This window comes from Narcine bancroftii, chromosome 13, assembly GCF_036971445.1.
Source record: "Narcine bancroftii isolate sNarBan1 chromosome 13, sNarBan1.hap1, whole genome shotgun sequence".
Classification (NCBI taxonomy): domain Eukaryota; kingdom Metazoa; phylum Chordata; class Chondrichthyes; order Torpediniformes; family Narcinidae; genus Narcine; species Narcine bancroftii.
Genome location: NC_091481.1, coordinates 90,553,161 through 90,623,209, shown reverse-complemented (window position 1 = coordinate 90,623,209; position 70,049 = coordinate 90,553,161).

Genomic DNA, 70,049 nt, shown 5'->3' with positions numbered 1-70,049 from the left:
GCGGTGAAACAGGTGGGTAAACAGAGGCGGGTAAACATAGGCGGATAAATAGAGGTGGGGAAATAGATGGGTGAAACATAGTGGTTGGAACTTGTGTGTTGAAAATGAGGTACACAGAACAGATCAAACAGAGTTGTTGAAATTGAGGGAGGGAAAGAGAGGCGCGGAAAGAGTGGAGGGGAAAAAGCGGAGGCGAAAGAGAGGCATACAGACAGAGGTGGGGAATCAGAGGCGGGGAATCAGAGGCGGGGAATCAGAGGCGGGCAATCAGTGGCAGGCAATCAGAGGCGGGGAATCAGAGGTGGGGAATAAGAGGCCTGGAATCAGATGCGGGGAATCAGAGGCAGGGAATCTAAGGCAGGGAATGTGAGCCAGAGAATCAGAGCCAGGGAATCTGAGGCGGGGAATCAGAGGTGGGGAATCAGAGGCAGGGAATCAGAGGCAGGGAATTGATGAAGGGCATCAGATGAAGGGAATCTGAGGCAGGGAATCTGAGGCAGGGAATCTGAGGCAGGGAAACTGAGGCAGGGAATCTGAGGCGGGGAATCTGAGGCGGTAAATCTGAGTCGGGGAATCTGATGCAGGGAATCTGAGGCAGTGAATCAGAGGCATGGAATCAGAGGCGGGTTATCAGAGGGGGCAAATGAGATGTGGGAAACTAGATGCAGTGAAAGAGGCACGGAAATAGAGGCAGGCAAAGAGAGGCAGGGTATCAGAGGCAGGGACTCAGAGGCGGGGAATCAGAGACAAGGAAAGAGAGGCGTGGAATCAGAGGCGCGGAATCAGAGGCAGGGAATCAGAGCCAGGGAATCAGAGGCAGGGAATCAGAGGCAGGGAATCAGAGGCAGGGAATCAGAGGCAGGGAAACAGAGGCAGGCAATCAGAGGCAGGGAATCTGAGGCAGGGAATCTGAGGCAGGGAATCTGAGGCAGGGAATCAGAGGCAGGGAATCTGAGGCAGGGAATCTGAGGCGGGGAATCTGAGGCGGGGAATCTCAGGTGGGGAATCTGAGGCGGGGAATCTCAGGCGGGTAATCTGAGGCAGGGAATCTGAGGCGGGGAATCTGAGGCGGGGAATCAGATGCGGGGAATCAGAGGCGGGGAAACAGAGGCAGGGAATCAGAGGCGGGGAATCAGAGTCTGGGAATCAGAGGTGGGGAATAAGAGGCGGGGAATCAAATGCAGTGAATCAGAGGCAGGGAATCTGAGGCAGGGAATCTGAGGCAGGGAATCTGAGGCAGGAATCAGAGGTGGGGAATCAGAGGCAGGGAATCAGAGGCGGGGAATCAGAGGCAGGGAATCTGAGGCAGGGAATCTAATGCAGGGAATCAGAGGCGGGGAATCAGAGGTGGGGAATCAGAGGCGGGGAATAAGAGGCGGGGAATCAGAGGCGGGGAATCAGATGCAGGGAATCTGAGGCAGGGAATCTGAGGCAGGGAATCTGAGGCAGGGAATCAGAGGCGGGGTATCAGAGGCGGGGAATCAGAGGCGGGGAATCAGAGGCGGGGAATCAGAGGCATGGAATCAGAGGCGGGTTATCAGAGGGGGCAAATGAGATGTGGGAAACTAGATGCAGAGAAAGAGGCACCGAAATAGAGGCAGGCAAAGAGAGGCAGGGTATCAGAGGCAGGGAATCAGAGGCGGGGAATCAGAGATACGGAAAGAGAGGCGTGGTATCAGAGGCGCGGAATCAGAGGCAGGGAATCAGAGGCAGGGAACCAGAGGCAGGGAATCAGAGGCAGGGAATCAGAGGCAGGGATTCAGATGCAGGGAATCAGAGGCAGGCAATCAGAGGCGGGGAATCTGAGGCGGGGAATCTGAGGCGGGGAATCTGAGGCGGGGAATATGAGGCGGGGAATCTGAGGTGGGGAATCTGAGGCGGGGAATCTGAGGCGGGGAATCTGAGGCGGGAAATCTGAGGCGGGGAATCTGAGGCGGGGAATCTGAGGTGGGGAATCTGAGGCGGGGAATCTGAGGCGGGGAATCTGAGGCGGGGAATCTGAGGCGGGGAATCTCAGGCGGGGAATCTCAGGCGGGGAATCTGAGGCAGGGAATCTGAGGCGGGGAATCTGAGGCGGGGAATCAGAGGCGGGTTATCAGAGGCGGGGAAACAGAGGCAGGGAATCATAGGCGGGGAATCAGATGCTGGGAATCAGAGGCGGGGAATAAGAGGCGGGGAATCAAAGGCATGGAATAAGAGGCAGGGAATCTGAGGCAGGGAATCTGAGGCAGGGATTCTGAGGCAGGAATCAGAGGCGGGGAATCAGAGGCAGGGAATCAGATGCGGGGAATCAGAGGCAGGGAATCTGAGGCAGGGAATCTAATGCAGGGAATCAGAGCCGGGGAATCTGAGGCAGGGAATCAGATGCGGGGAATTAGAGGCGGGGAATCAGAGGCGGGGAATCAGAGGCGGGGAATAAAGGGCGGGGAATCATAGGTGGGGAATCAGAGGCAGGGAATCTGAGGCAGGGAATCTGAGGCAGGGAATCGGAGGCAGGGAATCAGAGGCGGGGAATCAGAGGCGGGGAATCAGAGGCGGGGAATCAGAGGCGGGGAATCAGAGGCAGGGAATCTGAGGCAGGGAATCAGAGGCGGGGAATCAGCGGGAGGAAAAGAGATGTGGGGATAGAGAGGCAGAGAAAGAGGCGCTGAAATAGAGGCAGGGAAATAGAGGCGGGGAATGAAAGGTGGGGAATCAGAGGTGGGGAAACAGGCGGGTAAACAGTGGCAGGTAAACATAGGTGGATAAATAGAAGTGGGGAAAGAGGCGGGCAAAACATAGTGGTTGGAACTTGTGTGTTTAAAATGAGGTACACAAAACAGATCAAAGAGTGTTGTTGAAATTGAGGGAGGGAAAGACAGGCACGGAAAGAGTGGAGGGGAAAGAGTGGAGGCGAAAGAGAGGCGTAGAGACAGAGGTGGGGAATCAGAGGCGGGGAAACAGAGGCGGTGAAACAGGTGGGTAAACAGAGGCGGGTAAACATAGGCGGATAAATAGAGGCGGGGAAATAGATGGGTGAAACATAGTGGTTGGAACTTGTGTGTTGAAAATGAGGTACACAGAACAGATCAAACAGAGTTGTTGAAATTGAGGGAGGGAAAGAGAGGCGCGGAAAGAGTGTAGGAGAAAAAGCGGAGGCGAAAGAGAGGCATACAGACAGAGGTAGGGAATCAGAGACGGGGAATCAGAGGCGGGGAATCAGAGGCGGGCAATCAGTGGCAGGCAATCTGAGGCGGGGAATCAGAGGTGGGGAATAAGAGGCCTGGAATCAGATGCGGGGAATCAGAGGCAGGGAATCTAAGGCAGGGAATCTGAGCCAAGAGAATCAGAGCCAGGGAATCTGAGGCGGGGAATCAGAGGTGGGGAATCAGAGGCAGGGAATCAGAGGCAGGGAATTGATGAAGGGCATCAGATGAAGGGAATCTGAGGCAGGGAATCTGAGGCAGGGAATCTGAGGCAGGGAATCTGAGGCAGGGAATCTGAGGCGGGGAATCTGAGGCGGTAAATCTGAGTCGGGGAATCTGATGCAGGGAATCTGAGGCAGTGAATCAGAGGCATGGAATCAGAGGCGGGTTATCAGAGGGGGCAAATGAGATGTGGGAAACTAGATGCAGTGAAAGAGGCACGGAAATAGAGGCAGGCAAAGAGAGGCAGGGTATCAGAGGCAGGGACTCAGAGGCGGGGAATCAGAGACAAGGAAAGAGAGGCGTGGAATCAGAGGCGCGGAATCAGAGGCAGGGAATCAGAGGCAGGGAATCAGAGGCAGGGAATCAGAGGCAGGGAATCAGAGGCAGGGAATCAGAGGCAGGGAATCAGAGGCAGCGAAACAGAGGCAGGCAATCAGAGGCAGGGAATCTGAGGCAGGGAATCTGAGGCAGCGAATCTGAGGCAGGGAATCTGAGGTGGGGAATCTGAGGCAGGGAATCTGAGGCGGGGAATCTGAGGCGCGGTATCTCAGGCGGGGAATCTGAGGCGGGGTATCTCAGGCGGGGAATCTGAGGCAGGGAATCTGAGGCGGGGAATCTGAGGCGGGGATTCAGAGGCGGGGAATCAGAGGCGGGGAAACAGAGGCAGGGAATCAGAGGCGGGGAATCAGAGGCTGGGAATCAGAGGTGGGGAATAAGAGGCGGGGAATCAAAGGCAGTGAATCAGAGGCAGGGAATCTGAGGCAGGGAATCTGAGGCAGGGAATCTGAGGCAGGAATCAGAGGTGGGGAATCAGAGGCAGGGAATCAGAGGCGGGGAATCAGAGGCAGGGAATCTGAGGCAGGGAATCTAATGCAGGGAATCAGAGCCGGGGAATCTGAGGGAGGGAATCAGACGCGGGGAATCAGAGGCGGGGAATCAGAGACGGGGAATCAGAGACGGGGAATAAGAGGCGGGGAATCTGAGGCAGGGAATCTGAGGCAGGGAATCAGAGGCGGGGAATCAGAGGCAGGGAATCAGAGGCATGGAATCAGAGGCAGGTTATCAGAGGGGGCAAATGACATGTGGGAAACTAGATGCAGAGAAAGAGGCACGGAAATAGAGGCAGGCAAATAGAGGCAGGGTATCAGAGGCAGGGAATTAGAGGCGGGGAATCAGAGATACGGAAAGAGAGGCGTGGAATCAGAGGCACGGAATCAGAGGCAGGGAATCAGAGGCAGGGAATCAGAGGCAGGGAATCAGAGGCAGGGAATCAGAGGCAGGGAATCAGAGGCGGGGAATCAGAGGGGGCAAATGACATGTGGGAAGCTAGATGCAGAGAAAGAGGCACGGAAATAGAGGCAGGCAAATAGAGGCGCGGAATCAGAGGCAGGGAATCAGAGGCAGGGAATCAGAGGCAGGGAATCAGAGGCAGGGAATCAGAGGCGGGGAATCAGAGGCGGGGAATCTGAGGCGGGGAATCTGAGGCGGGGAATCTGAGGCGGGGAATCTGAGGCGCGGAATCTGAGGCGGGGAATCTGAGGCGGGGAATCTGAGGTGGGGAATCTGAGGCGGGGCATCTGAGGCGGGGAATCTGCGGCGGGAAATCAGAGCCGGGGAATCTGAGGCGGGGAATCAGAGGCGGGGAATCAGAGGTGGGGAAACAGAGGCAGGGAATCAGAGGCGGGGAATCAGAGGCGGGGAATCAGAGGTGGGGAATAAGAGGCAGGGAATCAGAGTCGGGGAATCAGAGGCAGCGAATCTGAGGCGGGGAATCTGAGGCAGGGAATCTGAGGCGGGGAATCTGAGGCAGGGAATCTGAGGCAGGGAATCAGAGCTGGGGAATCTGAGGCGGGGAATCAGAGGCGGGGAATCAGAGGTGGGGAAACAGAGGAAGGGAATCAAAGGCAGGGAATCAGAGGCGTGGAATCAGAGGCGGGGAAACAGGCGGGTAAACAGTGGCAGGTAAACATAGGTGGATAAATAGAGGCGGGGAAAGAGGCGGGCAAAACATAGTGGTTGGAACTTGTGTGTTTAAAATGAGGTACACAAAACAGATCAAACAGTGTTGTTGAAATTGAGGGAGGGAAAGACAGGTACTGAAAGAGTGTAGGGGAAAGAGTGGAGGCGAAAGAGAGGCGTAGAGACAGAGGTGGGGAATCAGAGGCGGGGAATCAGAGGCGGTGAAACAGGTGGGTAAACAGAGGCGGGTAAACATAGGCGGATAAATAGAGGCGGGGAAAGAGATGGGTAAAACATAGTGGTTGGAACTTGTGTGTTGAAAATGCGGTACACAGAACAGATTAATCAGAGTTGTTGAAATTGAGGGAGGGAAAGAGAGGCGCGGAAAGAGTGGAGGGGAAAGAGTGGAGGCGAAAGAGAGGCGTAGAGAGAGGTGGGGAATCAGAGACGGGGAATCTGAGGCAGGGAATCAGATGCGGGGAATCAGAGGCAGGGAATCTGAGGCAGGGAATCTAATGCAGGGAATCAGAGCCGGGGAATCTGAGGCAGGGAATCAGATGCGGGGAATTAGAGGCGGGGAATCAGAGGCGGGGAATCAGAGGCAGGGAATCAGATGCGGGGAATCAGAGGCAGGGAATCTGAGGCAGGGAATCTAATGCAGGGAATCAGAGCCGGGTAATCTGAGGCAGGGAATCAGATGCGGGGAATTAGAGGCGGGGAATCAGAGGCGGGGAATCAGAGGCGGGGAATAAAGGGCGGGGAATCAGAGGTGGGGAATCAGAGGCAGGGAATCTGAGGCAGGGAATCTGAGGCAGGGAATCGGAGGCAGGGAATCAGAGGCGGGGAATCAGAGGCGGGGAATCAGAGGCGGGGAATCAGAGGCGGGGAATCAGAGGCAGGGAATCTGAGGCAGGGAATCAGAGGCGGGGAATCAGCGGGAGGAAAAGAGATGTGGGGATAGAGAGGCAGAGAAAGAGGCGCTGAAATAGAGGCAGGGAAATAGAGGCGGGGAATGAAAGGTGGGGAATCAGAGGTGGGGAAACAGGCGGGTAAACAGTGGCAGGTAAACATAGGTGGATAAATAGAAGTGGGGAGAGAGGCGGGCAAAACATAGTGGTTGGAACTTGTGTGTTTAAAATGAGGTACACAAAACAGATCAAAGAGTGTTGTTGAAATTGAGGGAGGGAAAGACAGGCACGGAAAGAGTGGAGGGGAAAGAGTGGAGGCGAAAGAGAGGCGTAGAGACAGAGGTGGGGAATCAGAGGCGGGGAAACAGAGGCGGTGAAACAGGTGGGTAAACAGAGGCGGGTAAACATAGGCGGATAAATAGAGGCGGGGAAATAGATGGGTGAAACATAGTGGTTGGAACTTGTGTGTTGAAAATGAGGTACACAGAACAGATCAAACAGAGTTGTTGAAATTGAGGGAGGGAAAGAGAGGCGCGGAAAGAGTGTAGGGGAAAAAGCGGAGGCGAAAGAGAGGCATACAGACAGAGGTGGGGAATCAGAGACGGGGAATCAGAGGCGGGGAATCAGAGGCGGGCAATCAGTGGCAGGCAATCTGAGGCGGGGAATCAGAGGTGGGGAATAAGAGGCCTGGAATCAGATGCGGGGAATCAGAGGCAGGGAATCTAAGGCAGGGAATCTGAGCCAGAGAATCAGAGCCAGGGAATCTGAGGCGGGGAATCAGAGGTGGGGAATCAGAGGCAGGGAATCAGAGGCAGGGAATTGATGAAGGGCATCGGATGAAGGGAATCTGAGGCAGGGAATCTGAGGCGGGGAATCTGAGGCAGGGAATCTGAGGAAGGGAATCTGAGGTGGGGAATCTGAGGCGGTAAATCTGAGTCGGGGAATCTGATGCAGGGAATCTGAGGCAGTGAATCAGAGGCATGGAATCAGAGGCGGGTTATCAGAGGGGGCAAATGAGATGAGGGAAACTAGATGCAGTGAAAGAGGCACGGAAATAGAGGCAGGCAAAGAGAGGCAGGGTATCAGAGGCAGGGACTCAGAGGCGGGGAATCAGAGACAAGGAAAGAGAGGCGTGGAATCAGAGGCGCGGAATCAGAGGCAGGGAATCAGAGGCAGGGAATCAGAGGCAGGGAATCAGAGGCAGGGAATCAGAGGCAGGGAATCAGAGGCAGGGAAACAGAGGCAGGCAATCAGAGGCAGGGAATCTGAGGCAGGGAATCTGAGGCAGCGAATCTGAGGCAGGGAATCTGAGGTGGGGAATCTGAGGCAGGGAATCTGAGGCGGGGAATCTGAGGCGGGGAATCTGAGGCGGGGAATCTCAGGCGGGGAATCTGAGGCGGGGTATCTCAGGCGGGGAATCTGAGGCAGGGAATCTGAGGCGGGGAATCTGAGGCGGGGATTCAGAGGCGGGGAATCAGAGGCGGGGAAACAGAGGCAGGGAATCAGAGGCGGGGAATCAGAGGCTGGGAATCAGAGGTGGGGAATAAGAGGCGGGGAATCAAAGGCAGTGAATCAGAGGCAGGGAATCTGAGGCAGGGAATCTGAGGCAGGGAATCTGAGGCAGGAATCAGAGGTGGGGAATCAGAGGCAGGGAATCAGAGGCAGGTTATCAGAGGGGGCAAATGACATGTGGGAAACTAGATGCAGAGAAAGAGGCACGGAAATAGAGGCAGGCAAATAGAGGCAGGGTATCAGAGGCAGGGAATTAGAGGCGGGGAATCAGAGATACGGAAAGAGAGGCGTGGAATCAGAGGCGCGGAATCAGAGGCAGGGAATCAGAGGCAGGGAATCAGAGGCAGGGAATCAGAGGCGGGGAATCAGAGGGGGCAAATGACATGTGGGAAACTAGATGCAGAGGAAGCGGCACGGAAATAGAGGCAGGCAAATAGAGGCGCGGAATCAGAGGCAGGGAATCAGAGGCAGGGAATCAGAGGCAGGGAATCAGAGGCAGGGAATCAGAGGCGGGGAATCAGAGGCGGGGAATCTGAGGCGGGGAATCTGAGGCGGGGAATCTGAGGCGGGGAATCTGAGGCGCGGAATCTGAGGCGGGGAATCTGAGGCGGGGAATCTGAGGCGGGGAATCTGAGGCGGGGCATCTGAGGCGGGGAATCTGCGGCGGGGAATCAGAGCCGGGGAATCTGAGGCGGGGAATCAGAGGCGGGGAATCAGAGGTGGGGAAACAGAGGCAGGGAATCAGAGGCGGGGAATCAGAGTCGGGGAATCAGAGGCAGCGAATCTGAGGCGGGGAATCTGAGGCAGGGAATCTGAGGCGGGGAATCTGAGGCAGGGAATCTGAGGCAGGGAATCAGAGCTGGGGAATCTGAGGCTGGGAATCAGAGGCGGGGAATCAGAGGTGGGGAAACAGAGGAAGGGAATCAAAGGCAGGGAATCAGAGGCGTGGAATCAGAGGCGGGGAAACAGGCGGGTAAACAGTGGCAGGTAAACATAGGTGGATAAATAGAGGCGGGGAAAGAGGCGGGCAAAACATAGTGGTTGGAACTTGTGTGTTTAAAATGAGGTACACAAAACAGATCAAACAGTGTTGTTGAAATTGAGGGAGGGAAAGACAGGCACTGAAAGAGTGTAGGGGAAAGAGTGGAGGCGAAAGAGAGGCGTAGAGACAGAGGTGGGGAATCAGAGGCGGGGAATCAGAGGCAGGGAATCAGAGGCAGGGAATCAGAGGCAGGGAATCAGAGGCGGGGAATCAGAGGCAGGGAATCAGAGGCATGGAATCAGATGAAGGGAATCAGATGAAGGGAATCTGAGGCAGGGAATCTGAGACAGGGAATCTGAGGCGGTGAATCTGAGGCGGGGAATCTGAGGCGGGGAATCTGAGGCGGGGAATCTGAGGCGGGGCATCTGAGGCGGGGAATCTGCGGCGGGGAATCTGCGGCGGGGAATCAGAGGCGGGGAATCAGAGGCGGGGAATCAGAGGCGGGGAATCAGAGGTGGGGAAACAGAGGCAGAGAATCAGAGGCGGGGAATCAGAGGCGGGGAATCAGAGGCGGGGAATCAGAGGTGGGGAATCAGAGGCAGCGAATCTGAGGCGGGGAATCTGAGGCAGGGAATCTGAGGCGGGGAATCTGAGGCAGGGAATCTGAGGCAGGGAATCAGAGCTGGGGAATAAGAGGCGGGGAATCAGAGTCGGGGAATCAGAGGCAGCGAATCTGAGGCGGGGAATCTGAGGCAGGGAATCTGAGGCGGGGAATCAGAGGCAGGGAATCTGAGGCAGGGAATCAGAGCTGGGGAATCTGAGGCGGGGAATCAGAGGCGGGGAATCAGAGGCGGGGAAACAGAGGAAGGGAATCAAAGGCAGGGAATCAGAGGCGTGGAATCAGAGGCGGGGAATAAGAGGCGGGGAATCAGAGGCGGGGAATCAGAGGCAGGGAATCTGAGGCAGGGAATCTGAGGCAGGGAATCTGAGGCAGGGAATCAGAGGCGGGGAATCAGAGGCGGGGTATCAGAGGCGGGGAATCAGCGGGAGGTAAAGAGATGTGGGGAAAGAGAGGCAGAGAAAGATGCACGGAAATAGAGGCAGGGAAAGAGAGGCGGGGAATGAAAGGTGGGGAATCAGAGGCGGGGAAACAGGCGGGTAAACAGTGGCAGGTAAACATAGGTGGATAAATAGAGGCGGGGAAAGAGGCGGGCAAAACATAGTGGTTGGAACTTGTGTGTTTAAAATGAGGTACACAAAACAGATCAAACAGTGTTGTTGAAATTGAGGGAGGGAAAGACAGGCACTGAAAGAGTGGAGGGGAAAGAGTGGAGGCGAAAGAGAGGCGTAGAGACAGAGGTGGGGAATCAGAGGCGGGGAATCAGAGGCGGTGAAACAGGTGGGTAAACAGAGGCGGGTAAACATAGGCGGATAAATAGAGGCGGGGAAAGAGATGGGTAAAACATAGTGGTTGGAACTTGTGTGTTGAAAATGCGGTGCACAGAACAGATCAATCAGAGTTGTTGAAATTGAGGGAGGGAAAGAGAGGCGCGGAAAGAGTGGAGGGGAAAGAGTGGAGGCGAAAGAGAGGCGTAGAGAGAGGTGGGGAATCAGAGACGGGGAATCAGAGGCGGGGAATCAGAGGCGGGCAATCAGTGGCAGGCAATCAGAGGCGGGGAATCAGAGGTGGGGAATAAGAGGCCTGGAATCAGATGCGGGGAATCAGAGGCAGGGAATCTAAGGCAGGGAATCTGAGCCAGAGAATCAGAGCCAGGGAATCTGAGGCGGGGAATCAGAGGTGGGGAATCAGAGGCAGGGAATCAGAGGCAGGGAATTGATGAAGGGCATCAGATGAAGGGAATCTGAGGCAGGGAATCTGAGGCAGGGAATCTGAGGCAGGGAATCTGAGGCAGGGAATCTGAGGCAGGGAATCTGAGGCAGGGAATCTGAGGCAGGGAATCTGAGGCGGGGAATCTGAGGCGGTAAATCTGAGTCGGGGAATCTGATGCAGGGAATCTGAGGCAGTGAATCAGAGGCATGGAATCAGAGGCGGGTTATCAGAGAGGGCAAATGAGAAGTGGGAAACTAGATGCAGTGAAAGAAGCACGGAAATAGATGCAGGCAAAGAGAGGCAGGGTATCAGAGGCAGGGACTGAGAGGCGGGGAATCAGAGACAAGGAAAGAGAGGTGTGGAATCAGAGGCGCGGAATCAGAGGCAGGGAATCAGAGGCAGGGAATCAGAGGCAGGGAATCAGAGGCAGGGAATCAGAGGCAGGGAATCAGAGGCAGGGAATCAGAGGCAGGGAATCTGAGGCAGGGAATCTGAGGCAGGGAATCTGAGGCAGGGAATCAGAGGCAGGGAATCTGAAGCAGGGAATCTGAGGCAGGGAATCTGAGGCGGGGAATCAGAGGCGGGGAATCAGAGGCGGGGAATCAGAGGCAGGGAATCAGAGGCAGGGAATCAGATGAAGGGAATCAGATGAAGGGAATCTGAGGCAGGGAATCTGAGACAGGGAATCTGAGGCAGGGAATCGGATGCGGGGAATCTGCGGCGGGGAATCAGAGGCGGGGAATCAGAGGCGGGGAATCAGAGGCGGGGAATCAGAGGTGGGGAAACAGAGGCAGGGAATCAGAGGTGGGGAATAAGAGGCGGGGAATCAGAGTCGGGGAATCAGAGGCAGCGAATCTGAGGCGGGGAATCTGAGGCAGGGAATCTGAGGCGGGGAATCTGAGGCAGGGAATCTGAGGCAGGGAATCAGAGCTGGGGAATAAGAGGCGGGGAATCAGAGTCGGGGAATCAGAGGCAGCGAATCTGAGGCGGGGAATCTGAGGCAGGGAATCTGAGGCGGGGAATCAGAGGCAGGGAATCTGAGGCAGGGAATCAGAGCTGGGGAATCTGAGGCGGGGAATCAGAGGCGGGGAATCAGAGGCGGGGAAACAGAGGAAGGGAATCAAAGGCAGGGAATCAGAGGTGTGGAATCAGAGGCGGGGAATCAGAGGCGGGGAAACAGAGGAAGGGAATCAAAGGCAGGGAATCAGAGGCGTGGAATCAGAGGCGGGGAATAAGAGGCGGGGTATCAGAGGCGGGGAATCAGCGGGAGGTAAAGAGATGTGGGGAAAGAGAGGCAGAGAAAGATGCACGGAAATAGAGGCAGGGAAAGAGAGGCGGGGAATGAAAGGTGGGGAATCAGAGGCGGGGAAACAGGCGGGTAAACAGTGGCAGGTAAACATAGGTGGATAAATAGAGGCGGGGAAAGAGATGGGTAAAACATAGTGGTTGGAACTTGTGTGTTGAAAATGCGGTGCACAGAACAGATCAATCAGAGTTGTTGAAATTGAGGGAGGGAAAGAGAGGCGCGGAAAGAGTGGAGGGGAAAGAGTGGAGGCGAAAGAGAGGCATAGAGAGAGGTGGGGAATCAGAGACGGGGAATCAGAGGCGGGGAATCAGAGGCGGGCAATCAGTGGCAGGCAATCAGAGGCGGGGAATCAGAGGTGGGGAATAAGAGGCCTGGAATCAGATGCGGGGAATCAGAGGCAGGGAATCTAAGGCAGGGAATCTGAGCCAGAGAATCAGAGCCAGGGAATCTGAGGCGGGGAATCAGAGGTGGGGAATCAGAGGCAGGGAATCAGAGGCAGGGAATTGATGAAGGGCATCAGATGAAGGGAATCTGAGGCAGGGAATCTGAGGCAGGGAATCTGAGGCAGGGAATCTGAGGCAGGGAATCTGAGGCAGGGAATCTGAGGCAGGGAATCTGAGGCAGGGAATCTGAGGCAGGGAATCTGAGGCGGGGAATCTGAGGCGGTAAATCTGAGTCGGGGAATCTGATGCAGGGAATCTGAGGCAGTGAATCAGAGGCATGGAATCAGAGGCGGGTTATCAGAGAGGGCAAATGAGAAGTGGGAAACTAGATGCAGTGAAAGAAGCACGGAAATAGAGGCAGGCAAAGAGAGGCAGGGTATCAGAGGCAGGGACTCAGAGGCGGGGAATCAGAGACAAGGAAAGAGAGGTGTGGAATCAGAGGCGCGGAATCAGAGGCAGGGAATCAGAGGCAGGGAATCAGAGGCAGGGAATCTGAGGCAGGGAATCTGAGGCAGGGAATCTGAGGCAGGGAATCAGAGGCAGGGAATCTGAGGCAGGGAATCTGAGGCAGGGAATCTGAGGCGGGGAATCAGAGGCGGGGAATCAGAGGCGGGGAATCAGAGGCAGGGAATCAGAGGCAGGGAATCAGATGAAGGGAATCAGATGAAGGGAATCTGAGGCAGGGAATCTGAGACAGGGAATCTGAGGCAGGGAATCGGATGCGGGGAATCTGAGGCAGGGAATCTGAGGCGGGGAATCTGAGGCGGGGTATCTGAGGCGGGGAATCTGAGACGGGGAATCTGAGGCGGGGAATCTGAGGCGGGGAATCTGAGGCGGGGAATCTGAGGCGGGGATTCTGAGGCGGGGAATCTGAGGCGGGGAATCTGAGGCGGGGAATCTGAGGCGGGGAATCTGAGGCGGGGAATCTGAGGCGGGGTATCTGAGGCGGGGAATCTGAGGAGGGGAATCTGATGCGGGAAATCTGAGGTGGGGAATCTGAGGCAGGGAATCTGAGGCGGGGAATCTTAGGCAGGGAATCTGAGGCAGGGAATCAGAGCCGGGGAATCTGAGGCGGGGAATCAGAGGCGGGGAATCAGAGGTGGAGAAACAGAGGCAGGGAATCAGAGGCGGGGAATCAGAGGCGGGGAATCAGAGGTGGGGAATAAGAGGCGGGGAATCAGAGTCGGGGAATCTGAGGCAGGGAATCTGAGGCGGGGAATCTGAGGCGGTAAATTTGAGTCGGGGAATCTGATGCAGGGAATCTGAGGCAGTGAATCAGAGGCATGGAATCAGAGGCGGGTTATCAGAGGGGGCAAATGAGATGTGGGAAACTAGATGCAGTGAAAGAGGCACGGAAATAGAGGCAGGCAAAGAGAGGCAGGGTATCAGAGGCAGGGACTCAGAGGCGGGGAATCAGAGACAAGGAAAGAGAGGCGTGGAATCAGAGGCGCGGAATCAGAGGCAGGGAATCAGAGGCAGGGAATCAGAGGCAGGGAATCAGAGGCAGGGAATCAGAGGCAGGGAATCAGAGGCAGGCAATCAGAGGCAGGGAATCTGAGGCAGGGAATCTGAGGCAGGGAATCTGAGGCAGGGAATCTGAGGCAGGGAATCAGAGGCAGGGAATCTGAGGCAGGGAATCTGAGGCAGGGAATCTGAGGGGGGGAATCAGAGGCGGGGAATCAGAGGCAGGGAATCAGAGGCAGGGAATCAGAGGCAGGCAATCAGAGGCAGGGAATCTGAGGCGGGGAATCTGAGGCAGGGAATCTGAGGCGGGGAATCTGAGGCGGGGAATCTGAGGCGGGGAATCTGAGGCGGGGAATCTCTGGCGGGGAATCTGAGGCAGGGAATCTGAGGCGGGGAATCTGAGGCGGGGAATCAGAGGCGGGGAATCAGAGGCGGGGAAACAGAGACAGGGAATCAGAGGCGGGGAATCAGAGGCTGGGAATCAGAGGTGGGGAATAAGAGGCGGGGAATCAAAGGCAGTGAATCAGAGGCAGGGAATCTGAGGCAGGGAATCTGAGGCAGGGAATCTGAGGCAGGAATCAGAGGTGGGGAATCAGAGGCAGGGAATCAGAGGCGGGGAATCAGAGGCAGGGAATCTGAGGCAGGGAATCTAATGCAGGGAATCAGAGCCGGGGAATCAGAGGTGGGGAATAAGAGACCTGGAATCAGATGCGGGGAATCAGAGGCAGGGAATCTAAGGCAGGGAATCTGAGCCAGAGAATCAGAGCCAGGGAATCTGAGGCGGGGAATCAGAGGTGGGGAATCAGAGGCAGGGAATCAGAGGCAGGGAATAGATGAAGGGCATCAGATGAAGGGAATCTGAGGCAGGGAATCTGAGGCAGGGAATCTGAGGCAGGGAATCTGAGGCGGGGAATCTGAGGCGGGGAATCTGAGGCGGTAAATCTGAGTCGGGGAATCTGATGCAGGTAATCTGAGGCGGTGAAGCAGAGGCATGGAATCAGAGGCGGGTTGTCGGAGGGGGCAAATGAGATGTGGGAAACTAGATGCAGTGAAAGAGGCACGGAAATAGAGGCAGGCAAAGAGAGGCAGGGTATCAGAGGCAGGGACTCAGAGGCGGGGAATCAGAGACAAGGAAAGAGAGGCGTGGAATCAGAGGTGCGGAATCAGAGGCAGGAAATCAGAGGCAGGGAATCAGAGGCAGGGAATCAGAGGCAGGGAATCAGAGGCAGGGAATCAGAGGCAGGGAAACAGAGGCAGGCAATCAGAGGCAGGGAATCTGAGGCAGGGAATCTGAGGCAGGGAATCTGAGGCAGGGAATCAGAGGCAGGGAATCTGAGGCAGGGAATCTGAGGCAGGGAATCTGAGGCGGGGAATCAGAGGCGGGGAATCAGAGGCAGGGAATCAGAGGCAGGGAATCAGAGGCAGGCAATCAGAGGCAGGGAATCTGAGGTGGGGAATCTGAGGCAGGGAATCTGAGGCGGGGAATCTGAGGCGGGGAATCTCAGGCGGGGAATCTGAGGCGGGGAATCTCAGGCGGGGAATCTGAGGCAGGGAATCTGAGGCGGGGAATCTGAGGCGGGGAATAAGAGGCGGGGAATCAGAGGCGGGGAAACAGAGGCAGGGAATCAGAGGCGGGGAATCAGAGGCTGGGAATCAGAGGTGAGGAATAAGAGGCGGGGAAACAAAGGCAGTGAATCAGAGGCAGGGAATCTGAGGCAGGGAATCTGAGGCAGGGAATCTGAGGCAGGAATCAGAGGTGTGGAATCAGAGGCAGGGAATCAGAGGCGGGGAATCAGAGGCAGGGAATCTGAGGCAGGGAATCTAATGCAGGGAATCAGAGCCGGGGAATCTGAGGGAGGGAATCAGACGCGGGGAATCAGAGGCGGGGAATCAGAGACGGGGAATAAGTGGCGGGGAATTTGAGGCAGGGAATCTGAGGCAGGGAATCTGAGGCAGGGAATCTGAGGCAGGGAATCTGAGGCAGGGAATCAGAGGCGGGGAATCAGAGGCATGGAATCAGAGTCAGGTTATCAGAGGGGGCAAATGACATGTGGGAAACTAGATGCAGAGAAAGAGGCACGGAAATAGAGGCAGGCAAATAGAGGCAGGGTATCAGAGGCAGGGAATTAGAGGCGGGGAATCAGAGATACGGAAAGAGAGGCGTGGAATCAGAGGCGCGGAATCAGAGGCAGGGAATCAGAGGCAGGGAATCAGAGGCAGGGAATCAGAGGCAGGGAATCAGAGGTAGGGAATCAGAGGCGGGGAATCAGAGGCGGGGAATCTGAGGCGTGGAATCTGAGGCGGGGAATCTGAGGCGGGGAATCTGAGGCAGGGAATCTGAGGCGGGGAATCTGAGGCGGGGAATCTGAGGCGGGGAATCTGAGGCGGGGCATCTGAGGCGGGGAATCTGCGGCGGGGAATCAGAGGCGGGGAATCAGAGGCGGGGAATCAGAGGCGGGGAATCAGAGGTGGGGAAACAGAGGCAGGGAATCAGAGGCGGAGAATCAGAGGCGGGGAATCAGAGGTGGGGAATAAGAGGCGGGGAATCAGAGTCGGGGAATCAGAGGCAGCGAATCTGAGGCAGGGAATTTGAGGCAGGGAATCTGAGGCGGGGAATCTGAGGCAGGGAATCTGAGGCAGGGAATCAGAGCTGGGGAATCTGAGGCGGGGAATCAGAGGCGGGGAATCAGAGGTGGGGAAACAGAGGAAGGGAATCAAAGGCAGGGAATCACAGGCGTGGAATCAGAGGCGGGGAATAAGAGGCGGGGAATCAGAGGCGGGGAATCAGAGGCAGGGAATCTGAGGCAGGGAATCTGAGGCAGGGAATCTGAGGCAGGGAATCAGAGGCGGGGAATCAGAGGCGGGGTATCAGAGGCGGGGAATCAGCGGGAGGTAAAGAGATGTGGGGAAAGAGAGGCAGAGAAAGATGCACGGAAATAGAGGCAGGGAAAGAGAGGCGGGGAATGAAAGGTGGGGAATCAGAGGCGGGGAAACAGGCCGGTAAACAGTGGCAGGTAAACATAGGTGGATAAATAGAGGCGGGGAAAGAGGCGGGCAAAACATAGTGGTTGGAACTTGTGTGTTTAAAATGAGGTACACAAAACAGATCAAACAGTGTTGTTTAAATTGAGGGAGGGAAAGACAGGCACTGAAAGAGTGGAGGGGAAAGAGTGGAGGCGAAAGAGAGGCGTAGAGACAGAGGTGGAGAATCAGAGGCGGGGAATCAGAGGCGGTGAAACAGGTGGGTAAACAGTGGCGGGTAAACATAGGCGGATAAATAGAGGCGGTGAAAGAGATGGGTAAAACATAGTGGTTGGAACTTGTGTGTTGAAAATGCGCTACACAGAACAGATCAATCAGAGTTGTTGAAATTGAGGTAGGGAAAGAGAGGCACGGAAAGAGTGGAGGGGAAAGAGTGGAGGCGAAAGAGAGGCGTAGAGAGAGGTGGGGAATCAGAGACAGGGAATCAGAGGCGGGGAATCAGAGGCGGGCAATCAGTGGCAGGCAATCAGAGGCGGGGAATCAGAGGTGGGGAATAAGAGGCCTGGAATCAGATGCGGGGAATCAGAGGCAGGGAATCTAAGGCAGGGAATCTGAGCCAGAGAATCAGAGCCAGGGAATCTGAGGCGGGGAATCAGAGGTGGGGAATCAGAGGCAGGGAATCAGAGGCAGGGAATTGATGAAGGGCATCAGATGAAGGGAATCTGAGGCAGGGAATCTGAGGCAGGGAATTTGAGGCAGGGAATCTGAGGCAGGGAATCTGAGGCGTGGAATCTGAGGCGGTAAATCTGAGTCGGGGAATCTGAGGCAGGGAATCTGAGGCAGTGAATCAGAGGCATGGAATCAGAGGCGGGTTATCAGAGGGGGCAAATGAGAAGTGGGAAACTAGATGCAGTGAAAGAGGCACGGAAATAGAGGCAGGCAAAGAGAGGCAGGGTATCAGAGGCAGGGACTCAGAGGCGGGGAATCAGAGACAAGGAAAGAGAGGCGTGGAATCAGAGTCGCGGAATCAGAGGCAGGGAATCAGAGGCAGGGAATCAGAGGCAGGGAATCAAAGGCAGGGAATCAGAGGCAGGGAATCAGAGGCAGGGAATCAGAGGCAGGCAATCAGAGGCAGGGAATCTGAGGCAGGGAATCTGAGGCAGGGAATCTGAGGCAGGGAATCAGAGGCAGGGAATCTGAGGCAGGGAATCTGAGGCAGGGAATCTGAGGCGGGGAATCAGAGGCGGGGAATCAGAGGCGGGGAATCAGAGGCAGGGAATCAGAGGCAGGGAATCAGATGAAGGGAATCAGATGAAGGGAATCTGAGGCAGGGAATCTGAGACAGGGAATCTGAGGCAGGGAATCTGAGGCGGGGAATCTGAGGCAGGGAATCTGAGGCGGGGAATCTGAGGCGGGGAATCTGAGGCGGGGAATATGAGACGGGGAATCTGAGGCGGGGAATCTGAGGCGGGGAATCTGAGGCGGGGAATCTGAGGCGGGGAATCTAAGGTGGGGAATCTGAGGCGGGGAATCTGAGGCGGGGAATCTGAGGCGGGGAATCTGAGGCGGGGTATCTGAGGCGGGGAATCTGAGGAGGGGAATCTGAGGCGGGTAATCTGAGGTGGGGAATCTGAGGCAGGGAATCTGAGGCGGGGAATCTTAGGCAGGGAATCTGAGGCAGGGAATCTGAGCCGGGGAATCTGAGGCGGGGAATCAGAGGCGGGGAATCAGAGGTGGGGAAACAGAGGCAGGGAATCAGAGGCGGGGAATCAGAGGCGGGGAATCAGAGGTGGGGAATAAGAGGCGGGGAATCAGAGGCGGGGAATCAAAGGCTGGGAATAAGAGGCAGGGAATCTGAGGCAGGGAATCTGAGGCAGGGAATCTGAGGCAGGAATCAGAGGCGGGGAATCAGAGGCAGGGAATCAGAGGCGGGGAATCAGAGGCAGGGAATCTGAGGCAGGGAATCTAATGCAGGGAATCAGAGCCGGGGAATCTGAGGCAGGGAATCAGACGCGGGGAATCAGAGGCGGGGAATCAGAGGCGGGGAATAAGAGGCGGGGAATCAGAGGCGGGGAATCAGAGGCAGGGAATCTGAGGCAGGGAATCTGAGGCAGGGAATCTGAGGCGGGGAATCTGAGGCGGGGAATCTGAGGCGGGGAATCTGAGGCGGGGAATCTGAGGCGGGGAATCTGAGGCGGGGAATCTGAGGCAGGGAATCTGAGGTGGGGAATCTGAGGCATGGAATCTCAGGCTGGGAATCAGAGCCGGGGAATCTGAGGCGGGGAATCAGACGCGGGGATTCAGAGGCGGGGAAACAGAGGTAGGGAATCAGAGGCGGGAATCAGAGGCGGGGAATCAGAGGCAGGGAAAAAGAGGCGTGGAATCAGAGGCGGGGAATCAGAGGCAGGGAATCTGAGGCAAGGAATCTGAGGCAGGGAATCTGAGGCAGGGAATCAGAGGCAGGGAATCAGAGGCGGGGAATCTGAGGCGGGGAATCAGAGGCATGGAATCAGAGGCGGGTTATCAGAGGGGGCAAATGAGATGTGGGAAAATAGATGCAGAGAAAGAGGAACGGAAATAGAGGAAGGCAAAGAGAGGCAGGGTATCTGAGGCAGGGAATCTGAGGCGGGGAATCAGAGACACGGAAAGAGAGGCGGGGAATCAGAGGCGCGGAATCAGAGGCAGGGAATCAGAGGCAGGGATATAGAGGCAGGGAATCAGAGGCAGGGAATCAGAGGCAGGGAATCAGAGGCAGGGAATCTGAGGCAGGGAATCTGAGGTGGGGAATCTGAGGATGGGAATCTGAGGCGGGGAATCTGAGACGGGGAATCTGAGGCGGGGAGTCTGAGGCGGGGAATCTGAGGCGGGGAATCTGAGGCAGGGAATCTGAGGCGGGGAATCTGAGGCAGGGAATCTCAGGCAGGGAATCAGAGCCGGGGAATCTGACGCGGGGACTCAGAGGCAGGGAATCATAGGCAGGGAATCTGAGGCAGGGAATCTCAGGCAGGGAATCAGAGCCGGGGAATCTGAGGCGGGGAATCAGAGGCGGGGAATCAGAGGCGGGGAAACAGAGGCAGGGAACCAGAGGCGGGGAATCAGAGGTGGGGAATCAGAGGCGGGGAATAAGAGGCGGGGAATCAGAGGCGGGGAATCAGATGCAGGGAATCTGAGGCAGGGAATCTGAGGCAGGGAATCTGAGGCAGGGAATCTGAGGCAGCGAATCAGAGGCGGGGAATCAGAGGCAGGGAATCAGAGGCGGGGAATCAGAGGCGGGGAATCAGAGGCATGGAATCAGAGGCGGGTTATCGGAGGGTGCAAATGAGATGTGGGAAACTAGATGCAGAGAAAGAGGCACCGAAATAGAGGCAGGCAAAGAGAGGCAGGGTATCAGAGGCAGGGAATCAGAGGCGGGGAATCAGAGATACGGAAAGAGAGGCGTGGAATCAGAGGCGCGGCATCAGAGGCAGGGAATCAGAGGCAGGGAACCAGAGGCAGGGAATCAGATGCAGGGAATCTGAGGCAGGGAATCTCAGGCAGGGAATCAGAGCCGGGGAATCTGAGGCGGGGAATCAGAGGCGGGGAATCAGAGGCGGGGAAACAGAGGCAGGGAACCAGAGGCGGGGAATCAGAGGTGGGGAATCAGAGGCGGGGAATAAGAGGCGGGGAATCAGAGGCGGGGAATCAGATGCAGGGAATCTGAGGCAGGGAATCTGAGGCAGGGAATCTGAGGCAGCGAATCAGAGGCGGGTTATCGGAGGGTGCAAATGAGATGTGGGAAACTAGATGCAGAGAAAGAGGCACCGAAATAGAGGCAGGCAAAGAGAGGCAGGGTATCAGAGGCAGGGAATCAGAGGCGGGGAATCAGAGATACGGAAAGAGAGGCGTGGAATCAGAGGCGCGGCATCAGAGGCAGGGAATCAGAGGCAGGGAACCAGAGGCAGGGAATCAGATGCAGGGAATCAGGGGCAGGGATTCAGAGGCAGGGAATCAGAGGCAGGCAATCAGAGGCGGGGAATCTGAGGCGGGGAATCTGAGGCGGGGAATCTGAGGCGGGGAGTCTGAGGCGGGTAATCTGAGGTGGGGAATCTGAGGCGGGGAATCTGAGGCGGGGAATCTGATGCGGGAAATCTGAGGCGGGGAATCTGAGGCGGGGAATCTGAGGCGGGGAATCTGAGGTGGGGAATCTGAGGCGGAGAATCTGAGGCGGGGAATCTGAGGCGGGGAATCTGAGGCGGGGAATCTGAGGCAGGGAATCTGAGGCGGGGAATCTGAGGCGGGGAATCAGAGGCGGGTTATCAGAGGCGGGGAAACAGAGGCAGGGAATCATAGGCAGGGAATCAGATGCTGGGAATCAGAGGCGGGGAATAAGAGGCGGGGAATCAAAGGCAGGGAATAAGAGGCAGGGAATCTGAGGCAGGGAATCTGAGGCAGGGATTCTGAGGCAGGAATCAGAGGCGGGGAATCAGAGGCAGGGAATCAGATGCGGGGAATGAGAGGCAGGGAATCTGAGGGAGGGAATCTAATGCAGGGAATCAGAGCCGGGGAATCTGAGGCAGGGAATCAGATGCGGGGAATCAGAGGCGGGGAATCAGAGGCATGGAATCAGAGGCGGGTTATCAGAGGGGGCAAATGAGATGTGGGAAACTAGATGCAGAGAAAGAGGCACCGAAATAGGGGCAGGCAAAGAGAGGCAGGGTATCATAGGCAGGGAATTAGAGGCGGGGAATCAGAGATACGGAAAGAGAGGCTTGGAATCAGAGGCGCGGAATCAGAGGCAGGGAATCAGAGGCAGGGAATCAGAGGCAGGGAATCAGAGGCAGGGAATCAGAGGCAGGGAATCAGAGGCGGGGAATCAGAGGCGGGGAATCAGAGGCGGGGAATCTGAGGCGGGGAATCTGAGGCGGGGAATCTGAGGCGGGGAATCTGAGGCGGGGAATCTGAGGCGGGGAATCTGAGGCGTGGAATCTGAGGCGGGGAATCTGAAGCGGGGAATCTGAGGCGGGGAATCTGAGGCGGGGAATCTGAGGCGGGGAATCTGAGGCGGGGAATCTGAGGCGGGAAATCTGAGGCAGCGAATCTGAGGCGGGGAATCTGAGGCGGGGAATCTGAGGCAGGGAATCTTAGGCAGGGAATCAGAGCCGGGGAATCTGAGGCGGGGAATCAGAGGCGGGGAATCTGGGCAGGGAATCTGAGGCAGGGAATCAGAGGCGGGGAATCAGAGGCAGGGAATCAGAGGCGGGGAATCAGAGGCGGGGAATCAGCGGGAGGAAAAGAGATGTGGGGAAAGAGAGGCAGAGAAAGAGGCGCGGAATTAGAGGCAGGGAAAGAGAGGTGGGGAATGAAAGGTTGGGAATCAGAGGCGGGGAAACAGGCGGGTAAACAGTGGCAGGTAAACATTGGTGGATAAATAGAGGCGGGGAAAGAGGCGGGCAAAACATAGTGGTTGGAACTTGTGTGTTCAAAATGAGGTACACAAAACAGATCAAACAGTGTTGTTGAAATTGAGGGAGGGAAAGACAGGCACGGAATGAGTGGAGGGGAAAGAGTGGAGGCGAAAGAGAGGCGTAGAGACAGAGGTGGGGAATCAGAGGCGGGGAATCAGAGGCGGTGGAACAGGTGGGTAAACAGAGGCGGGTAAACATAGGCAGATAAATAGAGGCGGGGAAAGAGATGGGTGAAACATAGTGGTTGGAACTTGTGTGTTGAAAATGAGGTACACAGAACAGATAAAACAGAGTTGTTGAAATTGAGGGAGGGAAAGAGAGGCGCGGAAAGAGTGGAGGTGAAAAAGCGGAGGCGAAAGAGAGGCATACAGACAGAGGTGGGGAATCAGAGGCGGGGAATCAGAGGCGAAGAATAAGAGGCGGGCAATCAGTGGCAGGCAATCAGAGGCGGGGAATCAGAGGTGGGGAATAAGAGGCCTGGAATCAGATGCGGGGAATCAGAGGCAGGGAATCTAAGGCAGGGAATCTGAGCCAGAGAATCAGAGCCAGGGAATCTGAGGCGGGGCATCAGAGGTGGGGAATCAGAGGCAGGGAATCAGAGGCAGGGAATTGATGAAGGGCATCAGATGAAGGGCATCTGAGGCAGGGAATCTGAGGCAGGGAATCTGAGGCAGGGAATCTGAGGCAGGGAATCTGAGGCAGGGAATCTGAGGCGGGGAATCTGAGGCGGTAAATTTGAGTCGGGGAATCTGAGGCAGGGAATCTGAGGCAGTGAATCAGAGGCATGGAATCAGAGGCGGGTTTTCAGAGGGGGCAAATGAGATGTGGGAAACTAGATGCAGAGAAAGAGGCACGGAAATAGAGGCAGGCAAAGAGAGGCAGGGTATCAGAGGCACGGATTCAGAGGCGGGGAATCAGAGACAAGGAAAGAGAGGCGTGGAATCAGAGGCGCGGAATCAGAGGCAGGGAATCAGAGGCAGGGAATCAGAGGCAGGGAATCAGAGGCAGGGAATCAGAGGCAGGGAATCAGAGGCAGGCAATCAGAGGCAGGGAATCTGAGGCAGGGAATATGAGGCAGGGAATCTGAGGCAGGGAATAAGAGGCAGCGAATCTGAGGCAGGGAATCTGAGGCAGGGAATCTGAGGCGGGGAAACAGAGGCGGGGAATCAGAGGCGGGGAATCAGAGGCGCGGAATCAGAGGCAGGGAATCAGAGGCAGGGATTTAGAGGCAGGGAATCAGAGGCAGGGAATCAGAGGCAGGGAATCAGAGGCAGGGAATCTGAGGCGGGGAATCTGAGGCAGGGAATCTGAGGCGGGGAATCTGAGGCGGGGTGTCTGAGGCGGGGAATCTGAGGCGGGGAATCTGAGGCGGGGAATCTGAGGCGGGGAATCTGAGGCAGGGAATCTGAGGTGGGAAATCTGAGGCAGGGAATCTCAGGCAGGGAATCGGAGCCGGGGAATCTGACGTGGGGACTCAGAGGCAGGGAATCATAGGCGGGGAATCAGAGACGGGGAATCAGAGGCGGGGAATCAGAGGCGGGCAATCAGTGGCAGGCAATCAGAGGCGGGGAATCAGAGGTGGGGAATAAGAGGCCTGGAATCAGATGCGGGTAATCAGAGGCAGGGAATCTAAGGCAGGGAATCTGAGCCAGAGAATCAGAGCCAGGGAATCTGAGGCGGGGAATCAGAGGTGGGGAATCAGAGGCAGGGAATCAGAGGCAGGGAATTGATGAAGGGCATCAGATGAAGGGAATCTGAGGCAGGGAATCTGAGGCAGGGAATTTGAGGCAGGGAATCTGAGGCAGGGAATCTGAGGCGGGGAATCTGAGGCGGTAAATCTGAGTCGGGGAATCTGAGGCAGGGAATCTGAGGCAGTGAATCAGAGGCATGGAATCAGAGGCGGGTTATCAGAGGGGGTAAATGAGAAGTGGGAAACTAGATGCAGTGAAAGAGGCACGGAAATAGAGGCAGGCAAAGAGAGGCAGGGTATCAGAGGCAGGGACTCAGAGGCGGGGAATCAGAGACAAGGAAAGAGTGGCGTGGAATCAGAGGCGCGGAATCAGAGGCAGGGAATCAGAGGCAGGGAATCAGAGGCAGGGAATCAGAGGCAGGGAATCAGAGGCAGGGAATCAGAGGCAGGCAATCAGAGGCAGGGAATCTGAGGCAGGGAATCTGAGGCAGGGAATCTGAGGCAGGGAATCAGAGGCAGGGAATCTGAGGCAGGGAATCTGAGGCAGGGAATCTGAGGCGGGGAATCAGAGGCGGGGAATCAGAGGCGGGGAATCAGAGGCAGGGAATCAGAGGCAGGGAATCAGATGAAGGGAATAAGATGAAGGGAATCTGAGGCAGGGAATCTGAGACAGGGAATCTGAGGCAGGGAATCTGAGGCGGGGATTCTGAGGCGGGGAATCTGAGGCGGGGAATCTGAGGCGGGGAATCTGAGGCGGGGAATCTGAGACGGGGAATCTGAGGCGGGGAATCTGAGGCGGGGAATCTGAGGCGGGGAATCTGAGGCGGGGAATCTGAGGTGGGGAATCTGAGGCGGGGAATCTGAGGCGGGGAATCTGAGGCGGGGAATCTGAGGCGGGGTATCTGAGGCGGGGAATCTGAGGAGGGGAATCTGAGGCGGGAAATCTGAGGTGGGGAATCTGAGGCAGGGAATCTGAGGCGGGGAATCTTAGGCAGGGAATCTGAGGCAGGGAAACAGAGCCGGGGAATCTGAGGCGGGGAATCAGAGGCGGGGAATCAGAGGTGGGGAAACAGAGGCAGGGAATCAGAGGCGGGGAATCAGAGGCGGGGAATCAGAGGTGGGGAATAAGAGGCGGGGAATCAGAGGCGGGGAATCAAAGGCTGGGAATAAGAGGCAGGGAATCTGAGGCAGGGAATCTGAGGCAGGGAATCTGAGGCAGGAATCAGAGGCGGGGAATCAGAGGCAGGGAATCAGAGGCGGGGAATCAGAGGCAGGGAATCTGAGGCAGGGAATCTAATGCAGGGAATCAGAGCCGGGGAATCTGAGGCAGGGAATCAGACGCGGGGAATCAGAGGCGGGGAATCAGAGGCGGGGAATAAGAGGCGGGGAATCAGAGGCGGGGAATCAGAGGCAGGGAATCTGAGGCAGGGAATCTGAGGCAGGGAATCTGAGGCGGGGAATCTGAGGCGGGGAATCTGAGGCGGGGAATCTGAGGCGGGGAATCTGAGGCGGGGAATCTGAGGCGGGGAATCTGAGGCAGGGAATCTGAGGTGGGGAATCTGAGGCATGGAATCTCAGGCTGGGAATCAGAGCCGGGGAATCTGAGGCGGGGAATCAGAGGCGGGGAAACAGAGGTAGGGAATCAGAGGCGGGAATCAGAGGCGGGGAATCAGAGGCAGGGAAAAAGAGGCGTGGAATCAGAGGCGGGGAATCAGAGGCAGGGAATCTGAGGCAAGGAATCTGAGGCAGGGAATCTGAGGCAGGGAATCAGAGGCGGGGAATCAGAGGCGGGGAATCTGAGGCGGGGAATCAGAGGCATGGAATCAGAGGCGGGTTATCAGAGGGGGCAAATGAGATGTGGGAAAATAGATGCAGAGAAAGAGGAACGGAAATAGAGGAAGGCAAAGAGAGGCAGGGTATCTGAGGCAGGGAATCTGAGGCGGGGAATCAGAGACACGGAAAGAGAGGCGGGGAATCAGAGGCGCGGAATCAGAGGCAGGGAATCAGAGGCAGGGAACCAGAGGCAGGGAATCAGATGCAGGGAATCTGAGGCAGACAATCTCAGGCAGGGAATCAGAGCCGGGGAATCTGAGGCGGGGAATCAGAGGCGGGGAATCAGAGGCGGGGAAACAGAGGCAGGGAACCAGAGGCGGGGAATCAGAGGTGGGGAATCAGAGGCGGGGAATAAGAGGCGGGGAATCAGAGGCGGGGAATCAGATGCAGGGAATCTGAGGCAGGGAATCTGAGGCAGGGAATCTGAGGCGGTGAATCAGAGGCGGGGAATAAGAGGCGGGGAATTTGAGGCAGGGAATCTGAGGCAGGGAATCTGAGGCAGGGAATCTGAGGCAGGGAATCAGAGGCGGGGAATCAGAGGCAGGGAATCAGAGGCGGGGAATCAGAGGCGGGGAATCAGAGGCATGGAATCAGAGGCAGGTTATCAGAGGGGGCAAATGACATGTGGGAAACTAGATGCAGAGAAAGAGGCACGGAAATAGAGGCAGGCAAATAGAGGCAGGGTATCAGAGGCAGGGAATTAGAGGCGGGGAATCAGAGATACGGAAAGAGAGGCGTGGAATCAGAGGCGCGGAATCAGAGGCAGGGAATCAGAGGCAGGGAATCAGAGGCAGGGAATCAGAGGCAGGGAATCAGAGGCAGGGAATCAGAGGCGGGGAATCAGAGGCGGGGAATCTGAGGCGGGGAATCTGAGGCGGGGAATCTGAGGCGGGGAATCTGAGGCGGGGAATCTGAGGCGGGGAATCTGAGGCGGGGAATCTGAGGCGGGGTATCTGAGGTGGGGAATCTGAGGCGGGTCATCTGAGGCGGGGAATCTGCGGCGGGGAATCTGCGGCGGGGAATCAGAGGCGGGGAATCAGAGGCGGGGAATCAGAGGCGGGGAATCAGAGGTGGGGAAACAGAGGCAGGGAATCTGAGGCGGGGAATCAGAGGCAGGGAATCTGAGGCAGGGAATCTAATGCAGGGAATCAGAGCCGGGGAATCTGAGGGAGGGAATCAGACGCGGGGAATCAGAGGCGGGGAATCAGAGACGGGGAATAAGAGGCGGGGAATTAGAGGCAGGGAATCTGAGGCGGGGAATCTGAGGCGGGGAATCTGAGGCGGGGAATCTGAGGCGGGGAATCTGAGGCGGGGAATCTGAGGCGGGGCATCTGAGGCGGGGAATCTGCGGCGGGGAATCTGAGGCGGGGAATCTGAGGCGGGAAATCTGAGGCGGGGAATCTGAGGCAGGGAATCTGAGGCGGGGTATCTGAGGCAGGGAATCTGAGGTAGGGAATCAGAGCCGGGGAATCTGAGGCGGGGAATCAGAGGCGGGGAATCAGAGGTGGGGAAACAGAGGCAGGGAATCAGAGGCGGGGAATCAGAGTCGGGGAATCAGAGGCAGGCAATCTGAGGCAGGGAATCTGAGGCAGGGAATCTGAGGCAGGGAATCAGAGGTGGGGAATCAGAGGCAGGGAATCAGAGGCGGGGAATCAGAGGCGGGGAATCAGAGGTGGGGAATAAGAGGCGGGGAATCAGAGTCGGGGAATCAGAGGCAGCGAATCTGAGGCGGGGAATCTGAGGCAGGGAATCTGAGGCGGGGAATCTGAGGCAGGGAATCTGAGGCAGGGAATCAGAGCTGGGGAATCTGAGGCGGGGAATCTGAGGCGGGGAATCAGAGGCGGGGAAACAGAGGAAGGGAATCAAAGGCGGGGAATCAGAGGCGTGGGATCAGAGGCGGGGAATAAGAGGCGGGGAATCAGAGGCGGGGAATCAGAGGCAGGGAATCTGAGGCAGGGAATCTGAGGCAGGGAATCTGAGGCAGGGAATCAGAGGCGGGGAATCAGAGGCAGGGTATCAGAGGCGGGGAATCAGCGGGAGGTAAAGAGATGTGGGGAAAGAGAGGCAGAGAAAGAGGCACGGAAATAGAGGCAGGGAAAGAGAGGTGGGGAATGAAAGGTGGGGAATCAGAGGCGGGGAAACAGGCGGGTAAACAGTGGCAGGTAAACATAGGTGGATAAATAGAGGCGGGGAAAGAGGCGGGCAAAACATAGTGGTTGGAACTTGTGTGTTTAAAATGAGGTACACAAAACAGATCAAACAGTGTTGTTGAAATTGAGGGAGGGAAAGACAGGCACTGAAAGAGTGTAGGGGAAAGAGTGGAGGCGAAAGAGAGGCGTAGAGACAGAGGTGGGGAATCAGAGGCGGGGAATCAGAGGCGGTGAAACAGGTGGGTAAACAGAGGCGGGTAAACATAGGCGGATAAATAGAGGCGGGGAAAGAGATGGGTAAAACATAGTGGTTGGAACTTGTGTGTTGAAAATGAGGTACACAGAACAGATGAATCAGAGTTGTTGAAATTGAGGGAGGGAAAGAGAGGCGCGGAAAGAGTGGAGGGGAAAGAGTGGAGGTGAAAGAGAGGCGTAGAGAGAGGTGGGGAATCAGAGACGGGGAATCAGAGACGGGGAATCAGAGACGGGGAATCAGAGGCGGGGAATCAGAGGTGGGGAATAAGAGGCCTGGAATCAGATGCGGGGAATCAGAGGCAGGGAATCTAAGGCAGGGAATCTGAGCCAGAGAATCAGAGCCAGGGAATCTGAGGCGGGGAATCAGAGGCAGGGAATCAGAGGCAGGGAATTGATGAAGGGCATCAGATGAAGGGAATCTGAGGCAGGGAATCTGAGGCAGGGAATCTCAGGCAGGGAATCTGAGGCAGGGAATCTGAGGCGGGGAATCTGAGGCGGTAAATCTGAGTCGGGGAATCTGAGGCAGGGAATCTGAGGCAGTGAATCAGAGGCATGGAATCAGAGGCGGGTTATCAGAGGGGGCAAATGAGAAGTGGGAAACTAGATGCAGTGAAAGAGGCACGGAAATAGAGGCAGGCAAAGAGAGGCAGGGTATCAGAGGCAGGGACTCAGAGGCGGGGAATCAGAGACAAGGAAAGAGAGGCGTGGAATCAGAGGCGCGGAATCAGAGGCAGGGAATCAGAGGCAGGGAATCAGAGGCAGGGAATCAGAGCCAGGGAATCAGAGGCAGGCAATCAGAGGCAGGGAATCTGAGGCAGGGAATCTGAGGCAGGGAATCTGAGGCAGGGAATCAGAGGCAGGGAATCTGAGGCAGGGAATCTGAGGCAGGGAATCTGAGGTGGGGAATCAGAGGCGGGGAATCAGAGGCGGGGAATCAGAGGCAGGGAATCAGAGGCAGGGAATCAGATGAAGGGAATCAGATGAAGGGAATCTGAGGCAGGAAATCTGAGACAGGGAATCTGAGGCAGGGAATCTGAGGCGGGGAATCTGAGGCGGGGAATTTGAGGCGGGGAATCTGAGGCGGGGAATCTGAGGCGGGGAATCTGAGACGGGGAATCTGAGGCGGGGAATCTGAGGCGGGGAATCTGAGGCGGGGAATCTGAGGCGGGGAATCTGAGGCGGGGAATCTGAGGCGGGGAATCTGAGGCAGGGAATCTGAGGCGGGGAATCTGAGGCAGGGAATCTGAGGCGGGGAATCTTAGGCAGGGAATCTGAGGCAGGGAATCAGAGCCGGGGAATCTGAGGCGGGGAATCAGAGGCGGGGAATCAGAGGTGGGGAAACAGAGGCAGGGAATCAGAGGCGGGGAATCAGAGGCGGGGAATCAGAGGTGGGGAATAAGAGGCGGGGAATCAGAGTCGGGGAATCAGAGGCAGGGAATCTGAGGCAGGGAATCTGAGGCAGGGAATCTGAGGCAGGGAATCAGAGGTGGGGAATCAGAGGCAGGGAATCAGAGGCGGGGAATCAGAGGCGGGGAATCAGAGGCGGGGAATAAGAGGCGGGGAATCAGAGTCGGGGAATCAGAGGCAGGGAATCTGAGGCGGGGAATCTGAGGCAGGGAATCTGAGGCGGGGAAACTGAGGCAGGGAATCTGAGTCAGGGAATCAGAGGCGGGGAATCAGAGGCAGGGAATCAGAGGCGGGGTATCAGAGGCGGGTTATCAGAGGGGGCAAATGAGATGTGGGAAACTAGATGCAGAGAAAGAGGCACCGAAATAGAGGCAGGCAAAGAGAGGCAGGGTATCAGAGGCAGGGAATCAGAGGCGGGGAATCAGAGGCGGGGAATAAGAGGCGGGGAATCAGAGTCGGGGAATCAGAGGCAGGGAATCTGAGGCGGGGAATCTGAGGCAGGGAATCTGAGGCGGGGAATCTGAGGCGGGGAATCTGAGGCAGGGAATCTGAGGCGGGGAATCAGAGCCGGGGAATCTGAGGCGGGGAATCAGAAGCGGGGAATCAGAGGCGGGGAAACAGAGGCAGGGAATGAGAGGCGGGGAATCAGAGGCGGGGAATCAGAGGTGGGGAATAAGAGGTGGGGAATCAGACGCAGGGAATCAGAGGCAGGGAATCTGAGGCAGGGAATCTGAGGCAGGGAATCTGAGGCAGGGAATCTGAGGCATGGAATCTGTGGCGGGGAATTTATGGCATGCAATCTCAGGCAGGGAATCAGAGCCGGGGAATGTGAGGCGGGGAATCAGACGTGGGGAATCAGAGGCGGCGAAACAGAGGCAGGGAATCAGAGGCGGGGAATCAGAGGCGGGGAATGAGAGGCGGGGAATAAGAGGCGGGGAATCAGAGGTGGGGAATGAGAGGCAGGGAATCTGAGGCAAGGAATCTGAGGCAGGGAATCTGAGGCAGGGAATCAGAGGCGGGGAATCAGAGGCATGGAATCAGAGGCGGGTTATCAGAGGGGGCAAATGAGATGTGGGAAACTAGATGCAGAGAAAGAGGCACGGAAATAGACGCAGGCAAAGAGAGGCAGGGTATCTGAGGGAGGGAATCTGAGGCGGGGAATCAGAGACACGGAAAGAGAGGCGGGGAATCAGAGGCGCGGAATCAGAGGCAGGGAATCAGAGGCAGGGAATCAGAGGCAGGGATTTAGAGGCAGGGAATCAGAGGAAGGGAATCAGAGGCAGGCAATCAGAGGCAGGGAATCTGACGCGGGGAATCTGAGGCGGGGAATCTGAGGCGGGGAATCTGAGGCGGGGAATCTGAGGCGGGGAATCTGAGGCGGGGAATCTGAGGCGGGGAATCAGAGGCAGGAAATCATAGGCAGGGAATCTGAGGCAGGGAGTCTGAGGCAGGGAATCTGAGGCAGGGAATCTGGGGCAGGGTATCTGATGTAGGGAATCTGAGGCGGGGAATCTGAGTCGGGGAATCTGAGGTTGGGAATCAGAGGCGCGGATTCAGTGGTGGGGAATCAGAGGGGGGTAAAGAGAAGTGGGGAAAGAGAGGAAGAGAAAGAGGGGCACAAATAAAGGCAGGGAAAGAGAGGAGGGGAATAAGAGGCGGGGAATCTGAGGTGGGGAATCAGAGGCGCGGATTCAGATGCGGGGAATCAGAGGGGGGAATAGAGATGTGGGGAATGAGAGGCAGAGAAAGAGGCGCGGAAATAGAGGCAGGGAAAGAGAGGCGGGTAATCAAAGGTGGAGAATCAGAGGCGGGGAAACAGGCGGGTAAACAGAGGCAGGTAAACATAAGCAGATAAATAGAGGCGGGGAAAGAGGTGGGCAAAACATAGTGGTTGGAACTTGTGTTCAAAATGAGGTACACAAAACAGATCATACAGAGTTGTTGAAATTGAGGGAGGGAAAGAGAGGCGCGGTAAGAGTGGAGGGGAAAGATTGGAGGTGAAAGAGAGGCGCAGAGACAGAGGCGGGGAATCAGAGGCGGGGAATCAGAGGCGTGGAATCAGAGGCGGGGAAATAGATGTGGGGACACGGAGGCCGGCAAAGTTGCGCGGAAAGGGATGCGGGGAATCAGAGGCGGGGAATCAGAGGCAGGGAATCAGAGCCGGGGAATCAGAGGCGGGGAATCTGAGGCAGGGAATCAGAGCCGGGGAATCAGAGGCGGGGATTCAGAGGCGGGGAATCAGAGGCGGGGAAACAGAGGAAGGGAATCAGAGGCAGGTAATCAGAGTCGGGGAATCAGAGGTTGGGAATAAGAGGAGGGGAATCAGAGGCAGGGAATCAGAGGCAGGGAATCTGAGGCAGGGAGTCTGAGGCAGGGAATCTGAGGCAGGGAATCAGAGGCTGGGAATCTGAGGCGGGGAATCTGATGCAGGGAATCTGAGGCGGGGAATCTGAGGCATGGAATCTCAGGCAGGGAATCAGAGCCGGCGAATCTGAGGCGGGGAATCAGACGCGGGGAATCAGAGGCGGGGAAACAGAGGCAGGGAATCAGAGGCTGGGAATCAGAGGCGGGGAATCAGAGGGCTGGAATCAGAGGCAGGGAATTAGAGGCAGGGAATTAGAGGCGGGGAATCAGAGGCAGGGAATCAGAGGCAGGCAAACAGAGGCAGGGAATCTGAGGCGGGGAATCTGAGGCGGGGAATCTGAGGCGGGGAATCTGAGGCGGGGAATCTGAGGCGGGGAATCTGAGGTGGGGAATCTGAGGCGGGGAATCTGAGGCGGGGAATCTGAGGTGGGGAATCTGAGGCGGGGAATCTGAGGCGGGGAATCTAAGGCAGGGAATCAGAGACAGGGAATCTGAGGCGGGGAATCAGAGGCGGGGAATCAGTGGCAGGGAATCAGAGGCAGGGAATCTGAGGCAGGGAATCTGAGGCAGGGAATCTGAGGCAGGGAATCAGAGGCTGGGTATCTGAGGCAGGGAATCTGAGGCAGGGAATCTGAGGCGGGGAATCTGAGGCATGGAATCTCAGGCATGGAATCAGAGCCGGGGAATCTGAGGCAGGGAATCAGACGCGGGGAATCAAAGGCGGGGAAATAGAGGCAGGGAATCAGAGGCGGGGAATCAGAGGCGGGGAATCAGAGGTGGGGAATCAGAGGCGGGGAATCAGAGGCATGGAATCAGAGGCGGGTTATCAGAGGGGGCAAATGAGATGTGGGAAACTAGATGCAGAGAAAGAGGCACGGAAATAGATGCAGGCAAAGAGAGGCAGGGTATCTGAGGCAGGGAATCTGAGGCGGGGAATCAGAGACACGGAAAGAGAGGCGGGGAATCAGAGGCGCGGAATCAGAGGCAGGGATTCAGAGGCAGGGAATCAGAGGCAGGGATTTAGAGGCAGGGAATCAGAGGCAGGGAATCAGAGGCAGGCAATCAGAGGCAGGGAATCAGAGGCAGGGAATGTGAGGCGGGGAATCTGAGGCGGGGAATCTGAGGCGGGGAATCTGAGGCGGGGATTCTGAGGCGGGGAATCTGAGGCGGGGAATCTGAGGCGGGGAATCTGAGGCGGGGAATCTGAGGCAGGGAATCTGAGGAGGGGAATCTGAGGCAGGGAATCTCAGGCAGGGAATCAGAGCCAGGAAATCTGAGGCAGGGAATCAGAGGCAGGAAAGCATAGGCAGGGAATCAGAGGCAGGGAATCAGAGGCAGGGAATCAGAGGCAGGGAATCAGAGGCAGGGAATCAGAGGCGGGGAATCAGAGGGGGCAATTGACATGTGGGAAACTAGATGCAGAGAAAGAGGCACGGAAATAGAGGCAGGCAAATAGAGGCGCGGAATCAGAGGCAGGGAATCAGAGGCAGGGAATCAGAGGCAGGGAATCAGAGGCAGGGAATCAGAGGCGGGGAATCAGAGGCGGGGAATCTGAGGCGGGGAATCTGAGGCGGGGAATCTGAGGCGGGGAATCTGAGGCAGGGAATCTGAGGCAGGGAATCAGAGCTGGGGAATCTGAGGCGGGGAATCAGAGGCGGGGAATCAGAGGCGGGGAAACAGAGGAAGGGAATCAAAGGCAGGGAATCAGAGGCGTGGAATCAGAGGCGGGGAATAAGAGGCGGGGAATCAGAGGCGGGGAATCAGAGGCAGGGAATCTGAGGCAGGGAATCTGAGGCAGGGAATCTGAGGCAGGGAATCAGAGGCGGGGAATCAGAGGCGGGGTATCAGAGGCGGGGAATCAGCGGGAGGTAAAGAGATGTGGGGAAAGAGAGGCAGAGAAAGATGCACGGAAATAGAGGCAGGGAAAGAGAGGCGGGGAATGAAAGGTGGGGAATCAGAGGCGGGGAAACAGGCGGGTAAACAGAGGCGGGTAAACATAGGCGGATAAATAGAGGCGGGGAAAGAGGCGGGCAAAACATAGTGGTTGGAACTTGTGTGTTTAAAATGAGGTACACAAAACAGATCAAACAGTGTTGTTGAAATTGAGGGAGGGGAAGACAGGCACTGAAAGAGTGTAGGGGAAAGAGTGGAGGCGAAAGAGAGGCGTAGAGAGAGGTGGGGAATCAGAGACGGGGAATCAGAGGCGGGGAATCAGAGGCGGGCAATCAGTGGCAGGCAATCAGAGGCGGGGAATCTGAGGCGGGGAATCTGAGGAGGGGAATCTGAGGCGGGAAATCTGAGGTGGGGAATCTGAGGCAGGGAATCAGAGCCGGGGAATCTGAGGCGGGGAATCAGAGGCGGGGAATCAGAGGTGGGGAAACAGAGGCAGGGTATCAGAGGCGGGGAATCAGAGGCAGGGAATCTGAGGCGGGGAATCTGAGGCGGTAAATTTGAGTCGGGGAATCTGATGCAGGGAATCTGAGGCAGTGAATCAGAGGCATGGAATCAGAGGCGGGTTATCAGAGGGGGCAAATGAGATGTGGGAAACTAGATGCAGTGAAAGAGGCACGGAAATAGAGGCAGGCAAAGAGAGGCAGGGTATCAGAGGCAGGGACTCAGAGGCGGGGAATCAGAGACAAGGAAAGAGAGGCGTGGAATCAGAGGCGCGGAATCAGAGGCAGGGAATCAGAGGCAGGGAATCAGAGGCAGGGAATCAGAGGCAGGGAATCAGAGGCAGGGAATCAGAGGCAGGCAATCAGAGGCAGGGAATCTGAGGCAGGGAATCTGAGGCAGGGAATCTGAGGTAGGGAATCAGAGGCAGGGAATCTGAGGCAGGGAATCTGAGGCAGGGAATCTGAGGCGGGGAATCAGAGGCGGGGAATCAGAGGCAGGGAATCAGAGGCAGGGAATCAGAGGCAGGCAATCAGAGGCAGGGAATCTCAGGCGGGGAATCTGAGGCAGGGAATCTGAGGCGGGGAATCTGAGGCGGGGAATCTCAGGCGGGGAATCTCAGGCGGGGAATCTCAGGCGGGGAATCTGAGGCAGGGAATCTGAGGCGGGGAATCTGAGGCGGGGAATCAGAGGCGGGGAATCAGAGGCGGGGAATCAGAGGCTGGGAATCAGAGGTGGGGAATAAGAGGCGGGGAATCAAAGGCAGTGAATCAGAGGCAGGGAATCTGAGGCAGGGAATCTGAGGCAGGGAATCTGAGGCAGGAATCAGAGGTGGGGAATCAGAGGCAGGGAATCAGAGGCGGGGAATCAGAGGCAGGGAATCTGAGGCAGGGAATCTAATGCAGGGAATCAAAGCCGGGGAATCAGAGGTGGGGAATAAGAGGACTGGAATCAGATGCGGGGAATCAGAGGCAGGGAATCTAAGGCAGGGAATCTGAGCCAGAGAATCAGAGCCAGGGAATCTGAGGCGGGGAATCAGAGGTGGGGAATCAGAGGCAGGGGATCAGAGGCAGGGAATTGATGAAGGACATCAGATGAAGGGAATCTGAGGCAGGGAATCTGAGGCAGGGAATCTGAGGCAGGGAATCTGAGGCAGGGAATCTGAGGCGGGGAATCTGAGGCGGTAAATCTGAGTCGGGGAATCTGATGCAGGGAATCTGAGGCGGTGAATCAGAGGCGGGGAATAAGAGGCGGGGAATTTGAGGCAGGGAATCTGAGGCAGGGAATCTGAGGCAGGGAATCTGAGGCAGGGAATCAGAGGCGGGGAATCAGAGGCAGGGAATCAGAGGCGGGGAATCAGAGGCGGGGAATCAGAGGCATGGAATCAGAGGCAGGTTATCAGAGGGGGCAAATGACATGTGGGAAACTAGATGCAGAGAAAGAGGCACGGAAATAGAGGCAGGCAAATAGAGGCAGGGTATCAGAGGCAGGGAATTAGAGGCGGGGAATCAGAGATACGGAAAGAGAGGCGTGGAATCAGAGGCGCGGAATCAGAGGCAGGGAATCAGAGGCAGGGAATCAGAGGCAGGGAATCAGAGGCAGGGAATCAGAGGCAGGGAATCAGAGGCGGGGAATCAGAGGCGGGGAATCTGAGGCGGGGAATCTGAGGCGGGGAATCTGAGGCGGGGAATCTGAGGCGGGGAATCTGAGGCGGGGAATCTGAGGCGGGGTATCTGAGGTGGGGAATCTGAGGCGGGTCATCTGAGGCGGGGAATCTGCGGCGGGGAATCTGCGGCGGGGAATCAGAGGCGGGGAATCAGAGGCGGGGAATCAGAGGCGGGGAATCAGAGGTGGGGAAACAGAGGCAGGGAATCTGAGGCAGGGAATCTAATGCAGGGAATCAGAGCCGGGGAATCTGAGGGAGGGAATCAGACGCGGGGAATCAGAGGCGGGGAATCAGAGACGGGGAATAAGAGGCGGGGAATTAGAGGCAGGGAATCTGAGGCGGGGAATCTGAGGCGGGGAATCTGAGGCGGGGAATCTGAGGCGGGGAATCTGAGGCGGGGAATCTGAGGCGGGGCATCTGAGGCGGGGAATCTGCGGCGGGGAATCTGAGGTGGGGAATCTGAGGCGGGAAATCTGAGGCGGGGAATCTGAGGCAGGGAATCTGAGGCGGGGTATCTGAGGCAGGGAATCTGAGGTAGGGAATCAGAGCCGGGGAATCTGAGGCGGGGAATCAGAGGCGGGGAATCAGAGGTGGGGAAACAGAGGCAGGGAATCAGAGGCGGGGAATCAGAGGCGGGGAATCAGAGGTGGGGAATAAGAGGCGGGGAATCAGAGTCGGGGAATCAGAGGCAGGCAATCTGAGGCAGGGAATCTGAGGCAGGGAATCTGAGGCAGGGAATCAGAGGTGGGGAATCAGAGGCAGGGAATCAGAGGCGGGGAATCAGAGGCGGGGAATCAGCGGTGGGGAATAAGAGGCGGGGAATCAGAGTCGGGGTATCAGAGGCAGCGAATCTGAGGCGGGGAATCTGAGGCAGGGAATCTGAGGCGGGGAATCTGAGGCAGGGAATCTGAGGCAGGGAATCAGAGCTGGGGAATCTGAGGCGGGGAATCTGAGGCGGGGAATCAGAGGCGGGGAAACAGAGGAAGGGAATCAAAGGCGGGGAATCAGAGGCGTGGGATCAGAGGCGGGGAATAAGAGGCGGGGAATCAGAGGCGGGGAATCAGAGGCAGGGAATCTGAGGCAGGGAATCTGAGGCAGGGAATCTGAGGCAGGGAATCAGAGGCGGGGAATCAGAGGCAGGGTATCAGAGGCGGGGAATCAGCGGGAGGTAAAGAGATGTGGGGAAAGAGAGGCAGAGAAAGAGGCACGGAAATAGAGGCAGGGAAAGAGAGGTGGGGAATGAAAGGTGGGGAATCAGAGGCGGGGAAACAGGCGGGTAAACAGTGGCAGGTAAACATAGGTGGATAAATAGAGGCGGGGAAAGAGGCGGGCAAAACATAGTGGTTGGAACTTGTGTGTTTAAAATGAGGTACACAAAACAGATCAAACAGTGTTGTTGAAATTGAGGGAGGGAAAGACAGGCACTGAAAGAGTGTAGGGGAAAGAGTGGAGGCGAAAGAGAGGCGTAGAGACAGAGGTGGGGAATCAGAGGCGGGGAATCAGAGGCGGTGAAACAGGTGGGTAAACAGAGGCGGGTAAACATAGGCGGATAAATAGAGGCGGGGAAAGAGATGGGTAAAACATAGTGGTTGGAACTTGTGTGTTGAAAATGAGGTACACAGAACAGATGAATCAGAGTTGTTGAAATTGAGGGAGGGAAAGAGAGGCGCGGAAAGAGTGGAGGGGAAAGAGTGGAGGTGAAAGAGAGGCGTAGAGAGAGGTGGGGAATCAGAGACGGGGAATCAGAGACGGGGAATCAGAGACGGGGAATCAGAGGCGGGGAATCAGAGGTGGGGAATAAGAGGCCTGGAATCAGATGCGGGGAATCAGAGGCAGGGAATCTAAGGCAGGGAATCTGAGCCAGAGAATCAGAGCCAGGGAATCTGAGGCGGGGAATCAGAGGCAGGGAATCAGAGGCAGGGAATTGATGAAGGGCATCAGATGAAGGGAATCTGAGGCAGGGAATCTGAGGCAGGGAATCTCAGGCAGGGAATCTGAGGCAGGGAATCTGAGGCGGGGAATCTGAGGCGGTAAATCTGAGTCGGGGAATCTGAGGCAGGGAATCTGAGGCAGTGAATCAGAGGCATGGAATCAGAGGCGGGTTATCAGAGGGGGCAAATGAGAAGTGGGAAACTAGATGCAGTGAAAGAGGCACGGAAATAGAGGCAGGCAAAGAGAGGCAGGGTATCAGAGGCAGGGACTCAGAGGCGGGGAATCAGAGACAAGGAAAGAGAGGCGTGGAATCAGAGGCGCGGAATCAGAGGCAGGGAATCAGAGGCAGGGAATCAGAGGCAGGGAATCAGAGCCAGGGAATCAGAGGCAGGCAATCAGAGGCAGGGAATCTGAGGCAGGGAATCTGAGGCAGGGAATCTGAGGCAGGGAATCAGAGGCAGGGAATCTGAGGCAGGGAATCTGAGGCAGGGAATCTGAGGTGGGGAATCAGAGGCGGGGAATCAGAGGCGGGGAATCAGAGGCAGGGAATCAGAGGCAGGGAATCAGATGAAGGGAATCAGATGAAGGGAATCTGAGGCAGGAAATCTGAGACAGGGAATCTGAGGCAGGGAATCTGAGGCGGGGAATCTGAGGCGGGGAATTTGAGGCGGGGAATCTGAGGCGGGGAATCTGAGGCGGGGAATCTGAGACGGGGAATCTGAGGCGGGGAATCTGAGGCGGGGAATCTGAGGCGGGGAATCTGAGGCGGGGAATCTGAGGCGGGGAATCTGAGGCGGGGAATCTGAGGCAGGGAATCTGAGGCGGGGAATCTGAGGCAGGGAATCTGAGGCGGGGAATCTTAGGCAGGGAATCTGAGGCAGGGAATCAGAGCCGGGGAATCTGAGGCGGGGAATCAGAGGCGGGGAATCAGAGGTGGGGAAACAGAGGCAGGGAATCAGAGGCGGGGAATCAGAGGCGGGGAATCAGAGGTGGGGAATAAGAGGCGGGGAATCAGAGTCGGGGAATCAGAGGCAGGGAATCTGAGGCAGGGAATCTGAGGCAGGGAATCTGAGGCAGGGAATCAGAGGTGGGGAATCAGAGGCAGGGAATCAGAGGCGGGGAATCAGAGGCGGGGAATCAGAGGCGGGGAATAAGAGGCGGGGAATCAGAGTCGGGGAATCAGAGGCAGGGAATCTGAGGCGGGGAATCTGAGGCAGGGAATCTGAGGCGGGGAAACTGAGGCAGGGAATCTGAGTCAGGGAATCAGAGGCGGGGAATCAGAGGCAGGGAATCAGAGGCGGGGTATCAGAGGCGGGTTATCAGAGGGGGCAAATGAGATGTGGGAAACTAGATGCAGAGAAAGAGGCACCGAAATAGAGGCAGGCAAAGAGAGGCAGGGTATCAGAGGCAGGGAATCAGAGGCGGGGAATCAGAGGCGGGGAATAAGAGGCGGGGAATCAGAGTCGGGGAATCAGAGGCAGGGAATCTGAGGCGGGGAATCTGAGGCAGGGAATCTGAGGCGGGGAATCTGAGGCGGGGAATCTGAGGCAGGGAATCTGAGGCGGGGAATCAGAGCCGGGGAATCTGAGGCGGGGAATCAGAAGCGGGGAATCAGAGGCGGGGAAACAGAGGCAGGGAATGAGAGGCGGGGAATCAGAGGCGGGGAATCAGAGGTGGGGAATAAGAGGTGGGGAATCAGACGCAGGGAATCAGAGGCAGGGAATCTGAGGCAGGGAATCTGAGGCAGGGAATCTGAGGCAGGGAATCTGAGGCATGGAATCTGTGGCGGGGAATTTATGGCATGCAATCTCAGGCAGGGAATCAGAGCCGGGGAATGTGAGGCGGGGAATCAGACGTGGGGAATCAGAGGCGGCGAAACAGAGGCAGGGAATCAGAGGCGGGGAATCAGAGGCGGGGAATGAGAGGCGGGGAATAAGAGGCGGGGAATCAGAGGTGGGGAATGAGAGGCAGGGAATCTGAGGCAAGGAATCTGAGGCAGGGAATCTGAGGCAGGGAATCAGAGGCGGGGAATCAGAGGCATGGAATCAGAGGCGGGTTATCAGAGGGGGCAAATGAGATGTGGGAAACTAGATGCAGAGAAAGAGGCACGGAAATAGACGCAGGCAAAGAGAGGCAGGGTATCTGAGGGAGGGAATCTGAGGCGGGGAATCAGAGACACGGAAAGAGAGGCGGGGAATCAGAGGCGCGGAATCAGAGGCAGGGAATCAGAGGCAGGGAATCAGAGGCAGGGATTTAGAGGCAGGGAATCAGAGGAAGGGAATCAGAGGCAGGCAATCAGAGGCAGGGAATCTGACGCGGGGAATCTGAGGCGGGGAATCTGAGGCGGGGAATCTGAGGCGGGGAATCTGAGGCGGGGAATCTGAGGCGGGGAATCTGAGGCGGGGAATCAGAGGCAGGAAATCATAGGCAGGGAATCTGAGGCAGGGAGTCTGAGGCAGGGAATCTGAGGCAGGGAATCTGGGGCAGGGTATCTGATGTAGGGAATCTGAGGCGGGGAATCTGAGTCGGGGAATCTGAGGTTGGGAATCAGAGGCGCGGATTCAGTGGTGGGGAATCAGAGGGGGGTAAAGAGAAGTGGGGAAAGAGAGGAAGAGAAAGAGGGGCACAAATAAAGGCAGGGAAAGAGAGGAGGGGAATAAGAGGCGGGGAATCTGAGGTGGGGAATCAGAGGCGCGGATTCAGATGCGGGGAATCAGAGGGGGGAATAGAGATGTGGGGAATGAGAGGCAGAGAAAGAGGCGCGGAAATAGAGGCAGGGAAAGAGAGGCGGGTAATCAAAGGTGGAGAATCAGAGGCGGGGAAACAGGCGGGTAAACAGAGGCAGGTAAACATAAGCAGATAAATAGAGGCGGGGAAAGAGGTGGGCAAAACATAGTGGTTGGAACTTGTGTTCAAAATGAGGTACACAAAACAGATCATACAGAGTTGTTGAAATTGAGGGAGGGAAAGAGAGGCGCGGTAAGAGTGGAGGGGAAAGATTGGAGGTGAAAGAGAGGCGCAGAGACAGAGGCGGGGAATCAGAGGCGGGGAATCAGAGGCGTGGAATCAGAGGCGGGGAAATAGATGTGGGGACACGGAGGCCGGCAAAGTTGCGCGGAAAGGGATGCGGGGAATCAGAGGCGGGGAATCAGAGGCGCCGAATCAGAGGCGGGGAATCAGAGGCGGGGAATCTGAGGCAGGGAATCAGAGCCGGGGAATCAGAGGCGGGGATTCAGAGGCGGGGAATCAGAGGCGGGGAAACAGAGGAAGGGAATCAGAGGCAGGTAATCAGAGTCGGGGAATCAGAGGTTGGGAATAAGAGGAGGGGAATCAGAGGCAGGGAATCAGAGGCAGGGAATCTGAGGCAGGGAGTCTGAGGCAGGGAATCTGAGGCAGGGAATCAGAGGCTGGGAATCTGAGGCGGGGAATCTGATGCAGGGAATCTGAGGCGGGGAATCTGAGGCATGGAATCTCAGGCAGGGAATCAGAGCCGGCGAATCTGAGGCGGGGAATCAGACGCGGGGAATCAGAGGCGGGGAAACAGAGGCAGGGAATCAGAGGCTGGGAATCAGAGGCGGGGAATCAGAGGGCTGGAATCAGAGGCAGGGAATTAGAGGCAGGGAATTAGAGGCGGGGAATCAGAGGCAGGGAATCAGAGGCAGGCAAACAGAGGCAGGGAATCTGAGGCGGGGAATCTGAGGCGGGGAATCTGAGGCGGGGAATCTGAGGCGGGGAATCTGAGGCGGGGAATCTGAGGTGGGGAATCTGAGGCGGGGAATCTGAGGCGGGGAATCTGAGGTGGGGAATCTGAGGCGGGGAATCTGAGGCGGGGAATCTAAGGCAGGGAATCAGAGACAGGGAATCTGAGGCGGGGAATCAGAGGCGGGGAATCAGTGGCAGGGAATCAGAGGCAGGGAATCTGAGGCAGGGAATCTGAGGCAGGGAATCTGAGGCAGGGAATCAGAGGCTGGGTATCTGAGGCAGGGAATCTGAGGCAGGGAATCTGAGGCGGGGAATCTGAGGCATGGAATCTCAGGCATGGAATCAGAGCCGGGGAATCTGAGGCAGGGAATCAGACGCGGGGAATCAAAGGCGGGGAAATAGAGGCAGGGAATCAGAGGCGGGGAATCAGAGGCGGGGAATCAGAGGTGGGGAATCAGAGGCGGGGAATCAGAGGCATGGAATCAGAGGCGGGTTATCAGAGGGGGCAAATGAGATGTGGGAAACTAGATGCAGAGAAAGAGGCACGGAAATAGATGCAGGCAAAGAGAGGCAGGGTATCTGAGGCAGGGAATCTGAGGCGGGGAATCAGAGACACGGAAAGAGAGGCGGGGAATCAGAGGCGCGGAATCAGAGGCAGGGATTCAGAGGCAGGGAATCAGAGGCAGGGATTTAGAGGCAGGGAATCAGAGGCAGGGAATCAGAGGCAGGCAATCAGAGGCAGGGAATCAGAGGCAGGGAATGTGAGGCGGGGAATCTGAGGCGGGGAATCTGAGGCGGGGAATCTGAGGCGGGGATTCTGAGGCGGGGAATCTGAGGCGGGGAATCTGAGGCGGGGAATCTGAGGCGGGGAATCTGAGGCAGGGAATCTGAGGAGGGGAATCTGAGGCAGGGAATCTCAGGCAGGGAATCAGAGCCAGGAAATCTGAGGCAGGGAATCAGAGGCAGGAAAGCATAGGCAGGGAATCTGAGGCAGGGAGTCTGAGGCAGGGAATCTGAGGCAGGGAATCTGAGGCATGGTATCTGAGGTAGGGAATCTGAGGCGGGAAATCTGAGGCGGGGAATCTGAGGTTGGGAATCAGAGGCACGGATTCAGTGGTGGGGAATCAGAGGGGGGTAAAGAGAAGTGGGGAAAGAGAGGCAGAGAAAGAGGGGCACAAAGAAAGGCAGTGAAAGAGATGAGGGGAATCAGAGGCGGGGAATCTGAGGTGGGGAATCAGAGGCGCGGATTCAGATGCGGGGAATCAGAGGGGGGAATAGAGATGTGGGGAATGAGAGGCAGAGAAAGAGGCGCGGAAATAGAGGCATGGAAAGAGAGGCGGGGAATCAAAGGTGGAGAATCAGAGGCGGGGAAACAGGTGGGTAAACAGAGGCAGGTAAACATAAGCAGATAAATAGAGGAGGGGAAAGAGGTGGGCAAAACATAGTGGTTAGAACTTGTGTTCAAAATGAGGTACACAAAAGAGATCAAACAGAGTTGTTGAAATTGAGGGAGGGAAAGAGAGGCGCAGAAAGAGTGGAGGGGAAAGATTGGAGGTGAAAGAGAGGCGCCGAGACAGAGGCGGGGAATCAGAGGCGGGGAATCAGAGGTGTGGAATCAGAAGCGGGGAAAGAGATGTGGGGAAACGGAGGCCGGGAAAGTTGCACGGAAAGGGATGCAGGGAATCAGAGGCGGGGAAACAGAGGTGGCGAATCAGAGGCGGGGAATCAGAGGCGGGGAATCTGAGGCGGGGAATCTGAGGCGGGGAATCTGAGGCGGGGAATCTGAGGCGGGGAATCTGAGGCGGGGAATATGAGGCGGGGAATCTGAGGCAGGGAATCTGAGGCGGGGAATCTGAGGCAGGGAATCACAGGCAGGGAATCAGAGCCGGGGAATCTGAGGCGGGGAATCAGAGGCGGGGAATCAGAGGCGGGGAGACAGAGGCACGGAATCAGAGGCGGGTAATCAGAGGCGGGGAATCAGAGGTGGGGAATAAGAGGCGGGGAATCAGAGGCAGGGAATCAGAGGCAGGGAATCAGAGGCAGGGAATCTGAGGCAGGGAGTCTGAGGCAGGGAATCTGAGGCAGGGAATCAGAGGCTGGGAATCTGAGGCGGGGAATCTGAGGCAGGGAATCTGAGGCGGGGAATCTGAGGCATGGAATCTCAGGCAGGGAATCAGAGCCGGGGAATCTGAGGCGGGGAATCAGACGTGGGGAATCAGAGGCGGGGAAACAGAGTCAGGGAATCAGAGGTGGGGAATCAGAGGCGGGGAATCAGAGGCGTGGAATAAGAGGCGGGGAATCAGAGGCGGGGAATCAGAGGCAGGGAATCTGAGGCAAGGAATCTGAGGCAGGGAATCTGAGGCAGGTAATCAGAGGCGGGGTATCAGAGGCGGGAAACAGAGGCGGGGATTCAGAGGCATGGAATCAGAGGCGGGTTATCAGAGGCGCGGAATCAGAGGCAGGGAATCAGAGGCTGGGAATCAGAGGCAGGGATTTAGAGGCAGGGAATCAGAGGCAGGGGATCAGAGGCAGGCAATCAGAGGCAGGGAAACTGAGGCGGGGAATCTGAGGCGGGGAATCTGAGGCGGGTAATCTGAGGCGGGGAATCTGAGGCGGGGAATCTGAGGCAGGGAATCCGAGGCAGGGAATCTGAGGCAGGGAATCTCAGGCAGGGAATCAGAGCCGGGGAATCTGAGGCAGGGAATCAGGCAGGAAATCATAGGCAGGGAATCTGAGGCAGGGAGTCTGAGGCAGGGAATCTGAGGCAGGGAATCTGAGGCAGGGTATCTGAGGTATGGAATCTGAGGTGGGGAATCTGAGGTGGGGAATCTGAGGTTGGGAATCAGAGGCGCGGATTCAGTGGTGGGGAATCAGAGGGGGGTAAAGAGAAGTGGGGAAAGAGAGGCAGAGAAAGAGGTGCACAAAGAAAGGCAGGGAAAGAGAGGAGGGGAATCAGAGGCGGGGAATCTGAGGTGGGGAATCAGAGGCGCGAATTCAGATGCGGGGAATCAGAGGGGGGAATAGAGATGTGGGGAATGAGAGGCAGAGAAAGAGGCGCGGAAATTGAGGCAGGGAAAGAGTGGCGGGGAATCAAAGGTGGAGAATCAGAGGCGGGGAAACAGGCGGGTGAACAGAGGCAGGTAAACATAAGCAGATAAATAGAGGCGGGGAAAGAGGTGGGCAAAACATAGTGGTTGGAACTTGTGTTCAAAATGAGGTACACAAAACAGATCAAACAGAGTTGTTGAAATTGAGGGAGGGAAAGAGAGGCGCGGAAAGAGTGGAGGGGAAAGATTGGAGGTGAAAGAGAGGCGCAGAGACAGAGGCGGGGAATCAGAGGCGGGGAATCAGAGGCGTGGAATCAGAGGCGGGGTAAGAGATGTGGGGAAATGGAGGCCGGGAAAGTTGCACGGAAAGGGATGCGGGGAATCAGAGGCGGGGAATCAGAGGCGGCGAATCAGAGGCGGGAAATCAGAGGCGGGGAATCTGAGGCAGGGAATCAGAGCCGGGGAATCAGAGCCTGGGAATCAGAGGAGGGGAATCAGAGGCAGGGATTCAGAGGCGGGGAATCAGAGGTGGGGAATCAGAGGCGGGGAATCAGAGGCGGGGAATCAGAGGCGGGGAATCAGAGGCAGGGAATCAGAGGCGGGGAATCAGAGGCGGGGAATCAGAGGCGGGGAATCTGTGGCAGGGAATCTGAGGCAGGGTATCAGAGGCAGGGAATCAGAGGCAGGGAATCTGAGGCAGGGAATCTGAGGGAGGGTGTCTGAGGCAGGGAATCTGAGGCAGGGAATCAGAGGCTGGGAATCTGAGGCGGGGAATCTGAGGCAGGGAATCTGAGGCGGGGAATCTGAGGCATGGAATCTCAGGCAGGGAATCAGAGCCGGGGAATCTGAGGCGGGGAATCAGACGCGGGGAGTCAGAGGCAGGGAATAGGAGGCGGGGAATCAGAGGCGGGGAATCAGAGGCAGGGAATCTGAGGCAAGGAATCTGAGGCAGGGAATCAGAGGCGAGGAATCAGAGGCTGGGAATCAGAGGCGGGGAATCAGAGGCATGGAATCAGAGGCGGGGAATAAGAGGCGGGGAATCAGAGGCAGGGAATCAGAGGCAGGGAATTAGAGGCGGGGAGTCAGAGGCAGGGAATCAGAGGCAGGCAAACAGAGGCAGGGAATCTGAGGCGGGGAATCTGAGGCGGGGAATCTGAGGCGGGGAATCTGAGGCAGGGAATCTGAGGCGGGGAATCTGAGGCAGGGAATCTGAGGCAGGGAATCAGAGCCGGGGAATCTGAGGCGGGGAATCAGAGGTGGGGAATCAGAGGCGGGGAAACAGAGGCATGGAATCAGAGGCGGGGAATCAGAGGCGGGGAATCAGAGGTGGGGAATAAGAGGCGGGGAATCAGAGGCAGGGAATCAGAGGCAGGGAATCTGAGGTAGGGAGTCTGAGGCAGGGAATCTGAGGCAGGGAATCAGAGGCTGGGAATCTGAGGCGGGGATTCTGAGGCGGGGAATCTGAGGCAGGGAATCTGAGGCGGGGAATCTGAGGCAGTGAATCTGAGGCGGGGAATCTGAGGCAGGGAATCTGAGGCAGGGAATCATAGCCGGGGAATCTGAGGCGGGGAATCAGAGGCGCGGAATCAGAGGCGGGGAAAGAGAGGCAGGGAATCAGAGGTGGGGAATCAGACGCGGGGAATCAGAGGCGGATAATAAGAGGCGGGGAATCAGAGACTGGAATCAGAGGCAGGGAATCTGAGGCAGGCAATCTGAGGCAGGGAATCTGAGGCAGGGAATCAGAGGCGGGGAATCAGAGGCGGGGAATCAGAGGCGGAGAATCAGAGGCGGGTAATCAGAGGCATGGAATCAGAGGCGGGTTATCAGAGGCGGGGAATCAGAGGCGGGGAATCGGAGGCAGGGAATCTGAGGCAAGGAATCTGAGGCAGGGAATCTGAGGCAGGGAATCTGAGGCAGGGAATCTGAGGCAGTGAATCAGAGGCATGGAATCAGAGGCGGGTTATCAGAGGGGGCAAATGAGATGTGGGAAACTAGATGCAGAGAAAGAGGCACGGAAATAGAGGCAGGCAAAGAGAGGCAGGGTATCAGAGGCAGGGAATCAGAGGCGGGGAATCAGAGACAAGGAAAGAGAGGCGTGGAATCAGAGGTGCGGAATCAGAGGCAGGGAATCAGAGGCAGGGAATCAGAGGCAGGGAATCAGAGGCAGGGAATCAGAGGCAGGGAATCAGAGGCAGGCAATCAGAGGCAGGGAATCTGAGGCAGGGAATCTGAGGCATGGAATCTGAGGCAGGGAATCAGAGGCAGGGAATCTGAGGCAGGGAATCTGAGGCAGGGAATCAGAGGCAGGGAATCAGAGGCAGGGAATCATAGGCAGGGAAACAGAGGCAGGCAATCAGAGGCAGGGAATCTGAGGCAGGGAATCTGAGGCATGGAATCTTAGGCAGGGAATCAGAGGCAGGGAATCTGAGGCAGGGAATCTGAGGCAGGGAATCAGAGCCGGGGAATCTGAGGCGGGGAATCAGACGCGGGGAATCAGAGGCGGGGAAACAGAGGCAGGGAATCAGATGAAGGGAATCAGATGAAGGGAATCTGAGGCAGGGAATCTGAGGCATGGAATCTTAGGCAGGGAATCAGAGGCAGGGAATCTGAGGCAGGGAATCTGAGGCAGGGAATCATAGCCGGGGAATCTGAGGTGGGGAATCTGAGACGGGGAATCTGAGGCGGGGAATCTGAGGCGGGGAATCTGAGAGGGGGAATCTGAGGCGGGGAATCTGAGGCGGGGAATCTGAGGTGGGGAATCTGAGGCGGGGAATTTGAGGCGGGGAATCAGAGGCGGGGAATCAGCGGGAGGAAAAGCGTTGTGGGGTAAGAGAGGCAGAGAAAGAGGCGCGGAAATAGAGGCAGGGAAAGAGAGGCGGGGAATGAAAGGTGGGGAATCAGAGGCGGGGAAACAGGCGGGTAAACAGAGGAAGGTAAACATAGGTGGATAAATAGAGGCGGGGAAAGAGGCGGGCATAACATAGTGGTTGGATCTTGTGTGTTTAAAATGAGGTACACAAAACAGATCAAACAGTGTTGTTGAAATTGAGGGAGGGAAATACAGGCACGGAAAGAGTGGAGGCGAAAGAGAGGCATCGAGACAGAGGTGGGGAATCAGAGGCGGGGAATCAGAGGCGGTGAAACAGGTGGGTAAACAGAGGCGGGTAAACATAGGCGGAAAAATAGAGGCGGGGAAAGTGATGGGTGAAACATAGTGGTTGGAACTTGTGTGTTGAAAATGAGGTACACAGAACAGATCAAACAGAGTTGTTGAAATTGAGGGAGGGAAAGAGAGGCGCGGAAAGAGTGTAGGGGAAAAAGCGGAGGCGAAAGAGAGGCATACAGACAGAGGTGGGGAATCAGAGGCGGGGAATCAGAGGCGGGGAATCAGAGGCGGGCAATCAGTGGCAGGCAATCAGAGGTGGGGATTCAGAGGCGGGGAATAAGAGGCCTGGAATCAGAGGCGGGGAATCAGAGGCGTGGAATCAGAGGCGGGGAATCAGAGGCGGGGAAACAGAGGCGGGGAATCAGAGGCGGGGTATCGGAGGCAGGGAATCTGAGGCAAGGAATCTGAGGCAGGGAATCTGAGGCAGGGAATCTGAGGCAGGGAATCTGAGGCGGGGAATCTGAGGCGGTAAATCTGAATCGGTGAATCTGATGCACGGAATCTGAGGCAGTGAATCAGAGGCATGGAATCAGAGGCGGGTTATCAGAGGGGGCAAATGAGATGTGGGAAACTAGATGCAGAGAAAGAGGCACGGAAATAAAGGCAGGCAAAGAGAGGAAGGGTATCAGAGGCAGGGAATCAGAGGCGGGGAATCAGAGACAAGGAAAGAGAGGCGTGGAATCAGAGGTGCGGAATCAGAGGTGGGGAAACAGAGGCAGGGAATCAGAGGCGGGGAATCAGAGGCGGGGAATCAGAGGCGGGGAATAAGAGGCGGGGAATCAGAGTCGGGGAATCAGAGGCAGGGAATCTGAGGCAGGGAATCTGAGGCAGGGAATCTGAGGCAGGGAATCTGAGGCAGGGAATCAGAGGCGGGGTATCAGAGGCAGGGAATCAGAGGCGGGGAATCAGAGGCGGGGAATCAGCGGGAGGAAAAGTGATGTGGGGAAAGAGTGGCAGAGAAAGAGGCGCGGAAATAGAGGCAGGGAAAGAGAGGCGGGGAATGAAAGGTGGGGAATCAGAGGCGGGGAAACAGGCGGGTAAACAGTGGCAGGTAAACATAGGTGGATAAATAGAGGCGGGGAAAGAGGCGGGCAAAACATAGTGGTTGGAACTTGTGTGTTTAAAATGAGGTACTCAAAACAGATCAAACAGTGTTGTTGAAATTGAGGGAGGGAAAGACAGGCACGGAATGAGTGGAGGGGAAAGAGTGTAGGTGAAAAAGCGGTGTACAGACAGAGGTGGGGAATCAGAGGCGGGGAATCAGAGGTATGGAATAAGAGGCATGGAATCAGATGCGGGGAATCAGAGGCAGGGAATCTAAGGCAGGGAATCTGAGCCAGAGAATCAGAGCCAGGGAATCTGAGGCGGGGAATCAGAGGTGGGGAATCAGAGGCAGGGAATCAGAGGCAGGGAATTGATGAAGGGAATCTGAGGCAGGGAATCTGAGGCAGGGAATCTGAGGCAGGGAATCTGAGGCAGGGAATCTGAGGCAGGGAATCTGAGGCGGGGAATCTGAGGCGGTAAATCTGAGGCAGTGAATCAGAGGCATTGAATCAGAGGCGGGTTATCAGAGGGGGCAAATGAGATGTGGGAAACTAGATGCAGAGAAAGAGGCACGGAAATAGAGGCAGGCAAAGAGAGGCAGGGTATCAGAGGCAGGGACTCAGAGGCTGGGAATCAGAGACAAGGAAAGAGTGGCGTGGAATCAGAGGCGCGGAATCAGAGGCAGGGAATCAGAGGCAGGGAATCAGAGGCAGGGAATCAGAGGCAGGGAATCAGAGGCAGGCAATCAGAGGCAGGGAATCAGAGGCAGGGAATCAGAGGCAGGCAATCAGAGGCAGGGAATCTGAGGCAGGGAATCTGAGGCAGGGAATCTGAGGCAGGGAATCAGAGGCAGGGAATCTGAGGCAGGGAATCTGAGACAGGGAATCTGAGGCAGGGAATCTGAGGCGGGGAATCTGAGGCGGGGAATCTGAGGCGGGGAATCTGAGGCGGTGAATCTGAGGCTGGGAATCTGAAGCGGGGAATCTGAGGCATGGAATCTCAGGCAGGGAATCAGAGCCGGGGAATCTGATGCGGGGAATCAGACGTGGGGAATCAGACGCGGGGAATCAGAGGCGGGGAAACAGAGGCAGGGAATCAGAGGCGGGGAATCAGAGGCAGGGAACCTGAGGTGGGGAATCTGAGGCGGGGAATCTGAGGCGTGGAATCTGAGGCGGGGTATCTGAGGCGGGGAATATGAGGCAGGGAATCTGAGGCGGGGATTCTGAGGCAGGGAATCTCAGGCAGGGAATCAGAGCCGGGGAATCTGACGCGGGGACTCAGAGGCAGGGAATCATAGGCAGGGAATCTGAGGCAGGGAATCTCAGGCAGGGAATCAGAGCCAGGGAATCTGAGGCGGGGAATCAGAGGCGGGGAATCAGAGGCGGGGAAACAGAGGCAGGGAATCAGAGGCGGGGAATCAGAGGCGGGGAATCAGAGGCGGGGAATCAGAGGCGGTGAATCTGAGGCTGGGAATCTGAAGCGGGGAATCTGAGGCATGGAATCTCAGGCAGGGAATCAGAGCCGGGGAATCTGAGGCGGGGAATCAGACGCGGGGAATCAGACGCGGGGAATCAGAGGCGGGGAAACAGAGGCAGGGAATAAGAGGCGGGGAATCAGAGGCAGGGAATCAGAGGCAGGGAATCAGAGGCAGGGAATCAGAGGCTGGGAATCAGAGGCAGGGAATCAGAGGCAGGGAATCAGATGAAGTGAATCAGATGAAGGGAATCTGAGGCAGGGAATCTGAGACAGGGAATCTGAGGCAGGGAATCTGAGGCGGGGAATCTGAGGCGGCGAATGTGAGGCGGGGAATCTGAGGCGGGGAATCTGAGGCGGGGAATCTGAGGCGGGGAAACTGAGGCGGTGAATCTGAGGCTGGGAATCTGAGGCGGGGAATCTGAGGCATGGAATCTCAGGCAGGGAATCAGAGCCGGGGAATCTGAGGCGGGGAATCAGACGCGGGTAATGAGAGGCGGGGAAACAGAGGCAGGGAAGCAGAGGCGGGGAATCAGAGGCGGGGAATCTGAGGCGGGGAATCTGAGGCGGGGAATCTGAGGCGGGGAATCTGAGGCGGGGAATCTGAGGCGGGGAATCTGAGGCAGGGAATCTGAGGTGGGGATTCTGAGGCAGGGAAGCTCAGGCAGAGAATCAGAGCCGGGGAATCTGACGCGGGGCCTCAGAGGCAGGGAATCATATGCAGGGAATCTGAGGCAGGGAATCTCAGGCAGGGAATCAGAGCCGGGGAATCTGAGGCGGGGAATCAGAGGCGGGGAATCATAGGCGGGGAAACAGAGGCAGGGAATCAGAGGCGGGGAATCAGAGGCGGGGAATCAGAGGCGGGGAATAAGAGGCGGGGAATCAGAGGCGGGGAATCAGATGCAGGGAATCTGAGGCAGGGAATCTGAGGTAGGGAATCTGAGGCAGGGAATCAGAGGCGTTGATTCAGAGGCGGGGAATCAGAGGCGGGGAATCAGAGGCGGGGAATCAGAGGCATGGAATCAGAGGCGGGTTATCAGAGGGGGCAAATGAGATGTGGGAAACTAGATGCAGAGGAAGAGGAACCGAAATAGAGGCAGGCAAAGAGAGGCAGGGTATCAGAGGCAGAGAATCAGAGGCGGGGAATCAGAGATACGGAAAGAGAGGCGTGGAATCAGAGGCGCAGAATCAGAGGCAGGGAATCAGAGGCAGGGAATCAATGGCAGGGAATCTGAGGCGGGGAATCTGAGGCGGGGAATCAGAGGCGGGGAACCTGAGGTGGGGAATCTGAGGCGGGGAATCTGAGGCGGGGAATCTCAGGCAGGGAATCAGAGCCGGGGAATCTGAGGCGGGGAATCAGAGGCGGGGAATCAGAGGCGGGGAATAAGAGGCGGGGAATCAGAGGCGGGGAATCAGAGGCAGGCAATCAGAGGCAGGCAATCAATGGCAGGGAATCTGAGGCGGGGAATCTGAGGCTGGGAATCTGAGGCGGGGAATCTGAGGCGGGGAATCTGAGGCGGGGAATCTGAGGCGGGGAATCTGAGGCGGGGAATCTGAGGTGGAGAATCTGAGGCGGGGAATCTGAGGCGGGGAATCTGAGGCGTGGAATCTGAGGCAGGGAATCTGAGGCAGGGAATCTGAGGCGGGGAATCTGAGGCAGGGAATCTGAGGCGGGGAATCTGAGGCAGGGAATCTGAAGCGGGGAACCTGAGGCGCGGAATCAGAGGCGGGGAATCAGAGGCGGGGAAACAGAGGCAGGGAATCAGAGGCGGGGAATCAGAGGCTGGGAATCAGAGGCGGGGAATAAGAGGAGGGGAATCAAAGGCGGGGAATCAGAGGCAGGGAATCTGAGGCAGGGAATCTGAGGCAGGGAATCTGAGGCAGGAATCAGAGGCAGGGAATCAGAGGCAGGGAATCAGAGGCAGGGAATCAGAGGCGGGGAATCAGAGACAGGGAATCTGAGGCAGGGAATCAGAGGCGGGGAATCAGAGGCGGGGAAACAGAGGCGGGGAATACGAGGCGGGGAATCAGAGGCGGGGAATCAGAGGCAGGGAATCAGAGGCGGGGAATCAGAGGCGGGGAATCAGCGGGAGGAAAAGCATTGTGGGGAAAGAGAGGCAGAGAAAGAGGCGCGGAAATAGAGGCAGGGAAAGAGAGGCGGGGAATGGAAGGTGGGTAATCAGAGGCGGGGAAACAGGCGGGTAAACAGAGGCAGGTAAACATAGGTGGAGAAATAGAGGCGGGGAAAGAGGCGGGCATAACATAGTGGTTTGAACTTGTGTGTTTAAAATGAGGTACACAAAACAGATCAAACAGTGTTGTTGAAATTGAGGGAGGGAAAGACAGGCACGGAAAGAGTGGAGGGGAAAGAGTGGAGGCGAAAGAGAGGCGTCGAGACAGAGGTGGGGAATCAGAGGCGGGGAATCAGAGGCGGGGAATAAGAGGCCTGGAATCAGAGGCGGGGAATCAGAGGCGTGGAATCAGAGGCGGGGAATCAGAGGCGGGGAATCAGAGGCGGGGAAACAGAGGCGGGGAATCAGAGGCGGGGATTCAGAGGCGGGGATTCAGAGGCTGGGAATCAGAGGCGGGGAATCAGAGGCGGGGAATCAGAGGCGGGGAATCGGAGGCAGGGAATCTGAGGCAAGGAATCTGAGGCAGGGAATCTGAGGCAGGGAATCTGAGGCAGGGAATCTGAGGCAGTAAATCAGAGGCATGGAATCAGAGGCGGGTTATCAGAGGGGGCAAATGAGATGTGGGAAACTAGATGCAGAGAAAGAGGCACGGAAATAGAGGCAGGCAAAGAGAGGCAGGGTATCAGAGGCAGGGAATCAGAGGCGGGGAATCAGAGACAAGGAAAGAGAGGCGTGGAATCCGAGGTGCGGAATCAGAGGCAGGGAATCAGAGGCAGGGAATCAGAGGCAGGGAATCAGAGGCAGGGAATCAGAGGCAGGGAATCAGAGGCAGGCAATCAGAGGCAGGGAATCTGAGGCAGGGAATCAGAGGCAGGGAATCTGAGGCAGGGAATCTGAGGCAGGGAATCAGAGGCAGGGAATCAGAGGCAGGGAATCATAGGCAGGGAAACAGAGGCAGGCAATCAGAGGCAGGGAATCTGAGGCAGGGAATCTGAGGCATGGAATCTTAGGCAGGGAATCAGAGGCAGGGAATCTGAGGCAGGGTATCTGAGGCAGGGAATCAGAGCCGGGGAATCTGAGGCGGGGAATCAGACGCGGGGAATCAGAGGCGGGGAAACAGAGGCAGGGAATCAGATGAAGGGAATCAGATGAAGGGAATCTGAGGCAGGGAATCTGAGGCATGGAATCTTAGGCAGGGAATCAGAGGCAGGGAATCTGAGGCGGGGAATCTGAGGCGGGGAATCTGAGACGGGGAATCTGAGGCGGGGAATCTGAGGCGGGGAATCTGAGACGGGGAATCTGAGACGGGGAATCTGAGGCGGGGAATCTGAGGTGGGGAATCTGAGGCGGGGAATTTGAGGCGGGGAATCAGAGGCGGGGAATCAGCGGGAGGAAAAGCGTTGTGGGGTAAGAGAGGCAGAGAAAGAGGCGCGGAAATAGAGGCAGGGAAAGAGAGGCGGGGAATGAAAGGTGGGGAATCAGAGGCGGGGAAACAGGCGGGTAAACAGAGGAAGGTAAACATAGGTGGATAAATAGAGGCGGGGAAAGAGGCGGGCATAACATAGTGGTTGGAACTTGTGTGTTTAAAATGAGGTACACAAAACAGATCAAACAGTGTTGTTGAAATTGAGGGAGGGAAATACAGGCACGGAAAGAGTGGAGGCGAAAGAGAGGCATCGAGACAGAGGTGGGGAATCAGAGGCGGGGAATCAGAGGCGGTGAAACAGGTGGGTAAACAGAGGCGGGTAAACATAGGCGGAAAAATAGAGGCGGTGAAAGTGATGGGTGAAACATAGTGGTTGGAACTTGTGTGTTGAAAATGAGGTACACAGAACAGATCAAACAGAGTTGTTGAAATTGAAGGAGGGAAAGAGAGGCGCGGAAAGAGTGTAGGGGAAAAAGCGGAGGCGAAAGAGAGGCATACAGACAGAGGTGGGGAATCAGAGGCGGGGAATCAGAGGCGGGGAATCAGAGGCGGGCAATCAGTGGCAGGCAATCAGAGGCGGGGAATCAGAGGCGTGGAATCAGAGGCGGGGAATCAGAGGCGGGGAATCAGAGGCGGGGAAACAGAGGCGGGGAATCAGAGGCGGGGATTCAGAGGCGGGGATTCAGAGGCTGGGAATCAGAGGCGGGGAATCAGAGGCGGGGAATCAGAGGCGGGGAATCGGAGGCAGGGAATCTGAGGCAAGGAATCTGAGGCAGGGAATCTGAGGCAGGGAATCTGAGGCAGGGAATCTGAGGCAGTGAATCAGAGGCATGGAATCAGAGGCGGGTTATCAGAGGGGGCAAATGAGATGTGGGAAACTAGATGCAGAGAAAGAGGCACGGAAATAGAGGCAGGCAAAGAGAGGCAGGGTATCAGAGGCAGGGTATCAGAGGCAGGGAATCAGAGGCAGGGAATCAGAGGCAGGGAATCAGAAGCAGGGAATCAGAGGCAGGCAATCAGAGGCAGGGAATCTGAGGCAGGGAATCTGAGGCATGGAATCTGAGGCAGGGAATCAGAGGCAGGGAATCTGAGGCAGGGAATCTGAGGCAGGGAATCAGAGGCAGGGAATCAGAGGCAGGGAATCATAGGCAGGGAAACAGAGGCAGGCAATCAGAGGCAGGAAATCTGAGGCAGGGAATCTGAGGCATGGAATCTTAGGCAGGGAATCAGAGGCAGGGAATCTGAGGCAGGGAATCTGAGGCAGGGAATCAGAGCCGGGGAATCTGAGGCGGGGAATCAGACGCGGGGAATCAGAGGCGGGGAAACAGAGGCAGGGAATCAGATGAAGGGAATCAGATGAAGGGAATCTGAGGCAGGGAATCTGAGGCATGGAATCTTAGGCAGGGAATCAGAGGCAGGGAATCTGAGGCGGGAATCTGAGGCGGGGAATCTGAGACGGGGAATCTGAGGCGGGGAATCTGAGGCGGGGAATCTGAGACGGGGAATCTGAGACGGGGAATCTGAGGCGGGGAATCTGAGGTGGGGAATCTGAGGCGGGGAATTTGAGGCGGGGAATCAGAGGCGGGGAATCAGCGGGAGGAAAAGCGTTGTGGGGTAAGAGAGGCAGAGAAAGAGGCGCGGAAATAGAGGCAGGGAAAGAGAGGCGGGGAATGAAAGGTGGGGAATCAGAGGCGGGGAAACAGGCGGGTAAACAGAGGAAGGTAAACATAGGTGGATAAATAGAGGCGGGGAAAGAGGCGGGCATAACATAGTGGTTGGAACTTGTGTGTTTAAAATGAGGTACACAAAACAGATCAAACAGTGTTGTTGAAATTGAGGGAGGGAAAGACAGGCACGGAAAGAGTGGAGGGGAAAGAGTGGAGGCGAAAGAGAGGCGTCGAGACAGAGGTGGGGAATCAGAGGCGGGGAATCAGAGGCGGTGAAACAGGTGGGTAAACAGAGGCGGGAAACATAGGTGGAAAAATAGAGGCGGGGAAAGTGATGGGTGAAACATAGCGGTTGGAACTTGTGTGTTGAAAATGAGGTACACAGAACAGATCAAACAGAGTTGTTGAAATTGAGGGAGGGAAAGAGAGGCACGGAAAGACTGTAGGGGAAAAAGCGGAGGCGAAAGAGAGGCATACAGACAGAGGTGGGGAATCAGAGGCGGGGAATCAGAGGCGGGGAATCAGAGGCTGGCAATCAGTGGCAGGCAATCAGAGGTGGGGAATCAGAGGCGGGGAATCAGAGGCAGGGAATCAGAGGCGGGGAAACAGATGCGGGGAATCAGAGGCGGGGATTCAGAGGCGGGGATTCAGAGGCTGGGAATCAGAGGCGGGGAATCAGAGGCGGGGAATCGGAGGCAAGGAATCTGTGGCAGGGAATCTGAGGCAGGGAATCTGAGGCAGGGAATCTGAGGCAGTGAATCAGAGGCATGGAATCAGAGGCGGGTTATCAGAGGGGGCAAATGAGATGTGGGAAACTAGATGCAGAGAAAGAGGCACGGAAATAGAGGCAGGCAAAGAGAGGCAGGGTATCAGAGGCAGGGAATCAGAGGCGGGGAATCAGAGGCGTGGAATCAGAGGTGCGGAATCAGAGGCAGGGAATCTGAGGCAGGGAATCTGAGGCAGGGAATCAGAGGCAGGGAATCAGAGGCAGGGAATCATAGGCAGGGAAACAGAGGCAGGCAATCAGAGGCAGGGAATCTGAGGCAGGGAATCTGAGGCATGGAATCTTAGGCAGGGAATCAGAGGCAGGGAATCTGAGGCAGGGAATCTGAGGCAGGGAATCTGAGGCAGGGAATCAGAGCCGGGGAATCTGAGGCGGGGAATCTGAGACGGGGAATCTGAGGCGGGGAATCTGAGGCGGGGAATTTGAGGCGGGGAATCAGAGGCGGGGAATCAGCGGGAGGAAAAGCGTTGTGGGGTAAGAGAGGCAGAGAAAGAGGCGCGGAAATAGAGGCAGGGAAAGAGAGGCGGGGAATGAAAGGTGGGGAATCAGAGGCGGGGAAACAGGCGGGTAAACAGAGGAAGGTAAACATAGGTGGATAAATAGAGGCGGGGAAAGAGGCGGGCATAACATAGTGGTTGGAACTTGTGTGTTTAAAATGAGGTACACAAAACAGATCAAACAGTGTTGTTGAAATTGAGGGAGGGAAATACAGGCACGGAAAGAGTGGAGGCGAAAGAGAGGCATCGAGACAGAGGTGGGGAATCAGAGGCGGGGAATCAGAGGCGGTGAAACAGGTGGGTAAACAGAGGCGGGTAAACATAGGCGGAAAAATAGAGGCGGGGAAAGTGATGGGTGAAACATAGTGGTTGGAACTTGTGTGTTGAAAATGAGGTACACAGAACAGATCAAACAGAGTTGTTGAAATTGAGGGAGGGAAAGAGAGGCGCGGAAAGAGTGTAGGGGAAAAAGCGGAGGCGAAAGAGAGGCATACAGACAGAGGTGGGGAATCAGAGGCGGGGAATCAGAGGCGGGGAATCAGAGGCGGGCAATCAGTGGCAGGCAATAAGAGGTGGGGATTCAGAGGCGGGGAATAAGAGGCCTGGAATCAGAGGCGGGGAATCAGAGGCGTGGAATCAGAGGCGGGGAATCGGAGGCGGGGAATCAGAGGCGGTGAAACAGAGGCGGGGAATCAGAGGTGGGGATTCAGAGGCGGGGATTCAGAGGCTGGGAATCAGAGGCGGGGAATCAGAGGCGGGGAGTCAGAGGCGGGGTATCGGAGGCAGGGAATCTGAGGCAAGGAATCTGAGGCAGGGAATCTGAGGCAGGGAATCTGAGGCAGGGAATCTGAGGCGGGGAATCTGAGGCGGTAAATCTGAATCGGTGAATCTGATGCACGGAATCTGAGGCAGTGAATCAGAGGCATGGAATCAGAGGCGGGTTATCAGAGGGGGCAAATGAAATGTGGGAAACTAGATGCAGAGAAAGAGGCACGGAAATAAAGGCAGGCAAAGAGAGGAAGGGTATCAGAGGCAGGGAATCAGAGGCAGGGAATCAGAGGCGGGGAATCAGAGGCAGGGAATCAGAGGCAGGGAATCAGATGAAGGGAATCAGATGAAGGGAATCTGAGGCAGGGAATCTGAGACAGGGAATCTGAGGCAAGGAATCTGAGGCGGGGAATCTGAGGCGGGGAATCTGAGGCGGGGAATCGGAGGCAGGGAATCTGAGGCAAGGAATCTGAGGCAGGGAATCTGAGGCAGGGAATCTGAGGCAGGGAATCTGAGGCGGGGAATCTGAGGCGGTAAATCTGAATCGGGGAATCTGAGGCATGGAATCTCAGGCAGGGAATCAGAGCCGGGGAATCTGAGGCGGGGAATCAGACGCGGGGAATGAGAGGCGGGGAAACAGAGGCAGGGAAGCAGAGGCGGGGAATCAGAGGCGGGGAATCTGAGGCGGGGAATCTGAGGCGGGGAATCTGAGGCGGGGAATCTGAGGTGGGGAATCTGAGGCGGGGAATCTGAGGCAGGGAATCTGAGGCGGGGATTCTGAGGCAGGGAATCTCAGGCAGAGAATCAGAGCCGGGGAATCTGACGCGGGGACTCAGAGGCAGGGAATCATAGGCAGGGAATCTGAGGCAGGGAATCTCAGGCAGGGAATCAGAGCCGGGGAATCTGAGGCGGGGAATCAGAGGCGGGGAATCAGTGGCGGGGAAACAGAAGCAGTGAATCAGAGGCGGGGAATCAGAGGCGGGGAATCAGAGGCGGGGAATAAGAGGCGGGGAATCAGAGGCGGGGAATCGGATGCAGGGAATCTGAGCAGGGAATCTGAGGCAGGGAATCTGAGGCAGGGAATCAGAGGCGGGGATTCAGAGGCGGGGAATCAGAGGTGGGGAATCAGAGGCGGGGAATCAGAGGCATGGAATCAGAGGCGGATTATGAGAGGGGGCAAATGAGATGTGGGAAACTAGATGCAGAGGAAGAGGCACCGAAATAGTGGCAGGCAAAGAGAGGCAGGGTATCAGAGGGAGAGAATCAGAGGCGGGGAATCAGAGATACGGAAAGAGAGGCGTGGAATCAGAGGCGCGGAATCAGAGGAAGGGAATCAGAGGCAGGGAATCAGAGGCAGGCAATCAGAGGCAGGCAATCAATGGCAGGGAATCTGAGGCGGGTAATCTGAGGCTGGGAATCTGAGGCGGGGAATCTGAGGCGGGGAATCGGAGGTGGGGAATCTGAGGCGGGGAATCTGAGGCGGAGAATCTGAGGCGGGGAATCTGAGGCGGGGAATCTGAGGCGGGGAATCTGAGGCAGGGAATCGGAGGAAGGGAATCTGAGGCAAGGAATCTGAGGCAGGGAATCTGAGGCAGGGATTCTGAGGCAGGGAATCTGAGGCGGGGAATCTGAGGCGGTAAATCTGAATCTGGGAATCTGAGGCACGGAATCTGAGGCAGTGAATCAGAGGCATGGAATCAGAGGCGGGTTATCAGAGGGGGCAAATGAGATGTGGGAAACTAGATGCAGAGAAAGAGGCACGGAAATAAAGGCAGGCAAAGAGAGGCAGGGTATCAGAGGCAGGGAATCAGAGGCGGGGAATCAGAGACAAGGAAAGAGAGGCGTGGAATCAGAGGTGCGGAATCAGAGGCAGGGAATCAGAGGTAGGGAATCAGAGGCTGGGAATCAGAGGCAGGGAATCAGAGGCAGGGAATCAGATGAAGGGAATCAGATGAAGGGAATCTGAGGCAGGGAATCTGAGACTGGGAATCTGAGGCAGGGAATCTGAGGCGGGGAATCTGAGGCGGGGAATGTGAGGAGGGGAATCTGAGGCGGGGAATCTGAGGCGGGGAATCTGAGTCGGGGAATCTGAGGCAGTGAATCTGAGGCTGGGAATCTGAGGCGGGGAATCTGAGGCATGGAATCTCAGGCAGGGAATCAGAGCCGGGGAATCTGAGGCGGGGAATCAGACGCGGGTAATGAGAGGCTGGGAAATGGAGGCAGGGAAGCAGAGGCGGGGAATCAGAGGCGGGGAATCTGAGGCGGGGAATCTGAGGCGGGGAATCTGAGGCGGGGAATCTGAGGCGGGGAATCTGAGGCGGGGAATCTGAGGCGGGGAATCTGAGGCAGGGAATCTCAGGCAGAGAATCAGAGCCGGGGAATCTGACGCAGGGACTCAGAGGCAGGGAATCATAGGCAGGGAATCTGAGGCAGGGAATCTCAGGCAGGGAATCAGAGCCGGGGAATCTGAGGCGGGGAATCAGAGGCGGGGAATCAGAGGCGGGGAAACAGAGGCAGGGAATCATAGGCGGGGAATCAGAGGCGGGGAATCAGAGGCGGGGAATAAGAGGCGGGGAATCAGAGGCGGGGAATCAGATGCAGGGAATCTGAGGCAGGGAATCTGAGGCAGGGAATCTGAGGCAGGGAATCAGAGGCGTGGATTCAGAGGCGGGGAATCAGAGGCGGGGAATCAGAGGCGGGGAATCAGAGGCATGGAATCAGAGGCGGGTTATCAGAGGGGGCAAATGAGATGTGGGAAACTAGATGCAGAGGAAGAGGAACCGAAATAGAGGCAGGCAAAGAGAGGCAGGGTATCAGAGGCGGGGAATCAGAGGCGGGGAATCAGATATACGGAAAGAGAGGCGTGGAATCAGAGGCGCGGAATCAGAGGCAGGGAATCAGAGGCAGGGAATCAGAGGCAGGCAATCAGAGGCGGGGAATCTGAGGCGGGGAATCTGAGACGGGGAATCTGAGGCGGGGAATCTGAGGCGGGGAATCTGAGGCGGGGAATCTGAGGCAGGGAATCTGAGACGGGGAACCTGAGGCGCGGAATCAGAGGCAGGGGAATCAGAGGCGGGGAAACAGAGGCAGGGAATCAGAGGCGGGGAATCAGAGGCTGGGAATCAGAGGCGGGGAATAAGAGGAGGGGAATCAAGGCGGGGAATCAGAGGCAGGGAATCTGAGGCAGGGAATCTGAGGCAGGGAATCTGAAGCAGGAATCAGAGACAGGGAATCAGAGGCAGGGAATCAGAGGCGGGGAATCAGAGGCAGGGAATCTGAGGCAAGGAATCTGATGCAGGGAATCAGAGCCGGGGAATCTGAGGCAGTGAATCAGACGCGGGGAATCAGAGGCGGGGAATCAGAGGCGGGGAATCAGAGGCAGGGAATCAGATGAAGGGAATCAGATGAAGGGAATCTGAGGCAGGGAATCTGAGGCAGGGAATCTGAGGCAGGGAATCCGAGGCAGGGAATCTGAGGCTGGGAATCTGAGGCGGGGAATCCGAGGCAGGGAATCTGAGACGGGGAATCTGAGGTGGGGAATCTGAGGCGGGGAATCTGAGGCGGGGAATCAGAGGCGGGGAATCAGAGGCATGGAATCAGAGGCGGGTTATCAGAGGGGGCAAATGAGATGTGGGAAACTAGATGCAGAGGAAGAGGAACCGAAATAGAGGCAGGCAAAGAGAGGCAGGGTATCAGAGGCGGGGAATCAGAGGCGGGGAATCAGATATACGGAAAGAGAGGCGTGGAATCAGAGGCGCGGAATCAGAGGCAGGGAATCAGAGGCAGGGAATCAGAGGCAGGCAATCAGAGGCGGGGAATCTGAGGCGGGGAATCTGAGACGGGGAATCTGAGACGGGGAATCTGAGGCGGGGAATCTGAGGCGGGGAATCTGAGGCGGGGAATCTGAGGCGGGGAATCTGAGACGGGAAATCTGAGGCGGGGAATCTGAGGCAGAGAATCTGAGGCGGGAATCTGAGGCGGGGAATCTGAGGCGGTAAATCTGAGGCGGGGAATCTGAGGCGGGGAATCTGAGGCGGGGAATCTGAGGCGGGGAATCTGAGGCGGGGAAACAGATGCGGGGAATCAGAGGCGGGGATTCAGAGGCGGGGATTCAGAGGCTGGGAATCAGAGGCGGGGAATCAGAGGCGGGGAATCAGAGGCGGGGAATCGGAGGCAGGGAATCTGAGGCAAGGAATCTGTGGCAGGGAATCTGAGGCAGGGAATCTGAGGCAGGGAATCTGAGGCAGTGAATCAGAGGCATGGAATCAGAGGCGGGTTATCAGAGGGGGCAAATGAGATGTGGGAAACTAGATGCAGAGAAAGAGGCACGGAAATAGAGGCAGGCAAAGAGAGGCAGGGTATCAGAGGCAGGGAATCAGAGGCGGGGAATCAGAGGCGTGGAATCAGAGGTGCGGAATCAGAGGGAGGGAATCTGAGGCAGGGAATCTGAGGCAGGGAATCAGAGGCAGGGAATCAGAGGCAGGGAATCATAGGCAGGGAAACAGAGGCAGGCAATCAGAGGCAGGGAATCTGAGGCAGGGAATCTGAGGCATGGAATCTTAGGCAGGGAATCAGAGGCAGGGAATCTGAGGCAGGGAATCTGAGGCAGGGAATCAGAGCCGGGGAATCTGAGGCGGGGAATCAGACGCGGGGAATCAGAGGCGGGGAAACAGAGGCAGGGAATCAGATGAAGGGAATCAGATGAAGGGAATCTGAGGCAGGGAATCTGAGGCATGGAATCTTAGGCAGGGAATCAGAGGCAGGGAATCTGAGGCAGGGAATCTGAGGCAGGGAATCTGAGGCAGGGAATCAGAGCCGGGGAATCTGAGGCGGGGAATCTGAGACGGGGAATCTGAGGCGGGGAATCTGAGGCGGGGAATTTGAGGCGGGGAATCAGAGGCGGGGAATCAGCGGGAGGAAAAGCGTTGTGGGGTAAGAGAGGCAGAGAAAGAGGCGCGGAAATAGAGGCAGGGAAAGAGAGGCGGGGAATGAAAGGTGGGGAATCAGAGGCGGGGAAACAGGCGGGTAAACAGAGGAAGGTAAACATAGGTGGATAAATAGAGGCGGGGAAAGAGGCGGGCATAACATAGTGGTTGGAACTTGTGTGTTTAAAATGAGGTACACAAAACAGATCAAACAGTGTTGTTGAAATTGAGGGAGGGAAATACAGGCACGGAAAGAGTGGAGGCGAAAGAGAGGCATCGAGACAGAGGTGGGGAATCAGAGGCGGGGAATCAGAGGCGGTGAAACAGGTGGGTAAACAGAGGCGGGTAAACATAGGCGGAAAAATAGAGGCGGGGAAAGTGATGGGTGAAACATAGTGGTTGGAACTTGTGTGTTGAAAATGAGGTACACAGAACAGATCAAACAGAGTTGTTGAAATTGAGGGAGGGAAAGAGAGGCGCGGAAAGAGTGTAGGGGAAAAAGCGGAGGCGAAAGAGAGGCATACAGACAGAGGTGGGGAATCAGAGGCGGGGAATCAGAGGCGGGGAATCAGAGGCGGGGAATCAGTGGCTGGCAATCAGTGGCAGGCAATCAGAGGTGGGGAATCAGAGGCGGGGAATAAGAGGCCTGGAATCAGAGGCGGGGAATCAGAGGCGTGGAATCAGAGGCGGGGAATCAGAGGCGGGGAATCAGAGGCGGGGAAACAGAGGCGGGGAATCAGAGGCGGGGATTCAGAGGCGGGGATTCAGAGGCTGGGATTCAGAGGCGGGGAATCAGAGGCGGGGAATCAGAGGCGGGGAATCGGAGGCAGGGAATCTGAGGCAAGGAATCTGAGGCAGGGAATCAGAGGCAGGGAATCAGAGGCAGGGAATCAGAGGCAGGGAATCAGAGGCAGGGAATCAGAGGCAGGGAATCAGAGGCAGGCAATCAGAGGCAGGGAATCTGAGGCAGGGAATCTGAGGCATGGAATCTGAGGCAGGGAATCAGAGGCAGGGAATCTGAGGCAGGGAATCTGAGGCAGGGAATCTGAGGCAGGGAATCAGAGGCAGGGAATCAGAGGCAGGGAATCAGAGGCAGAGAATCAGAGGCAGGCAATCAGAGGCAGGGAATCTGAGGCAGGGAATCTGAGGCATGGAATCTGAGGCAGGGAATCTGAGGCAGGGAATCTGAGGCAGGGAATCTGAGGCAGGGAATCAGAGCCGGGGAATCTGAGGCGGGGAATCAGACACGGTGAATCAGAGGCGGGGAAACAGAGGCAGGGAATCAGATGAAGGGAATCAGATGAAGGGAATCTGAGGCAGGGAATCTGAGGATGGGAATCCGATGCAGGGAATCTGAGGCGGGGAATCTGAGGCGGGGAATCTGAGGCGGGGAATCTGAGACGGGGAATCTGAGGCGGGGAATCTGAGGTGGGGAATCTGAGGCGGGGAATCTGAGGCGGGGAATCAGAGGCGGGGAATCAGCTGGAGGAAAAGCGTTGTGGGGAAAGAGAGGCAGAGAAAGAGGCGCGGAAATAGAGGCAGGGAAAGAGAGGCGGGGAATGAAAGGTGGGGAATCAGAGGCGGGGAAACAGGCGGGTAAACAGAGGCAGGTAAATATAGGTGGATAAATAGAGGCGGGGAAAGAGGCGGGCATAACATAGTGGTTGGAACGTGTGTTTAAAATGAGGTACACAAAACAGATCAAACAGTGTTGTTGAAATTGAGGGAGGGAAAGAGAGGCGCGGAAAGAGTGTAGGGGAAAAAGCGGAGGCGAAAGAGAGGCATACAGACAGAGGTGGGGAATCAGAGGCGGGGAATAAGAGGCGGGGAATCAGAGGCGGGCAATCAGTGGCAGGCAATCAGAGGTGGGGAATCAGAGGCGGGGAATAAGAGGCCTGGAATCAGAGGCGGGGAATCAGAGGCAGGGAATCAGAGGCGGGGAATCAGAGGTGGGGAATCAGAGGCGGGGAAACAGAGGCGGGGAATCAGAGGCGGGGATTCAGAGGCGGGGATTCAGAGGCTGGGAATCAGAGGCGGGGAATCAGAGGCGGGGAATCAGAGGCGGGGTATCGGATGCAGGGAATCTGAGGCAAGGAATCTGAGGCAGGGAATCTGAGGCAGGGAATCTGAGGAAGGGAATCTGAGGCGGGGAATCTGAGGCGGTAAATCTGAATCGGGGAATCTGAGGCACGGAATCTGAGGCAGTGAATCAGAGGCATGGAATCAGAGGCGGGTTATCAGAGGGGGCAAATGAGATGTGGGAAACCAGATGCAGAGAAAGAGGCAAGGAAATAAAGGCAGGCAAAGAGAGGAAGGGTATCAGAGGCAGGGAATCAGAGGCGGGGAATCAGAGACAAGGAAAGAGAGGCGTGGAATCAGAGGTGCGGAATCAGAGGCAGGGAATCAGAGGCAGGGAATCAGAGGCGGGGAATCAGAGGCAGGGAATCAGAGGCAGGGAATCAGAGGCAGGGAATCAGATGAAGGGAATCTGAGGCAGGGAATCTGAGGCAGGGAATCAGAGCCGGGGAATCTGAGGCGGGGAATCAGACACGGTGAATCAGAGGCGGGGAAACAGAGGCAGGGAATCAGATGAAGGGAATCAGATGAAGGGAATCTGAGGCAGGGAATCTGAGGATGGGAATCCGATGCAGGGAATCTGAGGCGGGGAATCTGAGGCGGGGAATCTGAGGCGGGGAATCTGAGACGGGGAATCTGAGGCGGGGAATCTGAGGTGGGGAATCTGAGGCGGGGAATCTGAGGCGGGGAATCAGAGGCGGGGAATCAGCTGGAGGAAAAGCGTTGTGGGGAAAGAGAGGCAGAGAAAGAGGCGCGGAAATAGAGGCAGGGAAAGAGAGGCGGGGAATGAAAGGTGGGGAATCAGAGGCGGGGAAACAGGCGGGTAAACAGAGGCAGGTAAATATAGGTGGATAAATAGAGGCGGGGAAAGAGGCGGGCATAACATAGTGGTTGGAACGTGTGTTTAAAATGAGGTACACAAAACAGATCAAACAGTGTTGTTGAAATTGAGGGAGGGAAAGAGAGGCGCGGAAAGAGTGTAGGGGAAAAAGCGGAGGCGAAAGAGAGGCATACAGACAGAGGTGGGGAATCAGAGGCGGGGAATAAGAGGCGGGGAATCAGAGGCGGGCAATCAGTGGCAGGCAATCAGAGGTGGGGAATCAGAGGCGGGGAATAAGAGGCCTGGAATCAGAGGCGGGGAATCAGAGGCAGGGAATCAGAGGCGGGGAATCAGAGGTGGGGAATCAGAGGCGGGGAAACAGAGGCGGGGAATCAGAGGCGGGGATTCAGAGGCGGGGATTCAGAGGCTGGGAATCAGAGGCGGGGAATCAGAGGCGGGGAATCAGAGGCAGGGAATCTGAGGCAGGGAATCTGAGGCAGGGAATCTGAGGAAGGGAATCTGAGGCGGGGAATCTGAGGCGGTAAATCTGAATCGGGGAATCTGAGGCACGGAATCTGAGGCAGTGAATCAGAGGCATGGAATCAGAGGCGGGTTATCAGAGGGGGCAAATGAGATGTGGGAAACTAGATGCAGAGAAAGAGGCAAGGAAATAAAGGCAGGCAAAGAGAGGAAGGGTATCAGAGGCAGGGAATCAGAGGCGGGGAATCAGAGACAAGGAAAGAGAGGCGTGGAATCAGAGGTGCGGAATCAGAGGCAGGGAATCAGAGGCAGGGAATCAGAGGCGGGGAATCAGATGAAGGGAATCTGAGGCAGGGAATCTGAGACAGGAAATCTGAGGCAGGGAATCTGAGGCGGGGAATCTGAGGCGGGGAATGTGAGGCGGGGAATCTGAGGCGGGGAATCTGAGGCGGGGAATCTGAGGCGGGGAATCTGAGGCGGTGAATCTGAGGCTGGGAATCTGACGCGGGGAATCTGAGGCATGGAATCTCAGGCAGGGAATCAGAGCCGGGGAATCTGAGGCGGGGAATCAGACGCGGGGAATGAGAGGCGGGGAAACAGAGGCAGGGAAGCAGAGGCGGGGAATCAGAGGCGGGGAATCTGAGGCGGGGAATCTGAGGCGGCGAATCTGAGGCGGGGAATCTGAGGCGGGGAATCTGAGGCGGGGAATCTAAGGCAGGGAATCTGAGGCGGGGATTCTGAGGCAGGGAATCTCAGGCAGAGAATCAGAGCCGGGGAATCTGACACGGGGACTCAGAGGCAGGGAATCATAGGCAGGGAATCTGAGGCAGGGAATCTCAGGCAGGGAATCAGAGCCGGGGAATCTGAGGCGGGGAATCAGAGGCGGGGAATCAGAGGCGGGGAAACAGAGGCAGGGAATCAAAGGCGGGGAATCAGAGGCGGGGAATCAGAGGCGGGGAATCAGATGCAGGGAATCTGAGGCAGGGAATCTGAGGCAGGGAATCTGAGGCAGGGAATCAGAGGCGGGGATTCAGAGGCATGGAATCAGAGGCGGATTATCAGAGGGGGCAAATGAGATGTGGGAAACTAGATGCAGAGGAAGAGGCACCGAAATAGAGGCAGGCAAAGAGAGGCAGGGTATCAGAGGCAGAGAATCAGAGGCGGGGAATCAGAGGCAGGGAATCAGAGGCAGGGAATCAGAGGCAGGCAATCAGAGGCAGGCAATCAATGGCAGGGAATCTGAGGCGGGTAATCTGAGGCGGGGAATCTGAGGCGGGGAATCTGAGGTGGGGAATCTGAGGCGGGGAATCTGAGGCGGGGAATCTGAGGCGGGGAATCTGAGGCGGAGAATCTGAGGCGGGGAATCTGAGGCGGGGAATCTGAGGCGGGGAATCTGAGGCGGGGAATCTGAGGCGGGGAATCTGAGGCGGGGAATCTGAGGCGGGGAATCTGAGGCGGGGAATCTGAGGCAGGGAATCTGAGGCGGGGAACCTGAGGCGGGGAATCAGAGGGGGGAATCAGAGGCGGGGAAACAGAGGCAGGGAATCAGAGGCGGGGAATCAGAGGCTGGGAATCAGAGGCGGGGAATAAGAGGAGGGGAATCAAAGGCGGGGAATCAGAGGCAGGGAATCTGAGGCAGGGAATCTGAGGCAGGGAATCTGAGGCAGGAATCAGAGGCAGGGAATCAGAGGCAGGGATTCAGAGGCGGGGAATCAGAGGCAGGGAATCTGAGGCAGGGAATCTGATGCAGGGAATCAGAGCCGGGGAATCTGAGGCAGGGAATCAGATGCGGGGAATCAGAGGCGGGGAATACGAGGCGGGGAATCAGAGGCGGGGAATCAGAGGCAGGGAATCTGAGGCAGGGAATCTGAGGCAGGGAATCTGAGGCAGGGACTCAGAGGCGTGGAATCAGAGGCAGGGAATCAGAGGCGGGGAATCAGAGACGGGGAATCAGCGGGAGGATAAGCGTTGTGGGGTAAGAGAGGCAGAGAAAGAGGCGCGGAAATAGAGGCAGGGAAAGAGAGGCGGGGAATGAAAGGTGGGGAAACAGAGGCGGGGTAACAGGCGGGTAAACAGAGGCAGGTAAACATAGGTGGATAAATAGAGGCGGGGAAAGAGGCGAGCATAACATAGTGGTTGGAACTTGTGTGTTTAAAATGAGGTACACAAAACAGATCAAACAGTGTTGTTGAAATTGAGGGAGGGAAAGACAGGCACGGAAAGAGTGGAGGGGAAAGAGTGGAGGCGAAAGAGAGGCGTCGAGACAGAGGTGGGGAATCAGAGGCGGGGAATCAGAGGCGGTGAAACAGGTGGGTAAACAGAGGCGGGTAAACATAGGCGGAAAAATAGAGGCGGGGAAAGTGATGGGTGAAACATAGTGGTTGGAACTTGTGTGTTGAAAATGAGGTACACAGAACAGATCAAACAGAGTTGTTGAAATTGAGGGAGGGAAAGAGAGGCACGGAAAGAGTGTAGGGGAAAAAGCGGAGGCGAAAGAGAGGCATACAGACAGAGGTGGGGAATCAGAGGCGGGGAATCAAAGGCGGGGAATCAGAGGCTGGCAATCAGCGGCAGGCAATCAGAGGTGGGGAATCAGAGGCGGGGAATCAGAGGCGGGGAAACAGAGGCGGGGAATCAGAGGCGGGGATTCAGAGGCGGGGATTCATTGGCTGGGAATCAGACGCGGGGAATCAGAGGCGGGGAATCAGAGGCGGGTTATCAGAGGGGGCAAATGAGATGTGGGAAACTAGATGCAGAGAAAGAGGCACGGAAATAGAGGTAGGCAAAGAGCGGCAGGGTATCAGAGGCAGGGAATCAGAGGCGGGGAATCAGAGACAAGGAAAGAGAGGCGTGGAATCAGAGGTGCGGAATCAGAGGCAGGGAATCAGAGGCAGGGAATCAGAAGCAGGGAATCAGAGGCAGGGAATCTGAGGCAGGGAATCTGAGGCATGGAATCTGAGGCAGGGAATCAGAGGCAGGGAATCTGAGGCAGGGAATCTGAGGCAGGGAATCAGAGCCGGGGAATCTGAGGCGGGGAATCAGACGCGGGGAATCGGAGGTGGGGAAACAGAGGCAGGGAATCAGATGAAGGGAATCAGATGAAGGGAATCTGAGGCAGGGAATCTGAGGCAGGGAATCCGAGGCAGGGAATCTGAGGTGGGGAATCTGAGGCGGGGAATCTGAGGCGGGGAATCTGAGACGGGGAATCTGAGGCTGGGAATCTGAGGTGGGGAATCTGAGGCGGGGAATCTGCGGCGGGGAATCTGAGGCGGGGAATCTGAGGCAGGGAATCTGAGGCGGGGTATCTGAGGCATGGAATCTCAGGCAGGGAATCAGAGCCGGGGAATCTGAGGCGGGGAATCAGACGTGGAGAATCAGAGGCGGGGAAACAGAGGCAGGGAATCTGAGGCAAGGAATCTGAGGCAGGGAATCTGAGGCAGGGAATCAGAGGCGGGGAATCAGAGGTGGGGAATCAGAGGCGGGGAATCAGAGGCATGGAATCAGAGGCGGGTTATCAGAGGGGGCAAATGAGATGTGGGAAAGTAGATGCAGAGAAAGAGGCACGGAAATAGAGGCAGGCAAAGAGAGGCAGGCAATCAGAGGCAGAGAATCTGAGGCGGGGAATCTGAGGCGGGGAATCTGAGGCTGGGAATCTGAGGCGGGGAATCTGAGGCGGGGAATCTGAGGCGGGGAATCTGAGGCGGGGAATCTGAGGCGGGGAATCTGAGGCGGGGAATCTGAGGCGGGGAATCTGAGGCGGGGAATATGAGGCGGGGAATCTGAGGGGGGAATCTGAGGCGGGGAATCTGAGGCGGGGAATCTGAGGCGGGGAATCAGAGGCGGGGAATCAGAGGCGGGGAAACAGAGGCAGGGAATCAGAGGCGGGGAATCAGAGGCTGGGAATCAGAGGCGGGGAATAAGAGGCGGGGAATCAAAGGCAGGGAATCAGAGGCAGGGAATCTGAGGCAGGGAATCTGAGGTAGGGAATCTGAGGCAGGAATCAGAGGCGGGGAATCAGAGGCCGGGAATCAGAGGCGGGGAATCAGAAGCAGGGAATCTGAGGAAGGGAATCTAATGCAGGGAATCAGACCCGGGGAATCTGAGGCAGGGAATCAG